This window comes from Tiliqua scincoides, chromosome 12, assembly GCF_035046505.1.
Source record: "Tiliqua scincoides isolate rTilSci1 chromosome 12, rTilSci1.hap2, whole genome shotgun sequence".
NCBI classification, from domain to species: Eukaryota; Metazoa; Chordata; class Lepidosauria; order Squamata; family Scincidae; genus Tiliqua; species Tiliqua scincoides.
The window spans coordinates 196,225-265,000 of NC_089832.1; the positions used below are offsets into that span (position 1 = coordinate 196,225).

The 68,776-nt window shown below is 53.9% G+C and overlaps 2 protein-coding genes across 3 annotated transcripts in view; both read left to right on the top strand.

The window, feature by feature from the left end:
- The first annotated feature begins 358 nt into the window (after positions 1-358).
- Positions 359-25,064, top strand: LOC136663255 (gamma-aminobutyric acid receptor subunit alpha-3-like). The gene is made up of 8 exons (XM_066640254.1): positions 359-461; positions 10,226-10,293; positions 12,781-13,001; positions 14,737-14,819; positions 17,044-17,178; positions 20,508-20,660; positions 23,110-23,321; positions 24,702-25,064. Exons 2-8 carry the CDS (start codon positions 10,291-10,293, stop codon positions 25,062-25,064), a joined length of 1,170 nt encoding a protein of 389 aa, XP_066496351.1. The 5' UTR covers positions 359-461; positions 10,226-10,290.
- Positions 25,065-51,360: 26,296 nt separating this feature from the next.
- Positions 51,361-68,776, top strand: part of LOC136663242 (gamma-aminobutyric acid receptor subunit gamma-4-like) — a 19,525-nt gene continuing 2,109 nt past the window's right edge. For both annotated transcript variants that reach the window (XM_066640230.1, XM_066640231.1), the window contains exons 1-6: positions 51,361-51,416; positions 56,209-56,357; positions 56,588-56,655; positions 62,438-62,658; positions 63,164-63,246; positions 67,886-68,023. In XM_066640230.1, the coding sequence (XP_066496327.1) occupies positions 51,361-51,416; positions 56,209-56,357; positions 56,588-56,655; positions 62,438-62,658; positions 63,164-63,246; positions 67,886-68,023 (715 nt within the window). The remainder of the gene's footprint in view (positions 51,417-56,208; positions 56,358-56,587; positions 56,656-62,437; positions 62,659-63,163; positions 63,247-67,885; positions 68,024-68,776) is intronic.

Consider the following 68,776-nt stretch of genomic DNA (forward strand, 5'->3'; position numbering starts at 1 on the left):
AGGGCTCCCCTGCAGCACATGGTGGTTCTCCCCCCTGAAGGGCAGGGCAGGCTGATCAAAGAGGCAAGATGCAAGGCAAGGCACCAGGATGTAGATCTCTGGTTGTCTTGTGTGCTCCCTGGGGCTTTTGGTGGGCCGCTGTGTGATACAGGAAGCTGGACTAGGTGGGCTTATGGCCTGATCCAGCAGGGCTGTTCTTGTTTTCTTAGACAGATTCAGCCAGGGCATGGCAAGAGCTGCAGCCAGGCTTCACTTAGTGGGGGCAAAGTGGGGCAGCTGCACGGCACTGCCTTGGAGAAGAAAAGTGAACCTGTTTTCCCTTTTCTGACTTGGCAGGTTTGGTCAGAATGTGAAGCACGGTCCGGACATCATTGATGACAACAACAACATCACTATCTTCACCCGCATCTTGGACCGCCTGCTGGACGGCTATGACAACCGACTGCGACCAGGTCTGGGAGGTCAGTCAGTGTGCTGCACTGGACATCGGTGGGCTGCATGGGTGGTCTGACATTGCTTCCTGCTGGTTGTTGACTCCCACATTAGCTGGGTTCCCCTCAAGCTACTCCTGCAGCCTCCTTCATGGCTTGCATGGCAAAGGGGCTTCCTTATGTTCCACAGAAGCAGCTCTACCTTGGGACCAGCAGTCCATCCCAGTGCTCCCTGGAGAATATTGGTTTCCTGGGAGCTTCTCCAGAAGGGAGTCTGTCCAACTGTGAAGATAATGAATTGCCTGTTTCCGCGCCAGAGAGTGGTGGTTGCAGGAAGTCAACTGCTGACTCCTCCCTCCTCTGGCAGAGCTCCTGAATAGGTGCCCTGCAGTGGGAAAGGAGACCAAGATGAAAAATAGACAGGAACTGAGGCTGCCAGTTGAGGCTGGCATGGTCATTGTAGCAGAGGGCAGTGCAGTGAGCAAGCCAGGCTTCTGCCTTTCAGGAGCACCTCAAGGCAGGAGTGGATTGGCTTGATGGGTTTCCCCAGTGAGCACAGAGGAGAATTCTCCCCCCCCCCGGCAACCTCCAGTATTTTAAGAGTAGTGCCAGTAAACACCCTGTAGTGTTCAGGGCACTACAGAACTGTGGAGTTGCAGAGGCCACACAGCGCCCTCTCTGACCCAAACATCTCAGCACCCCATCTGACCCAGCTACCCTTGGCAGCTGTTGGCACTGCTCAGCCATGTCTGCAGAGAACAGGCAGAGAATGTTCTATGTGTGTTGGGAGGGTCACAGCATGAGATGCATCCCCTGGGTTTAGTGGACTTCATTCAGTTCCTGTGCAATGAAGGCACTGGCCCTCTCTCCATTGCAGAAATGGATGGGATGGCCGTAGACCAAGGAAAACCATTGGTCTGTCCAGCAGAGTGTTCTCTGTGCTGCACAGCAGAGGTTTTCTAGAGTTTCAAGGAGGGTGGGTGTTTATTTACTTTTGTGGGATGCTACCAGATATTGAACCTGGACCTTAGCAATGAGACTCTGTCAACACTCTTGACACTGTATCTGCCCCACAGGCTCAAACTGGCTTAAGACACAGTGCCTCTCCTCAGAGGACCATGTGCAGTATAGCAAAGACTTTGAACACACAGCCCAAGTTACGGTTCCCAAGATTAGACTCCTGGGGTGAGATAGCTGGGAGGGGCTTAGTCCACCCCCACTAGCGCAGGCAACTGCTAGAGATCTCCAACAGGTGGCCACTCATCCTCTGTCTGCCAGCTTCCAGCAAGGATGAGTCCAAGGCTGCACCTCTGTCCAGTACTAGGCCACCTTTACAGCTAGGATATATTTGACATGTCTGTCCTAAATTTCCTTCCCTGTAGTTTCAAGCCATTGGTTCTAGTCCTGCCTGCACGGGCTCCAGAGCGCCAGTCCTCCCCCTCTCTTGTGTGGCAGCCCTTCAGATACTGAGCAGTGGCCATCAGGTCTCCTCTCCACCAGGCAAACGCACCCAGCTCTCTGAACCATTCCTGGCAGGACTTGGTGCCCGGACCACTCACGATCTTGGCTGCCCTTCTCTGCATTGGCTTATCAATGCATTTCTCAAAAGTTGGTGCCCAGAACTGGACTCAGGATTCCAAGTGAGGTCTGACGAGTGCAGCACCGAGTGGAACTCTGACTTCTCAGGGTCTGGGCTGTGTGCCTCCGTCAGTGCGGCCCAGCATTGTGTTCACTCTTTCTGTGACTGTGTCAGTCTGTTGGCTCCTGGTCAGCTTGTGGTTTACTAAGGCAAGTAGATCTTTTTACGTGTGCTGCTGCTGCTTTGCTGAGGAAAGACATGCCAAGTAAATGAATACAATCAATTTGTTTCATACAGTAGATATACCCTAAGGAGAAAATGGGACGCTGGGGGCGTGATGTATGAGTGCCGTTAATGTGGAAGAGGATTGGGAGGAAAAGCAATTTAAGCCTCGAATTACAATGACTGGGAACCTTGAGGAGGTAGGAAGACAAACACGTGGAAGCAACATGGGAGGCTTCCACCTGCTCTGGCTGACCTGTGGAATATTTTCCATGGCTGCTGCAGACATTCGGGGTCCTCTGCAGAGCTTCAGACACCAGAGGCACGTGGGGTTCCCCCAGCCACACGCTGCCTGAGGAAAGAGAGTAGTCTGGCCCTTCTGGATGGCTGTGGGGAGGGGGGCTGGAAACAAGCCGTGTGGCTGACAGGCTGCCTCTTGCTGCCGCTGCCTGTTTGTTTTCATCGCCCGGCTCTTTCCCCATCTGCTTCCACCCACTCCGATGGTTGCTCCTGCTTGCCATTGCCAGGAAAATGGCACAGTGGCCACACACAAGCGTGCTTGGCGTGATGGTGCCAGACTCCTGGCATATGGCCTGATGAGGCTGTCATGGCAACTGCTCACCAGACTGGGAGACTGGAGAGCAGAGGTGTTTTGGGAAGGATGGTGAACCAGAATGGAGGTGCCCACGGGGGGGGGGGGGGACACAGGAGATGTGTTTGCTCGTAGAACCTATCACTGCGTGTGCACATGCACAGTCTTCAATCCTGGCCTCTGTACAGAGACTGCAGAGGGGCCCTTGCTCCAGCTCAGAGTCTGCTCCGCTCCCACTTGCATCTCCTTTCCCCAAGGCATAGCAGGAGAGGCACCAGGCTCCTCACTGGAGGGAAGGGCTTTGCTCCAAGTACTGCCGCTGGCCGTCTGTGACGGGAGGTAGCCTCTTCCTGGATCCTTGGCCTGAAAGTGGCAGAGGGTGGGTTGGAGAGCGGGAGGGCTAGCTGCCTTGCCTGCACAGTGGTCCAGGCCAGGTGTGGGGAGTGTGGCCGGCCTCTGCCCAGCAAGCCCTGCCCCCTGCTGCCTCCCGCTGCCTGGTCTCCCTGAGAACTCTGCTGAGCTTCATGACTCCTCTTCAGGCAGGATACGCCCAGGAGCACACGCCCCTCGTGGTGCTTCTCCTTCCCACCCTCACAGCTGTTCGAAGGGAAGCTGACAACACAGCAGAGGGTGGAAGGTCTCCGCATTTGGGGTCAGGTGAGGGCGGTCAGAGCCCAGCATCAGTAGCCTCCACAGCACCAGACAAGCCCTGAGGGGGGGCCAATTCCTCCTTGCCAGAGTCTGTTGATTAGTACGTGATTCAGATTGGGCCCAAATTAGTTCTGGGGCAGGTGGGTCTGCGGTGGGGCGCCAGCAGCAAGGACTGGAGTGGAGGGGGGTAAAACAAGCCCACGTTCAGTTGTCCTGGACCTTAGAAGGCCCTTCTGGGTAGAACAGCAAACGAGCTAGGGAGGCTCTGGCTGCAGGCGTTTCTGACCCCCCCCCCCCAACCTGTAGTTCAGAACATCCAAAACAAGGACTGTCCTTGGCCTGCACTAGCGACATCCTGCTGTCAGCTGTTGAGGAGAAGAGCTGGCTAAGCTGATGCTGTCCTTGTTTGTGATGGCGCAGGCAAGACACACAGGCTGCATCTGTCAGGTGCAGAGGACTGGACACCTTCAGGAAGGAGGGGAAACAGCAAGCAGAACAGGGGCACGAGGTTTGGACCAGCTCTGAGAAATTTTTGAAGCAGCAGCAGTGAGTGGGGGATGCCCTTGAGCAGAGTTCAGCTCAGGAGCAGCGGGGCCTGCATTTGCTCCACAGTTTGAGTGCTGCCCCCAAGAACAGTGTCCAAAGTGTAGCCTTCCAAAGTTTCAGGGGCAGTGTTGTGGATGTTGGATCTCGAACGCTTCACAAAGTTATGTGTTGGCTTTTCTGGGATGCGGTGGAATTGTGGAGCCAATAACTGGCAACGCAAGATCAGCTCTGCAAGATGTCAGCTGCTAGTCACTTGGGAATGGTTTAAAACAGGGGTGTCAAACTCATTTCATACCAAGGGCCGAATGGCATTCATGATGCCTGCTGAGGGCCGGAAGTGGTTAGGCAGGAAGTGATGTCATTAAACAATTGATAACCCAAAATAAGCACTTTTTCTCACTTAGGAATTCATTAACTACAAATGACAGAAGAGAAAACATGCAAACCTTTATATTTCAAGATATGGGAGAGCCCAATTTTCATGGGGGCTGCTCTTTTAGCAGTAATACCTCAGCACTGCTCAGCAGCTGAGAGCCTGTGGGCTGGATAAAAAGCTTCCACAGGTGGCATCCTGTCCCCAGGCCTTATGTTTGACACCCCTGGTGTCAAATCACCTAATTACTTTGTATCTGTGGTTCTGCCTTATAATGTAACAGGGCTGTATTATTCATAAGGCTGACTAGGCTGAAACCTAGAAGTCCCCCAGGGACTGGGCCCATCTTTTTAGATGGGTTAGAAGGAGGTTGAAAGGGAAGGTAAAAAGAGTCCAATCTCTCTAGAGTGCATGGAGGCTGCTTAAAACAACAATAATAGAGGCCCAGCAGAGGTGTATACCGCAAAGGAAGAAGGGTTCCACTAAATCCAGGAGGGTACCCGCATGGCTAACCAGCCAAGTTAGAGAGGCCGTAAAGGGCAAGGAAGCCCTTCTGTAAATGGAAGTCTTGCCCTAATGAGGAGAGTAAAAAGGAACATAAACTGTGGCAAAAGAAATGTAAGAAGGTGATACGGGAGGCCAAGCGAGACTATGAGGAACGCTTGGCCAGCAACATTAAGGGGAATAATAAAAGCTTCTTCAAATATGTTAGAAGCAGGAAACCCGCCAGAGAAGCAGTTGGCCCTCTGGATAGTGGGGGAGGGAAAGGGGAGATAAAAGGAGACTTAGAGATGGCAGAGAAATTAAATGAGTTCTTTGCATCTGTCTTCATGGCAGAAGACCTTGGGCAGATACCGCTGCCCGAACGGACCCTCCTGATCAAGGAATTAAGTCAGAGGTTAAAAGAGAAGATGTTTCAGACCTCATTGATAAATTAAAGATCAATAAGTCACCGGGCCCTGATGGCATCCACCCAAGAGTTATTAAGGAATTGAAGAATGAAGTTGCTGATCTCTTGACTAAGATATGCAACTTGTCCCTCAAAACGGCCACGGTGCCAGAAGATTGGAGGATAGCAAATGTCACGCCTATCTTTAAAAAGGGAAAGAGGGGGGAAACTCCGGGAAACTATAGGCCGGTCAGCCTAACATCCATACCGGGTAAGATGGTGGATTTTGTTGGCAACCTTCAGTCTCAAAAGACTATGGTATCATGCCTCATCAAAGATAGAATCTCAAAACACATAGACGAACAGGCCTTGCTGAGGGAGAATCAGCCTGGCTTCTGTAATACGCCCTGTAATGTAGCATAACAAAGTTTCTGAAGGTGCAGTCCTATCTACACTTACTTGGGAGTAAGCTTTATTGACTATAATGGGAGTTACTTCTGAGTAGACATGCCTAGGATTGGGCTCTTTAGATGCTTTCCTTTAGCAAATGCCCAGAAAGCAGGCAGTTCTCAAAAGAGCCAGCTCCACTGTATTGATGCTCTGGGTGGGAAGAAGGGCTGCAGCTGCAACTCCAACTCCTGGCAGGCGTTTTCTAGGGGCGGTCCCGTTCCAGCTCTTCAGTGGTCCCGTTCCAGACTTGCACTTCTTTCTCAGGAGCAGGCTCTCTTCTGGTCCCTTTCCTGCTGTGCCTGCTGCTCCTGGGAAGTGGGTTCTGAAGCAGTGGCAAGAAGCCTCCCTGGTGACAAAACCTTTTCATCTTCTTCTCCTGTTCCAGATTTTAGGAAGGAGCTTCATTCCTCTTCATGTCATGTCATGTCATGTCATAATATTGTTGGATGTACTTTGGTAAGGACAACTGGTAAGGACGTACAATTAATTTGCAGACCAGAAAAGTGGCTGCAGTTTGCAAGGAGGACGGAGAATATCTAACTGCAGGAGACATCATCAGACAGGCAGGGAATGCTGATGGGGCAGTCTCTGCTGCTCAGGTGGGGGGGGGGAGGAGGACAAATGAAGAGGAGGCTTGACTTGGTTTTTAGTGGACACCTTGGCATGACCTATTATTCAGCCTTTCCTGAGGAGAACAGAATCAAGATGGAGATCCCCATGACGCCAGGGCCTCAGGCAGGTGCACACACACCCACCTGTACCAATGCCATGTCTAAACCCCCCAAGTGCTTGTCCTCCCCGGCCCAGCCAGAGGCAGATTGCCGCCTGCCTCAGTGGTGGGGGAAGGATATTGCCCAAGGGACAGCAAGTGACAGCTTGCCCCTGGAGCTGCCTTTCTTTTCTCGCCAGTGCTTGTGACTGGAAAGGGGCCTCATCGTCAAGATCAGCTGGCCCCTGGGAAGGCCTGTGTGTGTGTTTTTTTCCACTTGGATGTTGTAAGCTGCATTTTGCAAGAGACTGAAAGCATTTCTATCTCCTGATCCTGGCTGACTAAACCACTGCAGATGTATGAGATCTGTTTGTATAATTTAATTATACGGGTATCAATATTGATCGACCTTTGAAAAAACTTGCCTGCCTTTGAATCCCTGAATATTCCATGAATGAACTGGATTAGGGGTTTTCCCCTGTAACATGCAGCACGAATTGGCCTGTGTGTCCTTCAAAGCCTGCCTTGCTGCTTGTCTAACCTCTGTGAACAGAGTGAACAGTCACCACTCCACTGCAACCCTCCTCTGTGGCTTACGCCTTCCAGGTGTGTGAACTGAGCAGTGGGAGCCGCTTCAGTAGAGCCACCACACTGAACTGTGTTAAAAGTGCAGCAGGAACAATCTCTGGGGTTGTGTTCAGGAAAAACTAGTTCTGCGAGTCTGTAGCAGAAGCCAGCTGTGCACAGGGATGACTGGCTTGCATCTGTGTGGTTGCTAACCCAGCTCCCCATCATCCCTGTAGCACTTTTGCACCTCTTTTTAAAAAAATTGATTTCACAAAATAAGGCTGAATTAACATTTAAATCCATGCAAAGCTTTGCTTTTGAAGACAGCCCACCTGATGCAAGAGAGGCAAAATGCCCACTGACACAGCATTGGGTCCGCTCCTCTGTCTGCCTGTCGTTTATATTGAGAAGAGGGGAGGAAGCGACCTGTAGCAGCTACTCCTGTTTTAGGGCCACACCCCATCCATTCTCATAGCTGGTGGTCGCACAGCGCTCCTCAGCCATGCTCTGGGAGCTGAGCTTGCCAGAAGGAGGGTTCTTGCTGGGAATTGACCCTTCAGGCTGCTGGGGTGCAGCCCAGAGAGGTGTCGCAAGGGCGAGACAAGTGCCTGTGAGGATTGAGCAGCCCACAAGGGTCCTCTTGGTGTCTGAGCTGCAAGACAGCAGGATTCTGCTGAGCTGCACAGGCTCTTTCTGGGGGCAGCGAAAATGCTACACATCCTAGAAACAGACCCAGCCATGCTGCCCATGGAGTGGGCTGTGATCAAGAGCACCACGTCCCATGGCCAGAAGAGGGGCGGTGGGCACTGGGGACCCATGCAGGCTGGGAGGTGTTCTGCTCTTCCTGCCGCCTGTGGCCCAGGCCCTGGGCTTGCCCTTGGAATTGTCTGTCTCTGGGAGGAGGAGGCGGCGGCTACTGATCTGGGTTCACCACTTGCCACTGGCACCATGGAGGGGGGAGGCCTCCCCTTCCCAGCCCAGCGGCTCAAAGGAGCTGGTTTTTGGCCACGGTCTGAGTCACTAGCTGAGGAATGTTCTGCTGGGTCTGCAGCAAAGCCTGAAAAGCTGCTTCTCTGTCTCTTTTGTTCTGGGGGCTAAAATAGGAAAGAAATTCCCAAAGTGAGGAGTTGTGAACAAGAGGAATGAGGGAGCTCCCTGCAGCGTGTGGCTGCTGCACAATCGCCTCCTGCCTCTGATTAATTAAACACTTCATCCCTCTGATCGGGGCGGGGTGGGGAGCACTTTCTGCCCAGGCACAGTGTCTGGTTTGCATCTCCCTGTTAAAAATTAACTGTACAAAGTGAAGCGAAATCTCTAAGTAAATCTCTGAGGCTGCCAGTAGCGCTGTGCTGAGCTGAGCCTGTCCCCAGCCCAGAGGCATCATTATCACTGCCAAGCAGCTGAGCCCAGACATCTGCATGCCAGGAGGGCCCCCCCCCGCACAGGTCCAGTCCCAGGCAGAGAGCCCAAGAAGAGCCAGGTGGCCCCCCCTCTCTCATGCAGCCACCCCAGGCACCCTCCCTGTGGTACATTCCCTGGGAAAGTGGAGGGTGCTAACTTCTTGCCCCAGAAGCCCCACGGAGGTCCAGGCCACTATCATTTATGGACCTGTAGCCAGATACAAAGCAAGGAGAATGACTGCAGGAGGTGAGGGAGCTGAATGTCCTTTGCAATGACGGAGTGTCTGTCATTGCCTTGCTTCTTAGAAAGCATGCTTTCCCTTTATGTCTCTGCACCTAAGAGACTAAAGCCATGGCATTGCTGGGGGGGTGCAGGGGATGTGTGGACAGCACTGGGTGATGCACTTGGGGGGGTGACACCACTACTGGCCAAAATGGTGAAATCTTGGAATTTTGTAATAATACCATCATGTCATATATCATTTGACGTGTAATTTAATGCTGAATGTAATGGAACAAACCATATTGAAATGTCTGTATTCTGTCAAATGTTGTGGACATAACCTGAAAAGCAAAACATAACTGCCATCTGTAACAAAAAGTAGATTTTCCTAACTCAAAACTGACCAGTGGCGCTGATTGTTCTGAGAGCCAATGAGGTGCTGTTATGACGCAGCAGGGAACTGAGCAGGTGTTAGCAAGAGTCAGTTCTTATTCCATTTCTCGGAGCTAATACTGGAATTCTTACTCAGTTGTGTGTCATCAAGTTGGCGGCTGGTTTTTTCTTGGTTACTGATTTGTTAGGCGACCTGTACTGCTGTATATTTAAAACAATAAAGTGAATGGGGCTGAAGGGGGATTGTTGCTGTTGCCGCATTGAGGCTGTGTGCCTCGTGTCATTTATTCTGTCTGGTCTGGTACTGGAGGAGGTCCATCGTGGGGGTGGCACAATGAGCTCTTGCACCAAGTGATGCAAACCCAGTGACCCCTCTGGACTATAGATCTTTTTCAAAGGGGCCTGGAATAAGCCTGGTGGGGGGCTAAGCCCTACCGGGGGGGGGAGGGTTGCCCTAGAAGTACAGGCTAGTCTGTGCATGGCTTGGAGGGACAAAAGGGGCAGGAGACATTCTGGACCAGAGAAGATCACTACCCACAGCCAAGGTGCTCCTCATCCTTTTGTCCCCCTCCTTGTCAAAGCATTTGGAGAATAAACCACTTGGTGCCCATGCAGTCCAGGGCACCGGGCCTCCAGAATCCCCCCCCCCCGTGGCTCCCACATCAGAGCTATTCAGAAAGAAGCCTTGCATTCTGCAGCGGAACCATGCAGGATGTGGTGAGAAGGCAGGCCACAGGAGGGGGCAATGAATGGCGAAGGAGGCGGAAGTCCCACTGGCATGCTGGTGTAGCTGAAAAGGACTTGTTTGGCATCGGCTGACACCACAGTAGCTGCAGGGCAGGGGGTGACGCTCTTTACACGCCAGTGCTCATAAAATTTCACTGTTTCCTGTCTGTCAGGAACTTGCTCTGAGAAGGACCGTGGGCTTCCTGTGGAACACAAGGGCACAACCACACCCTCTCGGGTGGGAAGCGCCTGTATAGGAGAGGGAGCTCCAAGGGGGTCACTTCCAGAGTCCTGTGTGCCCTGCCCAGACTGGCCACTGCTCAGTCCTTGGCACCAAAGCCCGGAATTGCTCACTCACCAGCCCTTGTGCAGGGAAGCTGCTGGCACAGAGGGAGGTGTGGGCAAGCAGGTGTGAGAGCAGCTCTGGTCACGCCAATACACCCCTAATCACTATCCTTTTCTTGTTTCTTCCAGACACTGTGACTGAAGTCAAGACCAACATTTACGTGACAAGTTTTGGTCCCGTCTCAGACACAGACATGGTATGTGTCACGTCCTGGACCAAGGGGTGAAGCAAGGGCAGGCAGGCAGGCCAGCCTGGAGGACAGGGAGCTCTCAGGGCAGGGCGCTTCCAGAGTCCCTTCCCTGCCCAGGAGCACGCCCTGAGACCTCTCAATCTCTTTGGGGAAATCTGTCTCCTGTGAACAGATAGGGAGGAGATTGTGAAGGAATGTCTGGGAAGCCACTGAGTGGGCAGCCATTCTCCAGAATGTAGCTGCTGGTTTGCTTTCCAAGATTTTTGAAAATGCTTCTCTTTCAGTGGGAGCCATCTGAGAACCAGTTGAAATGGGAACCCTGAGAAAACCAGAGAGATCCATAGACTGGGAGCATCCAGGGCTCCTCCTGGGGAGGGGGGCCTCATTACTACACTTCTACTCTTGAATTTACCAAGAGCACCTCTGAGGGGCTTTCTGTTGAACCTCTTCCCCCATTAAAACTGGGGGACTGGCAGTAAAAAAGACTGCCTCTGTGCTGCCTCCCTGAGTGGCCCTTCTTGTCCCTGCTCCCTTGCACAGAGGCGCCAGCAGGAGGCAGGCAAGCTTGGCACAAACTGGCACAGAGCTTTATAATTCGCACTCACCTGACTGGGCTGGTATAAGAACCGTGTCAAGGTGATACACACAACATGTCTTTGTACATTCAGAAAGTGCAATGCAAATGCTGTCTGTTCTCATTCAGAGGTCTCAACGACACCAGCCCAAAGACGAGGACAGAACCGTCCCTTCCTGGGCTCCCCAACTAGTGAGGGCTGGCATGTTCTGTGGGGGAGCACTCTCATCAGAGGACCATTTTTTCCGTGCCACTTTTCACACCCACCCCTGTGGGGCACTTTCTGGCTCTGATGACCCTGCCTGACCTGGGAGTAGCGAGAACAGACTCTGAGGTCTCCTCACACGCTTGCTTGTGGGTGCAGAGCAGTCCTGCTTCTCTCTTACCTGCAAGGCCGTTCAGCCATGGGGGACCCACTCCTCCAAGAGAGAGGCAGAAATGTGCATGACTGGCCCGAGGGGCTGGAAGACAGTGAATGTTTTGGAGTGTGCTGTTTGACTGTGTTCGCCATCAGTGGTCCCTTTTGGGTCTTGGAAGACACAGTCCCTGTGGGGCGAGGAGCTAATTCAATGTCGCTGCTGCTTTTAATTTGGCCTGACTCTCTCTCTCTCTCTCTCTCTCTCTCTCTCTCTCTCTCTCTCTCTCTGGCTGTCAGGCCAGCTTTCTCTCTTTCACACCAAAGCAAAGAACCTTAATATATTCAGCCATCCAACCCTCAGGGAGTACCTCATAATTACTTCTAAGGTGGAGCATATTTGATTAAGGGAGCATGTATAATGAACTGTGGAGAAGGGAGAAGTGGGAGGTGCAGAGGAAGGGAGAGCCTGCCATTCCACTATGCAGTTTGACAAAATGGGTTCAGCGGGAGCAGATGAAAGACTAATACGCCCCCTCAACACACACTTGATTTAGTTCCACACCTTTTAGCCATGCATAGTAAATCTACTGCTTTGCGATTGGGGGGGGGGTCTTCTGCCAGCACACCATCACCCCAGGCAGAAAGAGTGGGGATGCTTCACTCCTGCCCCTCCTTTTGGTTGCCCCATCTCAAAAGGATGTGGTGGAACTGGGAAGGGTGCAGAAGAGAGTGGCCCAAACGATTGGCGCAGCTCCCTGGCGAGGAAAGGCTGCAGCATTTGGGGGTCTTTAGGAAGAGGTGCCTGACAAGGACAGGGGCGCGACCGACAACACAGCCCTACGCATATCTACTCAGAAGTAAGATCTGTAAGTTCAGTGGACCTTTGCCCCGAGCGAGTGTGTCTGGGATTACAGCCCGAGAAATACAGTTGTGCACGGGAGGGCCAGGAGGAAAGTTCTGGTGGAGCTGAGCTCACTGGGGTTGGCCGACAGGGGAGGCCGCAGCCCACAGGCTCCTCCTGAGGAAACTCCAGCAGTGCTCTTGCAGCTCTGGCCTGGGTGTTGTCTTCCTTCCTGCCAGGCAGCCACGGCCCATTCTCCCCCTGGAAGGGCAGCAGTGGAAATGGCAAAGACCCACCTCGGCCACCTTCCTCCAAGCACTGAGGAGAGGGCAGAACTAGTCAGGCATCCTGAGCATGTTTTCTTCTCTTGCAAGCAGCTCTCACAGCCATGGATAACTGGAACAGGTTTTGACCTTGGAGAAGATATTCCCTCCCAGTGTTATTTCAGGAGCCTTTGGAGGCAGCTGCCTTTCAGGACAAGAGCAGCAGCGCCTGTGAAAGGTCCCAGCAGGGGAAGGGCTCAGCCCTTGGGGAGGGGCAAGAGGTGCTCTGGCTTTCAGAGAAGTCCGTCCGCTCTCCCCAGCAGCACAGCCTGTTGCGAGCTCACCTGAACATGGCCCTCTGCCTTTCCATGCTGGACTGAGGATTGGCTGTTTTGCTCCTGGAGTAAACCATCTGCAGCTAAATGGCTTCACATCTCATCTGTCACTTCTCTGGCAGGAATACACCATTGATGTGTTTTTCCGGCAGTCCTGGAGAGATGAGAGGCTGAAGTTTGATGGTCCAATGAAGATCCTTCCCCTTAACAACTTGCTGGCCAGCAAGATCTGGACCCCAGACACGTTCTTCCACAACGGGAAGAAGTCGGTCGCCCACAACATGACCACACCCAACAAACTGCTCCGGCTCGTGGACAACGGCACACTCCTCTACACCATGAGGTCAGTGTGATTTTGTTTCCTGAACAGTCTGTTGTTTCCCAGATATTCCATGCCAGGAGTCAACATCTAGATTTCTTTGCTGAACCCTGAGATAAAAAAGCATAAAGGTTCCTCGATCTCCTCACTGTCTTCTGATGGCATTCTTCCAACTTTCCATTCCTCTGTCAACTGCCTGGACATCTTTCCAGCCCTATAAAGGTCTGCTGGGTGTCATACAAAAAGCACAGAACTGGCTCCATTTGGCACTGCTCAGTGAAAGAACTGACACAAGACTCGGTGCTCGTTTTGGGCATATAGAAACACTGGTTCAGTTCCAGCATCTGTCTTAAGAGACAGTTGGACATGTCTTCTCTCAGCCTGAGACCAGGGACAGCCGCTGCTAGTCTGAACTGACATAACCTCATGAAATGTTCTGACTCAGCAGTAGACCATGCCTTGTGTGGTGGTCTTGATGACTCAGTGTGTGTTTAAGGCCCTCCACCCCTCCCAATAAAGTTGCTTGTTCATGACTGTAAGATTTCTAATCACTTTCCATGAGTAACCGCAGCAGAAGTGCAGTTCCTTTCTTTTGGCCACATGAACTTGATAGGCAAACCTATTTGCCCTGGACATTGACAGTGTGGGTTGATTGATGCTCAGCACTTGTGCGGTTTTTGTTATGACCAGTCCTCTGAAACTGTGGCTTTGGGGGCAGTAGGCGTGAGCAGGGAGAAACGTGTGATTGTGGAGGTTTCCAAGTGCAAGTTTCTCAGTGCAACTTCTAGTGGGACATACCTGGATGCCAGCAGCATCTGGGGCCTGCAGAGGGCTGACAGCCACCAGCAAAGGAGGGAGTGGACTGTGGAAATCCAAGCAGAACAAGCCATGAAAACCATGGCTTAGTCCCACTGGATTGGCAGTGGGATTCTTCTATGGTTATGATGAGAAAAGAATCACACTCTGAACAAAAATGGCCCCACTTCAGAGCCACTTCAGAGAAAGCTCTAAACAGCTCCAGGTTCCTCCAAGGCAAACAGAAGCAAAGCCATCCAAAGCAGCTTCAGACAACTGGTGGTCTTCTGTCCTCTCCCTCCCTCCTTCCCTCCCCCTCCTTCTTTTGTCTGTCCCCACTTCCTCTGTGGCCTCCAAGCAGCAAGGGGGAGCTTGGGTGTGATTGACACTGTGACTGACTGCTCTGATCCATCAGAAACAAGCAGACAGACTTTCCTTGGGTCAGCTCTTCTATGACTTTGGGGCAAGTTGGGCAGAAAACACAATTATAAGCTCAAACTCTGAATTTTTTGGATCAATATTATCTGAGCCGCTGCACCTCTTCATGTAACATTTAGCCTGGGTCTCACATAGGAACACTTCTACATTACCTGTGAGTTCCGTGTAAAGTGGCCACAAAAATGGGTGGCAGGAGCAGCCCTTGCTCCCAGAATGTAAACCTCAGCAACAATGTGCTGACCTTTGTCCCCTTATGGAGGGCTTCCATCTTGGTATGTTTCATCCCATTCTGAAAACAAATGAAAAAGTTACAGTGAATTGAGTTTTGCCCATTGAAAACAATTAAAAATGAATTGAACTTGTCAGAAATGAAACAAATCATTGAAATGAGTGAGTGAAATGAATTAGGCCCCCCAGCCAAGGGACCCCTCAAGTGAATCGTAGCTTTCTGGCACAGCCCCCAGTTCTCCTTCCTGTGGATTTTGCACCTGACCAGTTCATGAGCAGGGTCCGTTGTGTCTTGCAGGTTGACCATCCATGCAGAGTGCCCCATGCATCTGGAGGACTTCCCCATGGATGTGCATGCCTGCCCACTGAAGTTTGGGAGCTGTGAGTACTTGCCTGGCAGGGCGCCTGCAGTCCTGGTTCGGAGGCATGTTTGCTCTCTCGCAGCCAGGCCAACACTGCTGCAGGGGAACTGCAGGACATTCCACCTCTGTGTCCCCTCCCCATTCATCTCAAGGCAAGCACCAGGTTGGGGGCCTCCATGGAAGAACAAGCTGTCTCTAGAATGACTTCCCCCCCTTAGAGTCCTGGGCTTCCTCTTCCATCTTAGAAGGGCACTCTGAGCGTGCAGGTCCTCCCTTTGCATAGGAGCATCCAGAAGGAGTGACTCCTGAGCACCACAACTCCACATCCCAAAACAGTGCCCGAGTGAGGAAAACCCTCCTGGCAGCCACTTCAGGGAGTCCCTGCCTCATAAGAACATAAGAACAGTCCCACTGGATCAGGCCATAGGCCCATCTAGTCCAGCTTGCTGTATCTCCTATAAAGAAAAAATTTTTTTTGTCTGTCCTAACCGTCCCAACACTCAATTTTAGTGGATGTCCCCTGGTTCTGGTATTATGTGAGAGTGTAAAGAGCATCTCCCTATCCACTCTGTCCATCCCCTGCATAATTTTGTATGTCTCAATCATGTCCCCCCTCAGGCGTCTCTTTTCTAGGCTGAAGAGGCCCAAACGCCATAGCCTTTCCTCATAAGGAAGGTGCCCCAGTCCCGTAATCATCTTAGTCACTCTCTTTTGCACCTTTTCCATTTCCACTATGTCTTTTTTGAGATGCGGCGACCAGAACTGGACACAATACTCCAGGTGTGGCCTTACCATAGATTTGTACAACGGCATTATAATACTAACCGTTTTGTTCTCAATACCCTTCCTAATGATCCCAAGCATAGAATTGGCCTTCTTCACTGCCGCCGCACATTGGGTCGACACTTTCATCGAGCTGTCCACCACCACCCCAAGATCTCTCTCCTGATCTGTCACAGACAGCTCAGAACCCATCAGCCTATATCTAAAGTTTTGATTTTTTGCCCCAATGTGCATGACTTTACACTTACTGACATTGAAGCGCATCTGCCATTTTGCTGCCCATTCTGCCAGTCTGGAGAGATCCTTCTGGAGCTCCTCACAATCACTTCTGGTCTACACCACTTGGAAACGTTTGGTGTCATCTGTAAACTTAGCCACTTCACTGCTCAACCCTGTCTCCAGGTCATTTATGAAGAGGTTGAAAAGCACCGGTCCCAGGACAGATCCTTGGGGCACACCGCTTTTCACCTCTCTCCATTGTGAAAATTGCCCATTGACACCCACTCTCTGTTTCCTGGTCTTCAACCAGTTCTCAATCCATGAGGACTTGCCCTCTCATTCCCTGACTGTGGAGTTTTTTCAGTAGCCTTTGGTGAGGGACCGTGTCGAATGCCTTCTGAAAGTCCAGATATATAATGTCCATGAGTTCTCCTGCATCCACATGCCTGTTGACCTTTTCAAAAAATTCTAAAAGGTTTGTGAGGCAAAACTTACCCTTACAGAAGCCATGCTGGTTCTCCCTCAGCAAGGCCTGTTCATCTATGTGTTTTGAGAGTCTATCTTTGATGAGGCATTCCACCATCTTACCCGGTATGGATGTTAGGCTGACCGGCCTATAGTTTCCTGGGTCCCCCCTCTTTCCCTTTTTAAAGAACTGCGTGACATTTGCCTCAGCACTGGCTGGCCTCAACTATGGCTGGCTTCTGGGAGAAGCCTCAGAGTGCAGGCTTGCAAGCTCCCCCCCCCCCCCCACACACACTCAGCTCCCAGTCTGAGCACTGACAGCAGCCTAGAAAGGTCTCCAGTGGGCCAGCAGGGGGCACTACAGTCACTGATTCAGAGAGGCAAAAGTTGGACCACCTTGTGACTATTGCACAGCCTGAAGGACATGAACAGACCCAGATTATGTTAGCAAGACACTGAGACAAGGTACAAGTGTGTTTCCCATTCCTGGAGAAAACTTCAGAATTAAGTCTTATCCAACCAGCCACGTCTGCATGGAGTTCAGGAGAGCCTGAATGATGGGCCAGGGTGGGTGCAACTCCCCTCCGTACTAGTGTCCATCTGCTGGAAGTCAGGTAAGATGTGGCTCCAGACAGACACCTTTGTTCCAGAGGCAGCCTTCTCCTGGGAGCCTTTTATTCCAGGCCTTGCGGTGGTCTTTACAGTCCTTGCATGCTGTGCTTGGTAGAGGCAGACGGTGGTGGCTAATGCTACTCTTTCCCCTCCTTCTTCCACAGATGCCTACACCAAGACCGAAGTCATTTACACCTGGACCCTGGGTAAAGTGGAGGTGGCCGAAGGAGGCTCACGCCTGAATCAGTATGACTTGCTGGGCCACAATGTCGGGAGAGACTCCATTGACTCCAGCACAGGTACCAGAGGAGCTGAGTTCCTGAGGGGCACCAAGTGCCGCCTGCAGGCGTTCTTGGCCACTCTTCCAGCCCCGCAGCTGGTAGCCATGAACCTGTGCCACTTGCAGTGCTGCCAGAACAACCTCTGAGGCTGGGTGTTGGCCACCTGCCAACTGGAGGTGAAGCACCTCCTGCATTCAGGATCGTGCTTTGGTTTCTCTTCTGTAAAATATTTGTTAGGAATCTGTTGAAAGCTTCACACCCCACAGGGAACAAGGCTCTGGTTCACATCTGGGAAGCCAAGCGCTCTCTAGATCCCAGTGCCACTAGCTGCCTGGGCAGTGGCGGCAGAGGGGGCGATTCGCCCCAGGCACTGCCATCAGGGGGAGTGACAAAAATAGCTGTTCTTAGGAAAAATACCATCATTTATATGCCATTTGATGCGTAATTTATAGCAGAATGCAATGAAACAAACAGGAGTGAAATACCTCCACTCTGTCAAGTGTTACGGGAAAAAACCAGAAAACAAAAATGCAACTGTTTTATATAATGTAAAGTAGATTTCTTTAACTCAGAATGGACCAATGACACTGATTCCACAGGCCAGCACGCATTTTGCTTCCTCAAACGTAACCTCAAACGTTAGGAAGCCTACACCATGGCTTCCTCATGAGGAAGCTGTTTGAACCATTCACTAATGAGGCTATATTATATCTCCAAAACTAGACATGATAGGGCAAAACAGATGCCATTTTTGGAATCGGCAACCCAGATTCATATCAAACCACTATAAAGTTTGGGAAAAACTTTTCTGACCCTCAATTTTGTAGACCTGTGTTATCTGAAGAGGCAATGAGATGTTATGATACATCATAGAACCAATAAGGTGTGTGTTAGTAAGGTGACATCCTCTGAGGGTGAGGGGAAGTGACACCAGTAGTGACCAAAATTGTGGAACTGGTTGTTTTTAAAAATAATACCATCATGTTAAAGTGGATTCTAAACATTCATGGTTAGGGTGACCAGATCACATAACCTCAAAAGAGGACAAGGCATCCCAAAATGTAGGACATCCAACAAAAACGTAGGACGACAAAATAAAAGCTTAAAGCATTAATCTATTGATTTCATGTGGTTGATTTAAACACTATATTACTTATTAAATTTTAAACTATATTACATATAAACTATTACACATAATGTAATATGTAGGCCCTGCAGGCAACACATAGCCTTCTTGTAATTATATAAATTTACATATATTTACAAATTATATTTACATATAATTTATTTAATTACAAGAAGGCTATGTGCTGCCTGCAGGGGGAAAAGGAGACACGGAAAAGGAGGGAATGTGCGGCGCAATCTGGGCTTCTCTTCTAGGCTGGCAGGCCTGTGCTGTATCCAGCGCAAGTTTGGGGCTGACTGTAGGCCCGCCCAGGCAAGGGAAAAAAATTCCCCTTACCCCGGGTAACACTGTAGCAGCCCCAATGGGGCTACTTGGATCCACACCACCTAAATCGGTGTCACAAATCCAGCAGCCCATGACTGGGCCAGGCTTACTGGGAAGAGGGTTAGGATCCAGCAAAACTACCGGATCCTGGCCCTGTCTCCTGCTCCCTGCTCACCTCCTGCCCCCCCGCCTCAAAATGCCTCCCTCCCACCTCCTCCCCATGCCCCCCCAGGGCCCCCCCACCAGCCAAGCTCAGCCGGTGCGAACTCACCCTGCCCCAGGGCCTCCATCAGCGCAGGGAGGTTGGCACATGCCTGTGCGCCGGCCTATCTCCCCCAAGAGTGTCACAAAAGTGCTTTATGGCACTTTCGCTACAGTCATCAGCTGGTGCAAGGGACTTGAACCAACTGAGCGGGCGCTTTGGATTGCGCCCTTAAGTTCTTTTCCAGGAGGAGGTCCTGGACAAAGAGAACATCTGGTCACCCTCTTCATGGTGGACTATAGTCTGTCAGTGGTTAGTGTGCAACCTCCAGATGCAGAGGCAGTATGTCACTGAGCCAGGGATGGATCCAGTGTTTGTGTTGGGGAGGGGGGGACATGATCACTCTCCTAACTCCAGAGCCCAGGTGAACCAGGTGAGTAGACCTGGGCTCCTGGTTGAACTTTGGCCTGTGTGGCCAAGGTTTGCTGGGCAGGTAGACCTGGGCTCCTGCCTGGACTTTAAGCCCAGATCTACCAGCAAACCTTGGCCATGGAGGCCAACTGGCAGCTCAAGTTCCAGCTGCCCTCTGGAGCCACTTCCTCCAGGCGGGTAGACCTGGGCTCTCAGTTGGCCTCTGTGGCCAAGGTTTGCTGGGTGGCTTGATGTGGGCTCCTGCCTGGACCTGCAGCCCAGATGAATTTATTTGTTGTATGGGAGGGTGTCAAAAATGTATGGGTCCTGGGTGTCAAATGACCTAGCTATGGCACTACCTCTATGAACAAGCTGAAGAAGTGGTAGATAATAATAATAATAATACAGGTATTTATATACCGCCTTTCTTGGTCTTTATTCAAGACTTTATTCAAGGCGCTTTACATAGGCAGGCTAATTTAAATCCCGGTAGGGATTTTTACAATTGAAAGAAGGCTCTATCTTTCAAGAGCCACAACAATGCAGATGTTTCACTCTGATCTGGTTTCACATTCTGGCCTCCATCCTCCCACGCTCAGAGCAGATAGAAATAGCTCAGCTCAGCTTGTCAGCTGCTTCAAGGTCGCACGGTGCCGGTGGCCTCAAACTGGCGACCTTGTGGATGTTATCTTCAGGCAAATGGAGGCTCTACCCTCTAGACCAGACCTCCTGCCTGAATAGATTATTCTGGGAACAGACAAAAAGGTCTTCCACCTGCCCGCATTGCTTCCCACCTTCCCTGGTTGTGCAGCACTCATGCCTCCCAGCAGATGGCAGGAGCAAGGAAAGTGCTAGCAAGCCAGGACTGTGTCCTCATGTAAGGATTCAGGTGGCTCACGCAAATATGTGTTCAATATGTAAAACTGTGCTATGGGTTTATCCCTTTTATCACTACGAGGAACCAATAGGGAAGGACCCTGGTGTTGTAAACAGGAAGGGAATTGCTGACCCCTTCATTTTTCTACCACTGCCAGGTAAATGGTATTCAGAGACTTTTGGATGACCTGTGAGTGGAACTGTCCTTACAGAACTGTCATAAGGGTGCTTTTAAGTGGGCCAGCTGCAATGGGAGTGGCTGGATTGGTGAGTGCAGCCAGTAAGCGCCCTTGCAATGTTTACTGTTCTTAAGGACACCAGAGATTGGTTTCATTGCCAGCCCAGAAGACTTCTCTGCCTGGTCCAATGGATGTGGATGCAGCTGTGCTCTATCATCTTTCCTTCCAGGGACGTACATCGTGATGACCACTTACTTCCACCTGAAGCGCAAGATTGGGTACTTTGTGATCCAGACCTATTTGCCGTGCATCATGACGGTCATTCTGTCCCAGGTCTCCTTCTGGCTCAACCGAGAGAGTGTCCCAGCACGGACTGTGTTTGGTGAGTTTTTGACAGAGGGCACTTGGAGACCTTGAGGAGGGGGGCAGAAGTGGGAGGCAGTGCTCTGCACCCATCCTAAACCATCTGTCAGACCCTCTTGAGTGCCACACAGATAGTGGGTATTTGGATAAAGTGTAATCAACTCTGCTGTTCTTGCCAAATTACCGCACTCCCCACAGCATGGCCGTCCCAGGTGTGGCTGACAGCCTGAGCAATGTTTACTGTGTGCACTGGCTCCGATTTGGATTCCACTAGAAAAAGAAAAGAGAGTACTGTGGAGTTGGAAGGAATTAGTGTGACTGTTCAAGATGCATTGGGAACAGAAAGAAAGGGTGACATTGTCTGCAAGGCCTTGAGCGTGTGCAGAGCTGGCAGCAAGACAGCAGCAGAGTTTAATAAATCAGGTTTATCTGACTGGCAGTGGAGGGTGAAGTGACAGTGAATGTCTTGCTTCACTTTGTTGGGAGGGGAAATTTCCTGGTGTGGCTCAAAGTGAACACAGAATGTGGGAAATTCCTGCTGACTGCGTTGGTCAGGGACTGCCTGGAGCAGCCTGAGAGATGCCCAAGGAAACAGAGCAGAGCTCAGGCCAAGGTGTTCTCATCCCCTGCCTGGCCGTGGTGGTTTCTTTCCCCCAGTTGCTGGAGAAAGTGTTAAAAATGGTCTCCCTCCAGCCCTTTGGGACAAGTTTCCTCAGTCCTACCTGTGTCCCCCAACCCTGGTCAGGTAAAAGTGGTTGTATGAAGAGGAAACTTCCTAACACAGATGGAGACCACCTTGGTACATCCAGCTGGGTTTGGTGTCTGCACTGCCTGACAGCAGAGGCTCTGCAGCAGAGAAGGATCTTCCCCAGAGAGGTTGTCAGGGGTGGGTCCTGCCGGGGCCTTCCACATGCAAAGAAGTGACTCGACCTCTCCATCATGACCCAGGCCTCAGGAGTCAGTCGAATCCCCCCTTTGCTCTAAGAGTGCTGGCCAGTGATACTGGGCTTGGAAGGCACCCTGTGGTCACTCCTAACTGGAGCAACTGTTTTCCAAGTGGCCACTGGGGAGGGAGAGGGTTCAGCAGCACAGTGACGTGGGGAACTGGTTGACCTCCCTTCCCTGTGCAGCACAGTTGAAAGGATGCCTTTTTAGCAGTTGTGTAGCCCAGCCCTCTGTGTGCACTGGCTTCTGCAAGGCTTGCACCTGTGTGCCCGAGAACGTGACATTGCATCTGTGATAACCTGAGAACGTGACATTTTCTCCATAGCAGAGGCTGCCTCCTAGGTGTCACGGCCCAACTGAACACAGGTAACAACCATCAGGTGCAGCCTCTGTCCTCCCTGGTTAACGCTGGCGTGGCTCTTGATGCTGTGTCAGAAGAGGTACCAGGCAACTGCTTTGTTTGAGTGCATCTCTTCATGGCAGAACTGCAGAAGTGTCCCACAGCCGGTGGAGCTGAACTGGAAGTAGAAATTCCACTGACCCAGTGAATTTCTGAGGGCTGCTTTGCAGTGGGAGCCCTTCAGACTTTGGGGGCCCCACAATGTCAATCCACAACTGAGCACTCAGGATCCATCCTCCCTGGTCTCCAAGCTGCATTTCAGCCTGTTGATGCTGCTGACTTTGTGGATCCTTCTGGGGGATAAGGCCCGCCCCACCGGCTTGCTGGCTTCTCACCTGTGAGGTTTGTCTGGGCCCTGAGAGAAGTGCTCAGGTTCTCCCTGAATGAGCCCTCAGGCATCTCCAAGAGGGCGAGGACCTGCCTTGCCTTCCCTGAAGGAGGAACCCAAGGAGAAGGCAGGCTGATCTGTTTTAGGCTGTTCTTTCAGCACCATGGAGAACTCCATGCAGGCCCATTGCAGGACTGAGAGGCAGAAGCCTGGAATCCTTCCAGGCACAGACCTGCCCACCGCCTTTTCAAGAGGCAGCTGCCTTGCCTGGGTCCTTGGACTGTTCCAGCATGTCCCTTCTTGCCCAGGGTCAGCACAGGTCCTTTGTGTGTGTGTGGCGGGGGGCTAGTTCTTTGGGAGAGTCAGGTTCCGAGTGCTGCGCTGGGTCTGTGACTCTGGTCTCCCAACTGACAGGCTCCGGTTCCAGCCTGGTGTTGAGTCCTGGGGTGGTTCTGACTTGACTGCTCCCTCCTCATCAGGGTTAGACTCCAAGCTACTGCTGGTGGGACTGGCTGTGCCTGCCTCGTTCTCTGCCACTAGGCCTCACTGCCCGCCATTGAGTGCCCTGCCTTCTTGGCCAAATGTGCTGATGGTGTAGTTGGGCACAGCTTCACTGATGGGGCTGCACCCAAGTATGCCACCAGCCCTTCTGGTCCTTGGCATCTCATCGTGGCACCTCATGGCGGGACGCACAAGGCCCAGCGGTGCAAGGAGGCACATAGCCTTGCTAGGTGGGTGTTGCCGCCCAGCCTCTGTCTCTGCCCGGCTGACTCTGCTCTGGTTTTGTTTCCACAGGGGTTACCACTGTCCTCACCATGACCACTCTCAGCATCAGCGCAAGAAACTCACTGCCAAAAGTGGCATATGCGACGGCCATGGACTGGTTCATAGCCGTCTGTTATGCCTTTGTGTTTTCTGCGCTGATTGAGTTTGCTGCGGTCAACTACTTCACCAAGCGCAGCTGGGCCTGGGATGGCAAGAAGGTGCTGGAGACCCAAGAACTGAAGGTGAGGCCATGCAGAAGGGAAGGTGCAGACTCTAAAGGGAAGTGTGCATGTGTGCACCCGGAATCTCACACACATGCCAGTCTCCACACAGAATCCACATATGTGCGCCGGTCCTACCCAGCACTTGAACTCATGGGCAGTGTTGACATGGACAGTGTGAGTTGAGGGCTGCAGGGGCAAGCAATCCTCCTTCCACTGGTCCGTCCATTTGCCAGACCCCTGAAAAGTCCTTTTCACCACTCCAAGGGCTCCTCCTTGTCTCTGTCATCAGTGCACAAGGAGAAGAGCTCCTGGCGGAGGGTCTTGCTGCCACTTTCCAGTGACAGGTTGGAAAGAGATCTTTATAACACCATCAAAGTCCATAAGACTCGCTTCTGGGAAAATGCCTAGGAAGGGAGTGTACTAATATTTTACGTGTACTAATATTTGTCTTTCAGAAAGCTAACATACAGAGCCCAGGCTACTTTCTCCCCTTCCGAAATGCTCCCCCCCCCCACTACCACACTACTTTTTGGGGGGCACTGACATTTGTAGCTCCTCCAATAAAGCCAGAGAGCTGCTTCAGCCCCACTTCCAGCCACCGCTGGCCTCTTCCGTTCTCTGGCTGTTTGGCACCACAAAACGTTTTTGGGATTTCGTCGCCTCAAAGCATCTTTGACATTTGCAGGTCTGGTTGGCATCTCCCATCGGTGCTGAAGACAAAGCAGCCTGCCCAAGCTGTGTCTGTTGTCGGCTGGTGGCTCTGGCAGCTCTAGAGAGCTGTGTGTTGATCTCCTGCTAGCGTGCCAGGGCCGCGTTTGTTCGGCTTCCAGCATGCTGACCACGCCAGCCGTCTTTCCTTTCAGCTTGATGCTGTTAAAGGTGGCAGCCTCCACGCATCTGAGTTCAGGGACTCAGCAGCATTTTGCCATTTCTTCTTAACCAGGCTGGAGTGTGCTGGAGGCAGCAACACACTTCCTGCTGTTTCGTAGTCGACAAACAAGCACAGCCGCAGGGTCAGTCCTGGAAGAGATCTTCGTTTTGACCAGGTGGAGGAGCTGCACCTGTCCTAAAACTGGCCAGATGCCCACACAACCCACTCAGCCCCCATGAGTGACGGGAAAGCAGAGGAGCTGTGCCCACAGCTTCTCTGCTGGCCCCCGTCTCTCTGGCTGCCTTCAGGGCTGTACAAGACACGCGTTGCAGGCCGCAGGCCTCCCGGCCCCACAGTTCCTTCTTGACAGGCTTGGACAGTTACACAGAACTTGTCTGGCGGCTCTGACACAGCATGATCGGGACAGCTGCTGCCTGCAGTGCTGGGTAGTTCTGGTGGCCTTTCAGGGGCGGCTTTTCAGCCGTGCACCTGTGCTAGTTTCCAAAGGTCTCCCCTTTCCTTCTCAGAAAAAGGAGCCTATTACATTGGCAAAGAAGACCAACAACACCTACAACATTGTGGGCACAACCTATGCCCTCAACATCACCAAGGAGCCAGGTCTGCCCACCATTGCCAAGAGTGCTGCCGCTGCCGCCGCCGCCACCACCACCACCACCACGGCCACCCCCACAGCAGTGGTCATCCCCCCGAAGGTGCCCCGGCTGGAGGAGAAGCCTCCTGAGAACAAGAAGACCTACAACAGCGTCAGTAAGGTAGACAAAATGTCCCGCATAGTTTTCCCCATCCTGTTCGCCATCTTCAACATGGTCTACTGGGCGACGTATGTCAACCGGGAGTCGGCCATCAAGGGCATGATCCCCAAGGAATGAAGCAGCCCCACTGCCCTTCCATCCATCCCTGTGGCATGGGCAGGGGAGTCTCTGCAGGGCTCCTTTGCCTTCTGGCTGGTGGTGACACTTGCATTTTATCTGTTGCTGTTGTTACTTTTCTCCACCTGACTTCTTTCTTCTCTCCTGCAAACCAAACTGTGATTTTTTTAAAAAAGAAAAATAACCAAGAACATTCAGTTTATTCCTTGTTTACATTCATTTCTTTTTGTTCTGGGCAGAAGGTGTCCTAGCAAAGCGTCCCTCTGATTCGCTGATTCTGACGCCTGCACTCCCCCTCCCTCCCCCTCCCCTGCCTGGAAACCGGCTGCCTGGCCTGGCCATTCTGTTCTGTCCTGCTGAGGACTGCTGGGCAGTTTCTTCCTGCCCTCTGATGGGTGGTCCTGGCAAAGTAGTGTCCCCTGGCCTCGTGGATCTGGTTGGTGAGGCTGGCTCCACGGCTTCTCTCCTGCTGTGCAATAGCCACTTTCTCTCTGGAGCAGCCACTATCTCTAAGAGAAAAGCGATCCCCTTCTGGAGAGCCTAAACAGAGCCATCTTGGGAGTTGCCATTAGGAGAGGCAGACGCAGATTAGCCACGGCATGCGCGCGCATGTGCTAGGGCAAGGCGGGTCCACATTGGCATTAATTTCAATGAGTTAGCCTGAGTGGATGGCAACAACTGACACGCCTGGGACTATCAAGGCAGTCTGTAGAGTTGCAGACCCAGCAGTTGAGTTCCCACCACATTCCTGCTTCTTTTACGGATACTGGTGAAGTTCTCTCCCTCTGAATTCCATGCTTGACCTTGTAGGTCTCGGTTACCTGCTTGTGGTCACAGAGGGACACCATGTATTTATTATCTGCGGTTATTGTGGACTGGATTTCCAAATGCTGTACGGGCACGGTTTAGCCTTGCGGCAATGCTCAAGCAAGTCTGTACGTTGAGATACTGTGTGCAGTGGTGTGTTTTGACAGAGTGTGTTTGCACAGCTAGGTGCATCAGTCTGCCCAGCTCCACTTTATTGCTTCCTGAATGTATACGGTTTACATGTATCTTGATAAGCTGCTGCAGTCTCTGCGCGTGCGAAGCATTGCCTTTCGGCAGTCACTTGAAAATGAGTCTGGTTTCCAGGCGTGACCTGCTTCGTGGCACCGCATTCCGGGGGAGGGCAAGAAGCAGGTCAGCAACCACCTTCTCTTGTGCCAGTGTCTGCACTTGGGACGGTCAGGCCACTGACCCCTCCGAGGAGCTGAACTGTTGGAGGAAGAAGAGAAAAGGGAAAGAAAGGTGCTCTTCCTTGCTTGGTGACCACAGGCAAAGACGGGAGATTTTTTTAGCAATCCCCGCATGGGCCTCCAAATGGGGAAGAGGTCACCAGCCTTTTTTGCGCAAGCAGACTTGGGAAGATGGCAGTTATTCATGCAGACTCATCCTGCTGGATGAGTGCTTTGGTGTGCAAGCCTGGATGTGCATCTCCTCACCGCCTGGGATGCTGTTATGCAAACGTGTGCTCCTGCATACTGGTGCATACTGCAAATCTCCTTATTTCAGATCACCCCAACTCCTTCACTATAATCACCTAGAAAAAAATGAAAATGACTGAAGGCAAATTGCACCTGTGCAAGTCCCAGAACGATTGGAATGCCTTAGTGTGAACTCAGAAGAGGGATGAAGCAGAATGCAGGAGAAAGAGCCGATCAGCAGAAATGTAGCTCAGTGAGCCTGGGAGGTCTGTCCACTCTTCGTTTTCTTTAAGGCCTTTCCTCTCATTTCCCCAAGACGCCTGCCAGCAGCTTCCTCTAAGAAAGTAAGTGGGTTGCTTCTGTGACTCCAGTGTAGACTCGCCTACCAGAGAGCAAGCCCAAAGGAGTAGAAATACGAGCCCTGAGAAACATTCCCTCTGCTTGACCCAGGACGGCAGGCAGCCTGCAGTTTCTTCTCCCCTCTGTTCAGATGGGCACCAGGGAGCTTCCCACTGGAGACCCCCCCATGTCTCAGAGAAGGGCGCAGACTTTCTTTTTTCTTTTTTAATTTAAACTCTGGCAGACTCTCTCTTTCACTTGCTTAACAGATTTGTGTTTAAAATGTAGTGAAGGAAAACTTTTCAAACATGCCGTGCGGAGCAAAGGTCATCGGCTTTCAGCCCTCCTGTTTCTCTGGTGGGCAGCAGAGGTGCCTGTTGCTAGCATCTGGGGAGCAGCAAAAGTAATACGATGGTTACACGTCAGGGAACTCTTCCCTGGAGGGCCCGTGGGAGGCAGAGGGCCTGCCTCCCCTGCAAGGGTGGTCTCCAGGCTTCCGCCTCCTCTGGACCGCTAGAGTTCTTGCGTCTCAACCTTGATAGCTGCACGTGGAGCAGCCCACTGTGCCTCTGATTGTCCAAATGCTGGGGAGGAGAAGCAACGGGAGGTGGTTTTGTCTGTCATGGTCTGCACAGAAGCATTTCTGCTGAGGACACCCTTTTGGTTGATCCTGGAAGGCCGCTCTTGCCCCGTCCTCCCAAGAAGGGGCATAAAGCGGCTCTGAGGGCTGTCCAGAGAAAGGCTTCGGATGCTGGTCGTGCTCACCTGCTTCTGGGGTGAGAGGTGGACAGGGATGGTCTGCTGCTGCTGGCAGGACAGGGCTGGGGTGCTGGAGGGCTTGTGCAGACAAGCACTCCCTCCCTTTGCTGAAGGCTCCTGAGAGAGGGTTTTGTCCGGGGCCTGGAGGGGTGACGTTGTGTGAAGTGGTGTTTGGAGCAAGCAAAGCCAGCCTGAGCTCCTTGTAAGTATGAACTGGCTGAGCTTGTGCATCGCATAGTCAGGCTGAGACAGGATCTTGCAGCATTGGCCCACCGCATAACCCAGGCAGCCATTTTCAGCAGTCTTTCGGGAATTGGACTGTCAGTCTTCCTGGGCAGTTTCAGAGCCATCACGACCATACATACGAGCGTTCCAGATTTAATTTGCATATGGCTTGGTGCTGTCCAGAGGCTCCCAACCTAGGAGGAGACACCATCAAAATGGAGGGTCTCTGAAGCAGTACATAAGAACATAAGAACATAAGAACAGCCCCACTGGATCAGGCCATAGGCCCATCTAGTCCAGCTTCCTGTATCTCACAGCGGCCCACCAAATGCCCCAGGGAGCACACCAGATAACAAGAGACCTCATCCTGGTGCTCTCCCCTACATCTGGCATTCTGACTTAACCCATTCCTAAAATCAGGAGGTTGCGCATACACATCATGGCTTGTACCCCATAATGGATTTTTCCTCCAGAAACTCGTCCAATCCCCTTTTAAAGGCGTCTAGGCTAGACGCCAGCACCACATCCTGTGGCAAGGAGTTCCACAGACCGACCACGCGCTGAGTAAAGAAATATTTTCTTTTGTCTGTCCTAACCCGCCCAACACTCAATTTTAGTGGATGTCCCCTGGTTCTGGTATTATGTGAGAGTGTAGAGAGCATCTCCCTATCCACTCTGTCCATCCCCTGCATAATTTTGTATGTCTCAATCATGTCCCCCCTCAAGCGTCTCTTTTCTAGGCTGAAGAGGCCCAAACGCTGTAGCCTTTCCTCATAAGGAAGGTGCCCCAGCCCCGTAATCATCTTAGTCGCTCTCTTTTGCACCTTTTCCATTTCCACTATGTCTTTTTTGAGATGCGGCGACCAGAACTGGACACAATACTCCAGGTGTGGCCTTACCATCGATTTGTACAACGGCATTATAATACTAACCGTTTTGTTCTCAATACCCTTCCTAATGATCCCAAGCATAGAATTGGCCTTCTTCACTGCCGCCGCACATTGGGTCGACACTTTCATCGACCTGTCCACCACCACCCCAAGATCTCTCTCCTGATCAGTCACAGACAGCTCAGAACCCATCAGCCTATATCTAAAGTTTTGATTTTTTGCCCCAATGTGCATGACTTTACACTTACTGACATTGAAGCGCATCTGCCATTTTGCTGCCCATTCTGCCAGTCTGGAGAGATCCTTCTGGAGCTCCTCACAATCACTTCTGGTCTTTACCACTCGGAAAAGTTTGGTGTCGTCTGCAAACTTAGCCACTTCACTGCTCAACCCTGTCTCCAGGTCATTTATGAAGAGGTTGAAAAGCACCGGTCCCAGGACAGATCCTTGGGGCACACCGCTTTTCACCTCTCTCCATTGTGAAAATTGCCCATTGACACCCACTCTCTGCTTCCTGGCCTCCAACCAGTTCTCAATCCACGAGAGGACCTGTCCTCTAATTCCCTGACTGTGGAGTTTTTTCAGTAGCCTTTGGTGAGGGACCGTGTCAAACGCCTTCTGAAAGTCCAGATATATAATGTCCACGGGTTCTCCCGCATCCACATGCCTGTTGACCTTTTCAAAGAATTCTATAAGGTTCGTGAGGCAAGACTTACCCTTACAGAAGCCATGCTGACTCTCCCTCAGCAAGGCCTGTTTGTCTATGTGTTTTGAGATCCTATCTTTGATGAGGCATTCCACCATCTTACCCGGTATGGATGTTAGGCTGACCGGCCTATAGTTTCCCGGGTCCCCCCTCTTTCCCTTTTTAAAAATAGGCGTGACATTTGCTATCCTCCAATCTTCTGGCACTGTGGCCGTTTTGAGGGACAAGTTGCATACCTTAGTCAAGAGATCTGCAACTTCATTCTTCAATTCCTTAATAACCCTTGGGTGTATGCCATCAGGGCCCGGTGACTTATTGATCTTTAATTTATCAATGAGGTCTGAAACATCTTCTCTTTTAACCTCTATCTGACTTAACTCCTCAGTCAGGAGGGGCCGTTCGGGCAGCGGTATCTGCCCGAGGTCTTCTGCCGTGAAGACAGATGCAAAGAACTCATTTAATTTCTCTGCCATCTCTAAGTCTCCTTTTATCTCCCCTTTCCCTCCCTCACCATCCAGAGGGCCAACCGCTTCTCTGGCGGGTTTCCTGCTTCTAACATATTTGAAGAAGCTTTTATTATTCCCCTTAATGTTGCTGGCCATGCGTTCCTCATAGTCTCGCTTGGCCTCCCCTATCACCTTCTTACATTTCTTTTGCCACAGTTTATGTTCCTTTTTATTCTCTTCATCAGGGCAAGACTTCCATTTACGGAAGGAAGCTTCCTTGCCCTTCACAGCCTCTCTAACTTGGCTGGTTAGCCATGCGGGCACTCTCCTGGATTTAGTGGAACCCTTCTTTCTTTGCGGTATACACCTCTGCTGGGCCTCTATTACTGTTGTTTTAAGCAGCCTCCATGCATTCTGGAGAGACTGGACTCTTTTTACCCTCCCTTTCAACCTCCTTCTAACCAGCCTCCTCATTTGAGGGAAGTCCGCCCGTCGGAAGTCAAGGGTTTTTGTTAGAGATTTGCCTGGTATTCTTCCCTCAACGTGCACGTCAAAACGGATCGCAGCATGATCACTGTTCCCCAATGGCTCAGTAACGTTTACATCTCTAACCAGGTCCTGCGTACCGCACAAAATTAAATCCAGAGTCACCTGTCCTCTGGTGGGCTCCGTGACTAGCTGATCTAAGCCACAGTCATTCAGCACGTCAAGAAATCCGGTTTCCTTATCGTGACCAGAACACAAATTGACCCAGTCAATATGAGGATAATTGAAGTCCCCCATGATTACAACCCTGTCCTTCCTTGTCACCTCCCTGATCTGTTTCCTCATTTCAAGGTCCCCATCAGATTTCTGGTCTGGAGGACGATAGCACGCCCCCAGTATTACATCGCTGCACAAGCCTGGTAATTTAACCCACAGAGATTCTACGGTGGAGTCGGACCCACCTTCAATCTCTACTTTGCTGGATTCTATCCCTTCCTTAACATAAAGGGCCACCCCACCTCCAACACGCCCCTGCCTGTCCCTCCTGTAGAGTTTATAGCCCGGGATTGCGGTATCCCACTGATTCTCCGCATTCCACCAGGTTTCCGTTATGCCCACTATGTCAATATTTTCCCTTGTCACCAGACATTCCAGTTCTCCCACCTTTGCTCGTAGACTTCGGGCATTCACATAAAAGCATTTATACACGGAATGCCCCAGGATGGGCTGCTTATTCGCTCCTTTGTCCCCGCATCCTCTCATTGTGCCAAACCGTCTATCACATCCCATCTCCCTAACTTTCCCAATTTCTTCTCTTACCCTGCCTTTGTCTTGTTGTTCTCTAACCTCCCCATCCTCGTCCCATAGGGATGAGGAGTCCCGAACCGGATGCCCCTCGGCTCCTGTCGGCCTTCCCCCAGGGATCAGTTTAAAAGCTGCTCTGCCACCTTTTTAATGTTATGCGCCAGCAGTCTGGTTCCATTCTGGTTCAAATGGAGCCCGTCCCTCTTGTACAGGCCCCGCTTGTCCCAAAACGTTCCCCAGTGCCTAACGAATCTAAACCCCTCCTCCCTACACCACCGTCTCATCCACGCATTGAGACCCCTGATCTCCGCCTGCCTAGCTGGCCCTGCGCGTGGAACAGGTAGCACTTCAGAGAACGCTACCTTTGAGGTCCTGGCTTTCAGCTTCCTGCCTAAAAGCCTAAATTTGGCCTCCAGGACCTCCCAGCTACACTTGCCCACATCGTTGGTGCCGACATGCACCACAGCCGCTACCTCTCCCCCAGCACTGTCTACCAGCCTGTCTAGACGAGAAGTGATGTCCGCAACCTTCGCACCAGGCAGGCAAGTCACCATGCGGTCCTCACATCCGTCGCAAACCCCCCTCTCTATGTTTCTAATAATCGAATCCCCCACTACAAGAAGCCCCCGACCCCCCTCCCGCCGAGGAGTATCCCGAGTGCGCTCGGATACGGGCCCATCCCCTGGAGAAGGGATCCCCCCTAGGGGATTGTTTCCCTCCTCTCCAGGATGACGTCCTCCAGTCCCGAGACTTCCCACCCGGGCAGCCGAGGAGCTGCACGCCTGAGGTTGGGACGAAGCCTGATTGTCCCCGGAAGTTTCCCCACGGTCCTCCTCTGGCTGCCTGCGCTTCTCCAGGTCGGCCACCAAGGCTTCAAGGGAGCGGACGCGTTCCCTGAGACCCTGGAGCTCCTTGCAGCGAGGACACACCCATGACTTATGCCCCAGAGGCATATAATCATACATGTGGCACTCGATGCAGAACACTGGATAGCCCCCACCCTGCTGCTGGCTGTCTGACTGCATAGCTTTTTTGTTGTTGTTGTTTTATTTAGGGGTCCTTTAAAAAACCGTACACTGGATAGCAGCCCTCTTCTCTAGGGAAGAGGAAGGGCAGCGTATGGGGCCCTGGCCTCCTCGCCCTGCTGCTGAACTCGCCCAGATGCTAAACTCTTGTGCCTTACCTGGCACTTAGTTCCCAGAGGCACTTGGTGTCCCAGAGGCCACACGCGTCTGCAGAGAGCCTCACACGATGGCCTGCCTAGCTTTATACTCCTGGCTGGCTCCTCCCCCCTCCTTCCTTCCTGATTGAAAGGGGGCTGGCCTTCCCAGGTGAGTTTACAAAAGCTCAGGAAGGCAAATGGCTGCTGATGGGCGTGACCTACTCTGCAGGCTCCTGAATGGACTGCTTGGATTAGCCTACTGGGGCTCTTAATGGGTTGGGAATTGGCCCTTCCTAGGTCCTTTCCCTCCTAGTTCTGTTCTCTTAGGCTGGACTGTTTTTGTAACCTCAAGCTAGTTTTTATTTGGGTTTGTTTAATTATTTATTGCTCTCTAGATCCTGTGTCCCAATTTACTGACCTGTTTAGGTTATGTTCTAACTTAGATTAGGTTTAACCTGGGTTAAGTATAGGTTTAATTTAAGCAAGTAGAAAACCTGCTTTTCACTTTATCCTCCTCCCTTCCTTCGATTAAGTGCTACCTTAGGTGCAGCTAACTTTCAACTTTGATTTAAATGCCTGACCCTTGGGCACTTACTCACGAGTAGGACGCTGCTCTTACTCACGAGTAGGACTCTGCTCCTGCTCAGAGTAGCCCTATGTACCTCCCTTAGGTGCTAACTTTCAATTTTGATTTAAGGTTGCTTTAAAGATAAGGTTAAGGTTAGAAGACAGGGAGTTAGAAAGACAAAGCGTTAGAATGAGTACACTTACCTCCTCCTCCTCCTGCTCCTCCTCCTCTCCTTCTCCAAAACTCAGAGATCTCCTTGCCTTCTCCTCGCCCAGATGCTAAACTCTTGTGCCTTACCTGGCACTTAGTTCCCAGAGGCACTTGGTGTCCCAGAGGCCACACGCGTAAGAGGGGAAAGAAGCCAGAACCGGAGAAGAAGCTGGCAGGATAGACCCGGCACGGCCACATTCAAAGAGTGACTGTTTTTGTTTTGGAAGATGGGAAGCGGGTAGCAGAGTCAAGTGGGAGGACCTTTCAGATACAGGGAAGCACCAGTGGATAAGACTGAGGCTGAGCAGCGGAGGAGGCTGCGGAGAAGAATGACAAGAATGGACAGCTGAGTTCAGAGGAAGGAAGGTGAGGAGGGGCCCAATCACAGAGTGGCTGATGCACTAGTAATTGCCTGACTGTACACTCCCTGCTGAGGAACAGAAAGCCAATTGAGACAAGTTTCATCTTGAACAGCGAGGAACATCAGCATACAAAGTCAGCCTGAAGTGCAGAAATCGATGTGTTAAAGGAAAGACTGACCTTGGCAAAGTTACAGCAGCAAAGTGGGGAGATAATCAGGCCTGACCAGGAGTGTTCGCCACATCAAAAGTAAGGATTGAATGGATTTCTGAAATACGAAGGAGGAAGGAAGGGGCAGGACTGAGCTCCTGCAGAAGTGGAGGTGGGGAAGGGCAGGATGATCCAAGGAAGCTCTTCAGATGCTGTGAACAGAAATCCACTGGCATCTGTGCAGAGACCATCATGGGAGACCTCGACCGAAGGCGTTCCATTGCGTGGAAAGGCCACAACCTGGAGTTGGGTGGATTTTGTTGTCAGTGTGGAAAGTCAGACTGGTTGTTCCAGAATGTGGACAGCAAGGGCAGAACAACAAAAGTGCTGAAGGGAAGGCTGAAGAGGTGGTCAGATGTCAAAGAGGGACTAAATAAAAACGCAGGGAAGAAACTCTTGTCAGAGGAGGAGGAGGAAGAGGCTCTTCTGAGAGAAAAAGAATAGCATTGCCTTCATCAGGAGAAGAAGATACATTTGTCAAGAAGGGTTTAGAAATCGAGCAGGAAAAAGAAGCAGCAGCTGCTGGAGATGTGAAGAGGTGTGGGAATCCTGCATCTGCCTAAGCAAGTGCACCACAACCGTTTGAAGTTATAACGGGCGGGGGGGGGGAGAGTGGGATGGTGCTGATTGTCTTAAATCAGAAGATGGAGCTGGGCAGATGAGCTGCAGGTGAAGAGAGGAAGCCCGGCAGGATCCCTGAGCAGTGCAGTCCTGCCAGTCCTTCATTGGCAGGGGAGACGCACTGCAGAGACGAGCCTCAAGGCCATGAGGACTGGTGAGAATTGGAAAGAGGGAGAAAGAAGAAGTGAGAAAGGAGGGATGAGGAGGACCAGCAGCGAACTGCGTCTCACCCACCCACGGCAGGGAGAGAGGCAGTGGGGAACTGCAGAACGGCTGGGGAAGCGCAGCCGAGTGGGAGGCAGGAATGAAGAATGAGAAGACTGACTTTTGAGGTGGCCCAGCCACAGCCGCCCACCCTCACAGCCCAGTCCTATCTAGGAACGAACCCCTGCCACCAGTGCAGCTGTGCCAGCTGAGCATGTGCTGCTTCTTGGGGGGGGCAGTCCCAGAAGTCTCCTCCAAGTAGGGGAGCCTTTGCTGCCCTGACGTGCCTGTTGGGACCTGCACTGGCTGTTTCAATGATACAAGTCCAAGTGGTCCTGGCCAGGAAGGGGGATGGGACGTTGGCGAAGCTGCTCCTGCTTCAACATGCCCCCTCCCCGCTCTGTTCTGCCCACACTGATTTACCAGTGGCAGGGCTGCTCAGGAGGCCACTGGCATGCGCTCAGGGCCACGTCACTTGCAGCAGCAGCCCAGCTGCACCAAACAGCGGGTCGCGCTTTGGGACTGCCATAAAGCACGCGGCACCACCGAAACCTGAGTTTCAGCAGGCCCTGGGATTGGGCCATGACTTACATACACACCCAAAGCACAAAATGAGGTGAAGCGACTCTCTTTGGGGCTGTTTCTTGGGGGGTTTCCAAAGGAGCCACAGCTGCCTTCAGGAGAAGACTTCTCCTTCTGCTCCCCACACAGGGTGGCTTTGCCACAGCAGCAGTGAGCACTGAACACCTTTTCTCACACCAGATTCTCTGTGTGCAAAGCTGCTGTATCTGGTGCCAAGAGGCGACGTGGAAAGCGGCCGTGGCTTGGCGTGACACCGACAGCTGCCAGGGTGACATATTTAGGGGCTGACTTTGCTGCTGTTCAGGAGGTCAAATGCTACAAGGATCTTTTTTGGCAGCTGATAGATTATTTGAATTTAAACGGGGGAGCAAAAATCCTTTTGCCTCACTAGCCTGCTAGCTTTCCCTCTGGGGGAATCTCATGGCTTTTGGAAGTTTTTTGAAATTTCATGGTTTTTGTCTCTGCTTCTTTGGTAAATATGCAAAACATGATACTAAAATAGGGCAGTGAGACTGTGGGGCTCTCCTTTTGGCAGCTAGAAAAGCAGGGTGGGAACTCACCTCATTTGTATTCATAGCTCAGTGATGGTTTGCTGTCTGGGCCAAGGGCACTGCGAGGAGGGCCAGCAATCAGCTGTTGGGAAACTGTGCCAAGGAAAGAGGCTATCTCGTTTCCATTGACACAGCCCTTTGAGAAGCGACACCACCAGCCCTGGGGCAGCCTGGAAAACTGGTCTGACTTTCAGAAACCTCACAGCTGAGCCGAAAGTCCAGCCACAGCAGGTCATGACACACTTGGCACCTGCAGTGACTGGCAAATGATCACTGGGCAAGAACTGGAGGGGCACGTACACATGAGAAGCAAGCCTCTGGTGACATCACATCCCAGGGCAAGGCTGTGGCAGTCCCCAGCTGTAGACTCTCACTCAGCAAAGGTTCTGCCCTCAAGCCTCACTCCAGGCACGTCCAGAAATGCAGTTTGAACACCTTGCCTTGCTCCTTGTGGCACACTCTGAACAGAGCACTGTGAGCCTGTCAGGCCGCCAGAAGAACCTCCCTCAAGGTCGGTGGCTGTGCCAGATGGCCTTTGAGCTCAGCCTCCAGTCTTGCTGGGAAGCAGCAGGGGTCCAATTCTCCTCCACACATCCAGGAAGCCGTGTTGGTGACTGTTGTCAAAGACTCTGTGCCTAGAGCACTCTAGTGCCATCAGTGACAGCTGGAGGGCAAGTTCATAAGCTGTATTCAGCAGCTGCCTTAGAGAGGCAAGAAGGGGAGACAAGAACATAGCCAGAGACCTGAGAGAAAGCCTCCAAGTGAAGAGGGCAGGGAGAGGAAGTTGGCCCCTTCAGAACAGAGTGGTTGTTTCTCAGACTCTCAGGCCAGTGTGGAAGAACCAGAGGTGGGGGGTGTCTAGCCAAACCCATCTTCTCCACAGACATGCTTGCAGACAGTGTTTAGGAGACACACCTTCTCTGCCTCATCGGTGTCTTGGGCTAACTGGAGATCTCGTGCATGACGGGTCCCAAAAGTAAAGGGTTACGCCTTCCATTGGCTACCTCTGCTACCCTTGGCAATGCTCCCAGTTTTCATCACAAGCATGTGAGAAGAGCCCTGCTGGTCGGGCCAAGGGCCCTTCATGTGTTCCTGCTTGTTTCTTGTTTAATATCTTTCTGTACTGTGTTGCAAAAGACAACTGTTTCACAATGCATCGCCCAGCCTGGCCTGCAGTTGTGTCTAGTGGCTGTAAAACCCATCAGCTGGACAGTGAAATGCACCTTTGAGGGGACAGAGGAAACCTCTGATCCTTCTTAGGGGGCACACAGTGTCATCTTCGGCTCCCAGTCAATTCAAATTCAGTGCTCTCCCTCCATGAGAATGGGTTCTGTGCTCCTGACCTTTACCTCTGTCATGGCCACCTCTTATCAGGTCTTCCTCCACTTGTGTGTCAGAGAGAAGGTGATCATCAGAGTGCCTGCGGGTGGGCCTCCTTTTGTCTCGTGTAGAAGATGTCAGATGTAACCAGCAGACTAGGATAACGGTGGCCAACTAGAACACAGGTTTCTTTGACCCGGGCACAGGAAAGGCTGCACTGGGCTCCCCAAACTCACTCATTGATGGGGTTGGGGCAGGGCAGGGCAAGGCCCAGGAGAAAGGCAGGCCGGTCAGGACAGGAAAGGATGAGCAACTGGACGTCTGGATTTTCAGACCCCCTTCACAGCACAACCTGTCACGGGACTCTTGGGTCTAGCAGGGCTTCAGGTGGTGGTGCCAGCCATTTATGAGCTGCAGAGCTGGTTCCAACTCACAGCGTTTGTAGTGAGGTGGGCATGCCGGGAATCCAACATGGCAGCCAGAATGTTCCCGTGACCTCTTCCCTCCAACAGCCCTAGTACATTGCGACAGTATTCTGGCTCTTGCTGCCTCCTCCTCCCAAGCCCCATTTCCTCTCCCATCTCACGGGACTGTCCACTCAGTGCAGAGGGAAACCAGCCAACAGTAGTTGAATGCATGACAATCCTTGGATTACTCCTCAGACCACGGCTGTCTATCGTTTTGTAACCAGAAGATGTGTTGCCTTCATCTTGTTGTGTTTGCTTTTCTGAGTCAGGCAGTCAGGTCATGTCTTCTTATGGGTTCTGTTTTATGGAAACTGATCTCTCTCCCTCCCTCCCTTCCTTGTCCCGGGTTGGTGTTCTGAATGTCCTCGGTGCCATGTTTAATGCCTGTTTGTATTGATGAACTGTATTTTTCAGCCTTTGCTGGAGATCTTGTTCAGCCAGTTTGAACTGGCAGGTTTCTAGTCCTGCGTGTTTTTTCCAGTGTTTTTTTTCCAGCACTTATTTTTCAGTAGGTTGAAGGTGTCAAATGTTTTTCTAAAAAAGAAAAATTAAATGCTGCTCTGACAACTGACACTAATGCAATGAAGTGCTTAAGGAGAATTGAAGTGACAACTGGATGGGTCAAACCAACATGCCGAGTGGGGTGATAATCTTTCTGATCACATCTGCCTCTTCCTCCTCCTCTCCCCAAACAACATGTAAGCCAGGGCTGCTCAGCCTCTGTGGCCAGTGAAGTCACTCCAGCACTTACTCTGCATACATGCAAAACCCAACTGAGGCAAATAAACTTCATATTTTATCAGAAAATGGATCCATTATTTTCCTTTCAAGGTTGTACAAGAACTCCTTTCTTGTAAGATGGAGTTCAGATGGTGGGGCGGGGGGGTTTGAGCTGCTAAGCTGGAGGGGCACCCCTTCTGGAGGAGAGACACTGCTGGATTTATCTGCAAGCAAATGAGCCTGCGCAGAAACGCAAGGCCACTGGGAAGTATTTTCACTCTGCTGGATTTTCTGCAGACGACACAGTGACGACGTGTCAGAACAGCAGTTTGAAAACAAGGGCGCCCCTCCGCTCCAGGAGTCTCTTGCTTCCAGAGTCCGACCGCCAGAGTTCGGGTCCGGGGACCTGCCTCATCAGCCCCATAACAAATTGCAGCTCCCAGTGTTGTCAGGCTGCTGTTCTGGCCCAGGAGTCTGAACACAGAGAACGAGGAAGCCATCGGGACCCTGTAGAAGGGCACAGCATGAAGTAGTGGCCCTTCCCTCAACTTTAGTCCCAGCAGGGGGTCCCGGCAGGCGTCCCTCCCTCCGCTGCAGATGTTCAAGCAGAGGCTGTGCAGCCATCCGCTGAGGCCTTCTGGATTCCCTGTAACAAGCAGCCAATTGGCCTATAAGGACTCCTGACCCTCAGATTCCTGCCTCCTGATCTGTCTGCTGGCCTGGCCAGTGATCTGCCCATGGTGCTGATCCCCTGCCTGTCTTTCTGCCAATGCTTTTGCCAGTTTCTCCCCCACCCCAGCAGTGCAAGGGAATCCTTACAGCTGCAGAGTAGCTGGAGGGCTGCAGAAAATGGCTGGGAGACCCAGGCTACTGCTGGTGTCCCTCCTGGGGGGGGGGGGAGAGGTGGCTGCATGCCCACTCTTCCCATAGTCGTGGTGCTGGCTTTGTGTGAGGCTGCCCCTGTGCAGTGGGGCAAAAGCCCAGAGAGAGTCATCACACCACTGCAAACTCAGCCAGGGACCAGAATGCAAAATGTAGAGGGTGTTCTGTGTTGTATACGTGTATGCCTCTCTCACATTAGGGCAGTGTCTATGGTTACTTCCTACTTGGGAGCAAAGCCTGTTTGAGGAATAGCCCTGTGTGAAGCTGCTTCTTGCCAGAGTGGGGGAGATACAAGGGGACGATCCGTGCAGGATTTGGAGGTCCAATTCTGCCTCCTGGACCAGGGATTGTCATTGACCTGGCAAAGGTTCTGTCTCCTCTTCTGACGCAGCCTTACCCTTGCAGCCTAATGAGGGCAGCCATCAGCAGGTTGGTTTTCGCTTCTTGAGAAAGGGATGCTGCAGGTTGTGGGTGCCTCTTTGCAATACGTTTCCTTATCCATATTCAGGCTGAGCAGATGTGATGGAAGTGTCTAGGTCAGTGTTATTCAAACTGTGAGGCATGGCTCCCTGGGGAGGCACCATGAACGCACAGGGGAGGCGCGGGCTGTCCTCTCGCAGCGAGAGAGACAGTCACACCACCTTTCCTGGGCAGAATGCGAGCCCCTCTGTCTTCTGCGCTTTTTATTTAAAGCAGAAGAAAGGGGGGTTGCTCAGCTGCTCCCTCCAAGAGGGACTGCTCTCTTCTGCCTCCTCTCCGAGGCTGCCACATCCTTGTCTGGTTGGTTCCTAGTTCCCAGCCTGGGATTGCTTCTCATCAAAGTGAAATCTCTCTTTTCAACCCCTCCCTCCTCCACTCCCCCCTTTTGATCTCCAAACCTTCCCGCTTTCCTCCCCCTCCCCAAATAAAATGCTTCCTATTTTACCAGGGCTCTTAAAGTTGCTTCCATGCAGTTGGCAAAGGGGGAGGGGAGAGACAAGCACACACTTGGCCAAGAGCAGAAAAGAAAAGGAACAGTTTTAAAAGTGATTTATAAATCTTGTTGTTTGACTGAGGAGGAGAGGCTGTATTTTTAAAGTGATGAATTTTACTATATGAAGGGAATGCTTATCAGCCATTGATGAAGTGATTGCCAGCCCAATCCTATTCACACTTTCCTGGGAGTAAGCCCCATTGACTGTAATGGAACTTACTTCTGAGAAGACATTCATAGAATTGAGCTGTGCATCTCCTAGTATAGGAGACAAATCAGCCTCCTAACCAAACCCTTATCAGCTCTGATATATTTTCATGGTCTGTTTTTATTTTCCCCACCAGCTGCTGGAAAAATTTAATGTAATGTAATTAATAAAGGGTTTAATCCTATGCAAGGAGAACGGGAGAAATGACTAGTTGGATTGGGGTCCGCAGGGGTGTGTGTGTGTAATGTTGGTCAGACTGGGTGTTCACAAAGTTCATTTGATAAAACAATTCAATTGTTTTAAGTTAAAAAAAATTAGTCCTGTACCAGACAACGTCTACCTACTCCAGCATCCTGTCTCCAACAGTGATCAGCAGCTGATCATTTATAAAGCATGTATACTGCTGTGTATTAATAATGTGAGGCCTCCCTGTGGGGGGAGGGGAGGTCCCGCCCGGCCTTTCTGAGGGGGACCCCCTTGTGGAGGCCTCAGAACAGTTCACCAGAAGAAAGGGGGGTTGTGTCACCCGGTTCCCCCTCTTTGGGTTGGCAGCATTTGCCAGTCAGGAGCAGGGGCTGCTGTCAGGAGATCATCCTGCCTGCTCCTCTGACTCCCAACTGCCTTGTCATCCCTGGCCTCCAGGTTTATGTAGGGCAGACCCCTCCCCTTTGGCCCCTCCCCTTCCCTCACAGGGATGGTACAAAAAGGGCCTGTCATGGGACTGCCCTCCCCTGGGATTACCACACCTCCCCTTCCTCTCTCTGTTTCCCTCCCACCTCCTCTCACCTGGAGCTGCCAGGGTTGTTCCTGAGATGGCTCAGAAGGCTGCTGCCTCTGCTCTGGTCTCTGCCTTTGGGGGGTGGGCTGGCCCTGCCCACCTGGGTCCTGTAGCTCTGCAGACAACTCAGGGAGGTCCAGCTGTGGGCTCCTGATATCACAGGCAGTTGCCCAGCAGCCGAATGGCCTGCGTCCTGTTTCCCCCTCCCTCCTCCAAGGTGGGGGGCGAAGCAGGGGGTTCAGCACATAGTGTTCTTCTGCTGTGCCTTGCCGCCCACAGGAGTGCCCAGGCAGCCTATGGGGAGGTGGCCCCATGTTCCACCAGCTTCCTCCCTGATCCTCTGACCCAGAAGCCTTCTCCCTGGATAAGTTGGGGACTTGTGGGAGGAGGGAAACCCCGACAAATAATATATTTTTAAGATAGGCATTTAATTAATGATATGATTAATATAATTATTATTAATATTTCTGGACACTTCCGTTTTAATGATGTCACTTCCAGCCCTCAGGAATATGATGGGGAGTCATGACCAACAGCCTTGGGGGTCAAGGGAGCCACGGGCCGGAAAAGTTTGAGTACTGCTGGTCTAGGCAGTCACACAGGGCATTCCTCTTCACAGCAGCATCAGTACAGCCACAAATCCCCACCCATTTTCAAGCACCGCATCACCCAAATTCCATTCAAATCTTGTGATAAGCCCCACCACCATGAGGAAGCAGGAAGATGACATTGCAGACAATATGGAACAAGCCCCTACTTGCTGCAGTCAATGCCCCATCAACCAGTTTGGGGCCTCTGCCCAGAATCAGGAAGAAGGTCACAAAGAAGGGGCAGGTGAGAGCAATTGCCTGCTCTGTGGCTGTGACCCACCTGCACCCCAGTTCTGCAGACGCACGCTGGGTGACTGCAGGCTGTCAGTTACTGTAGTGCTAGAAGCCAGAGGTTGAGGTCATGGCTCAAAGGTCTTTCAGTATTGCCATGGTGATGGGTCCATTCCAGGACACCGGGATGCAGTTCTAGATCCTGCTCAGAGTCTTACCCACTCAGAAAGGAGGCTGGAGTCAGAAGGACAAAGGTGAGGCTCAGTCCTGTTGAGTCTCAGGGTGACCTTCTTTTGAATGGAGTCCTTGGAATCAGACTGCTACTGGGATCCAGCTGCCTGCCCTGCATCTCTCCCAGCAGGTTCCCAGTCCATTCTGATGCCTCCAGCAAACCAGCCTCCACGGAAGGCCCTTCGGTCGTGCTGCATAACCAAGTCCTTATGGCTGGGACAGGGTGGCTGCTCTGCACCTGACTACCCCTGGCCCAGCCTTCTCAGCCCACTGCAGGTAAGTGAGCAGTGCCTGCTGCTGCGTCCTTCCCCAGATCTGTTTCCTCCAGGCTTGACTTCATCCATTCATCAACAACCTGACAGCAGGAACATGGCTTGTGACTTTGCAGTTTTCCCTCCTGCAATGACAAACCTCTTCCCTAGAGAGGGCTGGGGTGGGGGGGATTTTCTACCTTTCATGAGTTTAAGTTCCTTGCTTGGTTTTACTGAGCCCACTGAGGCTGCTGGTTTCTTTTCTTGATTAAAACCATCACTCTGTCCCTTGCAGGGGATGGGGAGTGCACGACTCTTCCCGGCTTCTTCCGCATTCCCTTAAAAAAAATGGAAGCCTCTGGCGTGCATGTTTCAGGTGCCAAGAATTCTGTGGCAATGCACTTGTGCAGGCAGATGATCACACATGTTCTCCTGTCCGTGGCAGGTCCACAAAGATGAGCAGGATGAGCTGCAACCATGCAGTCAGCCAGGTGCCTGAACATGGTGAATTCCCTACTGGCTTTTGGCTAAACTGGCATGGCACGGAGGACTTCTCTTCTGCAGTGCCTGAGGGCAGGGCAGTGGCGGTCCTGGTACTTTTCCCACCAGAGGCCAACCTCCATTTGCTGCCCCTGACCTGCCCCTGATGATGATGCTGCCTCCATTTGCTGCCCCTGATGAGGATGACATCATCATCACCACAATTACTGCTCCACCTCCTCCTTTGGGGCGGAAGGAGGCAGCCCAGGCTCCACTGGAGCTTTTTTGTGCCACTAGAAGCAACACCTCGGAGGCAAGTGCTGCTTCTAGCGGTGCAGATGAGGCTCACCTCCAGGGCACCATTTCTACTGGTGCCAAAAAGCTCCAATGGAGCATTTCCATCAGAGGCTCCATCTGCCCACAGCAGAACCAGATTGGGGGGGGGGTCCCTGTAGTTATTCCTTCAGCATGATGCGTGCAGCGCTGTTGCAGAGGCTCTGACCCTCCCCTGCCAGGCAGTGCCTGCATCCCCCCTCCCCCAAATCCAACTAAAGGAGTCTGGAAGCCATGCAACCTGGAACGGAGATCAGGCCTGAGCAGTGCGGCAGCATTTCCTCCGCCCACGGGGAGTGGGACACACTTGCACTCCTCAAGGGCCGTCGGGTTGGGTGGAAATTTCACTGAGGATGTGGGCGAGGCATCCTTCTGTTTCCGGGGGTTGCCGCCTAGGGTTCCGTCTCCTGCCTGGTCCTCTTGGGTCTTTTCCTGGCCCTGCCATCATTTCCTGAAAGGAAGCAGACGCTCAGTGTTGTCAGGGGAGGCACACATTGCTTTCTCTGACAGGCTTGGTTGTCATGGTAACTTCTGAGGCTTGGAGATTCAGGAAGGGGAGGCAGAAGTGCCTGGACAAGCGTCCAGACTGACTGCTCCCGTGAGTGGGATTTCCAGGGACCTCTTTGCAAGAGAAGGGGAGAAAATGCCCAGATGAGCAAAGCAGACTCGGTTCCAGAAAAGGCTCTCTGAGCTCATGGTAATACCCCAGAGGCACTCGCAGCGCAAGTGGAGTGGAGAGGTGGCCTCAGCCCGCGGCCCCTGCTGACTCCGAGGCTGGGCCAGAGCCAGCCCTCCGCAACTGCTGGCTGAACCAAAGAACTGTCTTCTTTCCTGGAAATGCTTCAGGCCAGGTTCTCTTGGGTGGAAGGTCAGAGGGTCTTCCACTCTGGCTCACAGGCAGAGGCTGCTGATGCTCTGGGCCCAAACATCAAGCAAACTGCAGCAGCAGCAGCAAGCCTGCCTTCCAAGACCAGGACACAGACAAGTGCATCACCCACCTGGGTGCTGGGAAGGCAAGTGCTGCAAGCTCTCATCTGTGTCGCGTTAGCCTAAGTCATTGCAGCTTTAACTTGAAGGAGGGAGTTGAGGATCTGGGGAGTGGGACACGGCAGGTCGGTGGGGAACATAAATAAAGGGGAGCAGGCCAGAGACTGCAAAGGTGACACCTCGGCGACTGATGCTAACAAGAACAGCCCAGTTCTAAGCAGGTCCACTGTGAGCAAGACCCCCAGGCACACGCACTTGAAGACTGCAAAAAAAGAGAAGTGACTTTTGGAGCGATTCGTTCCACCTTCAGTCGTCAGCTTTGCCTCAAAACCTTGCTGTTTAAACCTGCCTCAAGTCCCGTTTTGTGCTGAAGTCCATCCAGCCAAGAAGCTGGTTTTAAGAGAGCAAAGATCTGGTGAAAGGGTGAACTCCCAGACGGTGAAGAGAGAGCGAAAGCCTCGCAGGAGCTCCTGCTGCTTTCCCGGGGCCCTGCCTTTTCCAATCAGCCAGAAGGGTGGAGGGCCTGCCTGCAGTGAGCTCTTTCCGCCAGCACCAGGCCAGGGCCCCTGAGGTGGCGCTCTCTTGCCACAGGCCAGCCAGGCAGGTGGAGCTCAGGGGGCTCAACGTGTGGAGGAGGGTGGAGCCTCATCAGGCCCTGGGGAATGTTGTGGGACAAGCTGGGCCTGTGCAAGTGTTCAGAAGGGGCTTCGCTTGAGCCCCTTTCCTTTCTCCTAAACCAGCCAATATCACGATGCCATGGAACAAATCACCGGTCAGGCCTCGGCTGGAGAACTGTGTCTAGTGCTGGTCATATCTCAGAAAGGATATGGTGAAACTGGAGCAGGTGCAGAAGAGAGCAACCAAAACGATGAGTGGGCTGGGGAACTTCCCTTGTGCCGAAAGACTGCAGTGTTGGGGGCTCTAGAAAGGAGGGACATGATGGAGATGTAGGAAATTATGCATGGGATGGACATACACTGATAGTGGGAAGAGTCAGGACAGACATAAGGCCATATTTCTTTTCCCAGTGAATATGTGGAACTCCTTGCCACAGGTTGTGGTGATGTGTTCTGCCCCGGCTGCCTTTAAAAGGGGATTTATGGATGAAAAGTTCATCACAGGTTACAAGCTATGGGAAGCAGGCCATCTCTGACATGCCAGGTACAAGGGAGCGGCAAGAAGATACAGGTCTTTCGTTGCCTTGTGTGCTCCCTGAGGCATCTGGTGGGCCACTGTGAGATGCAGGAAGCTGGGCGGGGGGTGGGTGTGTGGCAAATATAAAAAGGGACACGTGGAAAAGGAAGTCTTTGGGGAGACAGGAAAGAGCCGTGTGGGGGGGGGGCATCAGGGTTGGCCAGGTTCATCCGAGGGCCCACCTGGCTGGGCTGACTCCTCAGCCAATGGTTGCACCTCGTCTGCTACAAGGGGGTGGTGTCAGGTACTGTGGGGTCCCAAGTATAGGGTTTGCACTTGGGTCCACAGCCACCTGCAGGGGACAAGCTGTGGCCCTGGGGGAGGCAGAACCAGAGAGAAAGTGAATTCAGGAAAGGCTGTGGCATCTCTGGAAGGGACGCAGTAGGAGTGCCCGGTTGCTGTGGCAGCTGCACGGGCACCCCGTCTTGTGGCCGCAGCCCGCATGGCCCCCATGCCAGTTCACTGTCTTCTGGCCTCTCGTCATCATACTGGGACTGAGCAGGCACGGAAGGCAGAGCAGGCAGGCCAGGGAGCAAGGAGTGAGTGGACGGGAGGGGGGCAGCAGATGCGGCACCGCTGAGGAGGTCGCTCCCCTGCCCGGCACTCGCTGCCGCCCCCACAGTCCGCCCCAGGCGAGCCCCCCTCCTGCACATGCCTCTTTCCTGCTGGAGGCCCGGCACTGGGCAACTCCTCCTCAGATGCCCCCTGGGGACTCGGCCTCAGGCTTCGCCTTCCTCACCCAGAAGGCCCTCCCCCCTGAGTCAGTTTCCTAGGGAGGCAGGGAGGGCTGGAGACTTGCACCCTCCTGCCCAGAGACCTGCACTCAATGCGGCCAAAGCCAAGCCCCCCCCCCCAGAGGTGGGCGTCCCTTTGCCAGCCCGCCTGCTCTGGCTGCTCCATGGTCTCCAGGGCCTTCCTCGCCTCCTCCCTGCCCGGTCCCTGCATAGGGAGGCAGGGCTCTGTGCAGCCCCAGGGCAGCGCAGGCTGTGCCTGGAGCTGTGCAGGCATGGCAGGCAGGCAGGCAGGCAGCCCAAGTGGCAGCTGTCACCACCAGACAGGCCAAGAAGCAGAGCGGCTGTGTAACTGGGGCAGGCAGACCCACTCGGCTGTGCTCCAAAACCTACTTCTTGTCACATCCTGTTAACCGGCCTGTGTCCCTGTCCTGGGGCTGCCGCCCTGCGCAAGGAAGCGGGAAGCAAGAGGGGTGGAAGAAACAACCAGAGACCTGCTGCACTGCAGAGTCCAGCAAGAACTAAAGCCAGAGGGCCGCATGCAGCCCCCTGTGGCCTGCACAGATCAGCTCAGCAAGGCCCAAAGACTGTCTGTGCCAGAGAGGGCAGCACCCTCCCTCACAGCAGGATTGCCAGTGCAGCCAGTGCCAAGGCCGATGGGATGGCCTCCTGTGTGGCGTGTTCCTCATAGGACTCTTGGTTGTGCATTTCCAGGAAAGACACACTCAGCCAGGAAGTGCACTCCGGTCTTCAACACTCCAGGATGGTTTGCTGGGTCCAGAGAAAGGGCTAAGGAGACTCTTTCCCTCTCTGTGAGAAAGACAAAGGGCTGAGAGAAGAGACCAAGACTGAGAAGGAATTTGACCCATAATGGAAGGTGAGAGGAGAAGCCGACAGCTGAGAGCCGGACACGGGCTAGGAACACCCCTGTGCCAGCGAGCGCACTTCTCCATCAGGCATAAAGATGTTTCTTTCAAGCACAGATGGCAGAGACACCGGACGCACCTCGGCCCTCATCCTCCAGTGGAAGCCCTGCGTTGGGTTGTGCTGCCACTCCTGGAACTCTGTGCCACTCAGAGAAGTGAGCCCCTGTGCGTCCGTGTCTGCAGCACCCTCTGGCGTGTTACTGCATTTTGTTGTCTGCTCTTGGCTGCCGCAGAAGGAAAAGCACGCAAGGCAAACCCTCTTCCCAAGGAAGCTCTCTGAGGACCTCAGCACCAAGTCTGAGGGCTCTGACGGCCACGGCTGCATCTGCTGCTGTGTCTTTAGTTGCTCTTCTTTCTTTCCAGTTGCGTTGATTGTTCACTCCGACTCTTGGACTTTGTGTGATGCCCTCCGCAGCACACATGACAGCCAGGCCACAAATCTATTTAGTAAATGCATACAGACAGGGAAGAGGGGCCAAGCTGGCAGCCAATCAGCAGCACAGCTCGATGGTAGAGGGAGCCTTCTCTGCTTTCCAGGCAGAAGGTCCCAGGCTCCATCCCAGGCAGGCAGCACTTCCTGGTAGGGCAGACTTCTGCCTGAATCACTGCCGCGTGGTGCCTGCCGACAATGCTTAGTTGGATGGACCCAGCAGAAGGCAGCCTCCTCCCTCCCTGTGCAATCCTGAGTGTCTTACTGAGCGAGGAGCTGATGCAGGAGGACGACTGCTAAAGCACCTTGCAGGCAGAGCCACAAGGAGGACAGGACCACTTGAGAAAAACAGGCAGAGGCAGGACGGGAATGACACTTTTGACACGGAAAGCTGGGTCAGCCCAGGCCCTCCACAGAGAGCCTGGTGAGCACGCTGTGCTGGAGCCTCTCTCCGTTCCTCTCCTCCTCCTCACCAAGCTCATCCCCTGCCACCAGCCGGCCTGTCCTGTCCTTGCCCTTCCTTCCGTGCTGCTGCAGGGCCTCCTGGTGGAGGATGCTTTCTTCTCTGAGGCACTGGGAGTACTTTTGGGCAAGTCTCCAGCACTCCCTTCTCATCTCTCGCACACAATTCAGCCCAATTTCTCCAGGGCTTAAGATCAACAACAAGATTGATATGAGAGTTTCGAGAGGATTAGGAGATGGTCTCCAGCAGCAGAAATGCACAGGGGCTTTTCTGTGTATGTGCACAAGAGGCAGGCCAGGGACAAGTGAGCCAAAGGAGGCGAAGCGGGAGAGGGATGGGGCGAGTCTGAGCGACTGTGAGCACAAAGGGGGCGTATTTCATGATTAATTTCATTCTGAGCATTGAAGTTTGAGGTGTTTGGGCACAATAAATCATCACTTGCCATGTCAACAACTCTGCCTTTCAAAAATGAACTTTAAATGCTAGAAAGGATGGATGAGGCAAAGGGAAGGGTTGGAAGCAAGTGTGGAAGGGGGCACCTCCCTTCAGCAGATCTGCGGCCTGGCTGCCAAGGGAAGTGACAGGCAGGCTTGGCCTTGGCACAATCAGTGAACAAACTGAGACAGCCACAGCTGTTGTGCTGAGAGAGGCCTCTACCTGAGACCCCACCTGGCATGCCAGAGAGGGCAGTGTCAGCCTCATGGCCCTTCACCCTTCTGGGACGGACCACCAGGTCCTTCCTCCTTCCCAGCCACTGTCCTGGGAAAGCCTAGTGCCAAATTCCCCCACAAGCAAGTTCAGCTCAGCATCCCACAGCAAGTCATAGCTATTCCCAGGCAGGCCACCTGCATTTGGACTCCAGTGAGGAACCGTCCTAGATGAGGCATGCCGGGGAGGGAGCGCACCCCGGAGGGGACCCCTCATATCACCACTAGGGGTGCCGACTGAATCCCACCACTGCTGCGCTGTTGGCCAGGCCACCAACAGAAGGAAAGGGGGAATAGCAGCCTTTGAAGATGTCCTTCAGTCTGGGGTATTTGAAGGAGAGCAGATTCCGCAGCTGGAAGCGTCTGGTTCACCAAACCCTACCAAACCAGTCTCCGGAACTTTGTCCGCGCTGAAACCAGGTGTCACTGTGGCCAGTGTGCATCCACCACATTTTAAGTACACCTATGAATGTGACAAACAGGCCTAAGCCAAATACAATCATGCGTTGATTGGGACCTTCTTGGCACATTCAGGCATCTCTTTGTGTCTCTCTTAAAGCACTGGTTCCCAACCCCTGGTCCAGGGAACACAAGTGGTTCGCCAGACCCTGAGAAGTGGTCCATGAAAGGAAAAGAATTGTTTTTGATCACTTCCAATGCCTCACTGAGCAAGCAGCCCCCGTGGACCACCAGAGAGGGCGAAGAACAGACCGCCTGCAGCTGGCAGCAAACCAAAATCTTTTCTATAAATAATCACTAATAAATCTTTTCTAATTACAAATCTTTTCTAATCCCCAAACCGTGGTGTGAGTCAACCTGGAGCCCCTGGAGGTGAAGGGAGCTGTTCTCCTCTTGCCTCCGGAGGCTCTCCTGAAGCCCACAGAGGCCATACAGAGGCATTGGTGTGCAGGGATGGGGGGGCTGCACGTGGTCCATGACAACTCCAACTTTAGCCTCAGTGGTCTGCAGTCTTCTGAAGGTTGGGAACCACTGCTCTTAAAAGAACTGTAGACGATCCTTCACAAAAGAACTGCACAGAACTGATGGTCCAAATGTGTCATCAGAAGGGCACAGACTTGTATCCGCAGTTGGGGCTTCGTGCAGTTGGAGCACAGCTGTGACCAGCACTTTTTGCCCGTCCCAGAAGCCACCCCTCCTGGTTCATGCCTGCATTCAACCCGCATGGTCTGACCTTCAGAGCAAACTGTAGACAGCAGCCAGTCTGAGGAGGAGGAGGAGCTGGAAGGCCTCCCAGCCGCTGCTTGCCATGGAAAGCCATAGAAAAGCAAGGCTAAGACATGGTCTTGGGAATGTGGCATGGAAGCTGCTCGCCTGACTCCGTAACGTACAGACTGCCGAACTTAGTTGCAGGCATTTGGACTGGGAAATCCATTTTCCAACTCAAGTAAAGGAGGGAGAGAGCGACAGGCAGGAGACATCCAGAAGACACACCCGGAGGGTCCTGCTCCAGCACAGGCCTTGGAGAGCCACTTCATGTGAGCACCCAGCATTCAGGAGAGGAACGGGACCAACCTTTGAGGCTGCCTGGCCTCAAAGGCCCACTGCCAGCCACTGGACTCTGGCACGAGGCTTCCTCCTGGCTGTCCTGTTTCCAAGGTTCTTCACACACACTCCCAGCCGCAGCCCTCCACTTCTGATCCACCCTGTCCTCCCTGGCCAGCAGCAAACCACCACCCCCACCCCCGCATCTGGGCCCCTGAACACCACTGAAGACAGAGCTGGCGTGGGGAGGGCAGGGCAGGGAGGGAAGGCACCCCAGAGCAGTTCCCCTGCCGACCCCCCAGGCTTTGCAGCCACTGCAGCCCACCACCCCGGTAGTTAAGCCCTTGCCCGGGTGACCACCAGTGAGCTGCCTGGGCCAGCAGCAGGGCGCTCGGCTGTGCGTCACCCCGGGGATGCTGGAGCAGCACTTGGCACCCACCACCTGCCTCCCGGCGACGGTGCGCCGACACGCAAGTGGAGCCACCGCTTCTCCACCCAGTGAGGGAAGGCGGCACAAGCAGCCCACGCGGGGCGGCTGCGAGGGGTCTTCTGAGGGGTCCACAGCGACTTCCGGGCCCGCGTGGGGTAGCAGTGGGGAGGGCGGGGGTGGCCGCGGCCAGGCCTCCGGGCTTCCGCCAGACTCCGGCTGGAAGCCTCGACACCCGCGCCGAGGGTCCTGCGCGCCGCGGACGGGCTCCTCCGCGGGCAGCCGAAGGGCCACTGCGCCGACCCGCGCCCGTCGAGGAGGCTCGCGCGGGCCAGGCTGGAAGGCGCCGGCCCGGACCCCGTGCCTCTTCCTCGACGAGCCGTCAGCCTGCCTTCCTGCGCCCGCCCCTCGCGGCCCGCCGGCTGCCGCCTCTCCGCCCGCCGCGAAGGCGCGAGCGAGCGGTCCGACTCCCGCCAGCCGGGCGGCAGGCGCCTGCAGCTGGCGGGGCGAGGCGGGGCGCTAGGACCCAGCAGGCTGGCAGCCGCCGCCCGCCCCTCACACCGCGCCGGCCCAGGGCGGCGTGCGGGCGGCGCGCTGCCCAACTTTGGCCGCCCCCCGCAGGAGAGCAGCCCGGCGAGCGGCGGCGGCGGCAGGCGGGGCGGGGCGCGTCTGCGTGGCTCGACAGCCGGCCGGCCAAGGCGCCCCGCTCGCCCGCCCGCCCGCCCGCCCGCAGGGCCGCCGCCGCCGCCTCGCTCCTGCCCGCACGTCGGGGCTCTGCCCTCCCCGCCGCTGCTGCGCGGAGCCACAAGTGGCCGCGCCCCGCCCGCCCCGCAGGAGGCCACCTGCCCGAGGAGCTGCCCGGGCGCTGCGCCTCGGCGATGACCGGGAAAGTCCTCCTGACCTGCCTGCTCGTCGGGGCCGCGCTGCAGACCAGGTAGGGGCGGGCGCCCGACCCGCCAGCCGCGCTGGGCGTCAGGGGAGCGGGGGGACCGCCTGGGAGCGGAGCGCGCCTCGCCTCGCCGGGGAAGGGGCGGCCGGGCGGTCCGAGTGTCCGGCCCTCCGTCGTCCTCGCCTGGCCCGCACAGGCGCCTCGCGCCCCGTTCCTCCCCTCCGGGGCCTGGCGGCGCTCTCCTGCTGTAGTGCCCGAGTCCTTGTCCGAGGAGAGGCAGGACCTTCGACGGCCATCTGGGAGCGACGCCCGCGCCCGCCCCCCGCTCTGGCTCAGGGTAGGTGAGACCCGCAGCGCGAAGTCACGACCAGCCCGTGGAGGAGCCCCTTCCAGAGCAGGCCCGGCTCCCTGCCCAGACCGGCTCTCTGGTCCTCCAGATTCTCTGGGTGTGCTTCGTGGGCGGAGGGCTCAAGTCACGCGTGGCAAGGCGCAGGGAGTGGGGCCCTGGAGGACCTTGTCCTGGGCCAGGAGGAACAGGCGCGCAGGCCAGGCTGCTGCCTGCTTACGCTCCTGGGCAGCCTCCCAGAGAGGGAGCCAGACTGTCCCGCTGCCCCTCTCCATTCCTCCAGCTGGGGGTGGCTGGTTCTGGGGACCAGAGACTTGCTTCCCATGAGGGCCAGAAAGTTTGGGAACTGGGAAGGTTCCCGAACAGACAAGTTCTTTCCTCCTTGCCAAATGGCCTCTGCTTCTGATGCAAGGAGGCTGGGCAGGAGAGTATTTGGTCCCCAGGCAGCATCAGGCAGCCAGATGCCTCCACCCAGAGCAGTGGTGCTCACCCCAAAAGACCGCTGCCGGGAAAGACCTTTGGGTGACGGGGCAGATGAGGAGGAGGCTGTGTGTGGGAGAGACTGGGGCACAATCCTAACCAAGGGCAATGCAGCTCCAAGGTAAGGGAACAAACATTGCTTTACCTTGAGGAGGTCTCCGTGACTGCCCCCCAACTGCAGGCTGCAGCACATGTCCCACTGGCACAGCTATGCCAGTGCTGGAAAGTTCGTTAGGATTGCACCCAAAGCAATCCAAAGCAGGGTTTGCAAGCAGGGTGTCCAAAGCAGGGTTCCCAAGACCCATCCCAAATGCCACAAGTCGGGGGACTCAGCAGGGGTAAAGCTTATAAAAAGAGAAGTTCTGGGACTGGCCCAGCCAACTGGGTCCCCTAACTTGAGACTTGGGGGCTGCGCTTAGTGGTGGGCCAAGGCACCGTGAACATGCCTGAAGAGGATGTTCAGCATCCTCCAGCATCCTCCACAACAACAGCAGGCTCCAGGCCGAAACGCTGATGAGCTCCCATTCCAGCTCCCTAGGCAGGAAAGAGCCCTTGGATGGTGGCGGGTTGTGAAATCTTCTGGGGGGGGGGAGAGAGAGAGAGCAGTTCCACTAGTCCTCCTTGCTCTGCTGGCTAGCTTAATGGGTGCGTCAGGAGACAAACTGCTGTCAGAGGATCATTTCCCTCGCACTCTGGGGAAGAGAGATTTGGCTGCTGGAGCTAATCGACAGTAAGCCAACTTAAGGCCCGTGAAATCCCCCTGCAAATGCTGCTGGAGGCAGAAGCGGACTGGCTCCTCCAAAGGACCACCCCGTGCCGGAGGAGGAACCTGGAGGTGCTGCTGTCATCAGGGGCTGCACGGGGGGGGGGGACCTTCTGTATGCAAAGTGGGGGCACTGTGGCTGGGCTACATCCCTCCAAATCCACCAGCCTCCCCTACTACAGTCATGCTGTGCCCCCCCTGCCTTCTGAAAGCAGTAGCTGCAGGAGCCAGCACAAAAGGCCAAGGGGACTGCTCCCCTCCCCGCAGTCCAAGCGCTAAATGCAGGTGACCTTTGTCAGGCTGCCCACCTGACTTCCTCTGAAGCAGGGCTCACATAAGTCCCCCTGGACTTCTCTGCCTGGGCCAGGAGCTCCCCAGCATTTTCAGGGTTCCTTCTTCTGGGGTGTTGTCCTGCAGCAGCCATCTGGCCTTGAATTTGTTGCCACACACTGACAAATAGCTGCCTGAGAAGATGCATTGGTTGGGGGAGGGAGAAGGAAGACCCTCCCTCACCAGCGAGGGAACGTGCTGTTTTGCTTTGAGTGGATTAATTGATTGGGACAAATTGCACAGGATTCCAGTGCTTGGCCTGCCTGTTGACTGAAAGCGGCAGACATTCTCTGTGGGAAATGATGAGAACGGCCGCGGAACGTGGAGGAAATTGTTTGGATCCAGAGCAAGATGGGTTGGTGGTGACGCTGCTGATTGTGGGGCCTCCGCCACCCCCTCGGTTGAAATGTGCAGCAGGAGCTGCCACATGTCGGACCGAGGAGCCTGTGGTCCCGCGGAGGCCTGCTTCCCCTCCTCTCTCACCTGGTGCCCTCGAGGCCCGTTCTCCCCCCATTCTTGGGGGTGCCTTGAGAAGAGGGAGTGCATGCGACCCCGCCCCAATGAACTGCCGCCAAGTCCTGCCACCAAGTCGCTGCTACTTGACCACACACTTTTGCCAGAGGGCCAGATTCGGTGCTTTGGGGACACCGGCAGCTGCCGATTTCACCTTTGTGCACCCAGCCCACACCCCTGCTGCACAGGATCCTTTTGACAGGAGATGCTGCCAGAGATTGATCCTGCACCCTTCTGCGGGCAAAGCAGGCCCCCCTCCTGCAAGTGCCACAATGAGAACCAGGCGGAGTGCTCAGGAGGCACCTGGAGGGTGTCTGAGCAAATGGCTTGTGGGAAAGCAAAAGCGGGACGAGCCACTGCTCGAAAGGACGTGGGGATCGTTTAGCACCCCCACTCGTCTGCTGAATCCTGTTCTTCAACACACTTCCAGTCAAACGCCAGTGTCTCCCCAGTCCTTGGAAGGCAGAGGTTCTTGAGGTGTGGCATCTGTGTGAGAATGAGAGGGCCCCTGAGAATATAAGAGTCGGCTTTTTGTGTAGTCCAGCACTGGCACCGCTGGAGGAGTGCTGTTCCCTGCCCCCATCACGCACACGCACACCTTGCATAGGTGAGAGCTGTGGAGCAGCACTGCTGCCATCTCCATGAAAGGCCTGCCTTCACAGCGTCTTAGGGCGCAGTCTGCCCAAGTTAATTTTGAAGCTGTCCGTCCGCAGGCGGTGCCATTCTGAGAGGGGGAAAACAGCTCTGCCTGTCGGTCTGCCTGCTCTCTCCCTCTCTTTGAGCCTTTCCCTGAGCCAGACCATCCTCCAAACGTTTCGATATGGAGACATTCAGCTCTACCTTTCTGTATCACAATTGCCATCTCTTTCCAGAGCTCCCTAAGGGAAGCTGAGTCGAAGGGCCCTTTCCCAGCCTGACCTGGAGATGTCGGGGATTGAAGCGGGAGGACCATCTGTGTCACGGAGGGGGCTGGCTGCTGAGCCTCAGCCCCTCCTCCTCGTGTGTACTGAGTGCTGAATGTGGCACTCAGACAAGCTGCCCTGTTGAGCTGGCAGAGACTTCTCTGGGGTGCCCCAATTGGGGCTGGGCCTGCTGCTGCTGCTGCTGGTGTGGACTTGCCATCCAGGCGGAGAGAGCTGCTGATCAGAGTGGTTGACTTGTGCCCATTCGTGTTCAATAATTAGAAGCGGAGGGCGGCCTGACCTTTCTGGAGCCAAATGCAATTAGGGCCTGCTGACACGGCATGTTCTTGGGATAATGTCAAGCGTTGCCCACGGAGGGGCTGTCAAGCTCCATCTGTCCTCTCCGGGTCTCAGCATCAACATGGCTGACCCAGTTGGCGAAGCCACATCCCTCCACTCTTCCGCTTCCGCTCGTGGGCCTCCACCACTCACGCCATGAGAAGCCCAGCAGGCCTTTGTCTCCCTTCCCTTCTGCATTATCTAATGCTGCTGGGTCCAGAGCGAAGGTGCCTGGATGTTCTGACAAGTGTGTCACGTGGGGGTCTCCCTCCGTCCCTCTTGTTACTACCTGAGTCAGAAGGTGGCAACAGGACTGCACCCTTCTGCCCCTTGCCAGACTGAGTTGTTTGGGCACCGAGTAGCATCTCCTGCTGCCCACTCTGGCCCTGATTGCAAAAGGCGTTTGCAGCCTGTGACATTTCCATTAACAGATGGGAGGCGCAGTGCCCCTCCCTCCTCCACTCCCCTAATTGCTTGGTGTCTGCAGGAGCCCAGACAGCACTCGGTACACCTGGGAGATGGAAGAGCTTTCCTCTGCTCCTGTCTTGAGAGTGGAAGCAGGGAGGGGGCTCCTGCTGAAACTGAACTGGGAGGGAGGAGGGTGGGCTCTGCACTGATCTCCACCACCCCACCCCCGTGCCAGGGCAGGAGGTGCATGTCTCCTAGGGCCTGCCTTTTCCTTTCTGCCTCCCCTCCTTGGGTGGCTGAGCTTTCACTTGGCGTTAGCGAGCCTGGCCAAGCTCCATTTCCCTGCCAGACCAACTGGATGGTCCAGACCTGCTCTGGGACATTGTTTCATTGTGATGTGAGGAATGTGAGTCCCGTCTCCATTGCTGGTCAACACAGACTGAGCAGAACTGGTTCTCATGCCAGCAGCCCTCATCAGGGGAGCCTGGTGGCCCCCCCATCCCATGACAGCAACCAAGGATGAGTTCTGGTGACATTGGGAAGGAGCCTTCCCTTCCTCCTCCAAGGCCTCTTCACCAGCTGACCTGAGCTCACATGCAACTTGTCATGGCATCTCGACCCAGCTTATTGTACCCCAGCTGTAGCTGCAGCACCCCAGAACTACCACCACCCCCCAACGGAGCACCGGGGCAGGACTGGTTGCCTGCATGGCTCCGTGGGGTGCTTCCTCTCTTCCGTTCTTTCTCCTTCCTGCAGAGCTGGGAGTGCTGAGGAGTACGACTACGATGACCTCAGCGCCAACAAGACATGGGTCCTGACCCCCAAGGCCCAAGAGGCTGACGCGACCCAGATTCTCAACACCCTGCTCCGGAACTATGACAACAAACTGAGACCAGACATTGGCAGTAAGTGCTGTTTCTGGGGATGTGCCTGGTGAGCCACTTTTGCCTGCCTCTGGCTTGCACGGGGCACTGCCCATTGGTGCTCCAGCACAAGGAGTGGGTCATGTGGGAAGGACCTTGAGGCTGAGGGCAAATGTAATCCTTTGAGGAGCAATCAGCATAGAGGCTTTTCTCTCTTTTGGCCCACATCTTTCCTTGCCGGCTGATCCGTGCCTCTCTGGGTCTCTTTTCAGTTAAGCCCACCTTCATTGATGTGGACATCTATGTGAACAGCATTGGGCCCGTCTCTGTGATCCACATGGTGAGTGCTGAGCCCCCTGTAGGATCAGTGGAAACTGGTTGGAGCAGGGAGGGAGGAGGAGATTTCTCCACCATAAGGAGGTGGAGACAGCCTCTGAAAAGAAGTTAGCTCACAGCACCCTCCTCTTCTGCCCCTGCTCACAGCCAGTGCCAGTGGTCCAGTTCCCAAATGCTCTTGTCGCCAACCCTCTGACCCACTCAAAGGCTCCATGTTCCATCCCCAGTGGACATCCAACCCTGCCTTCCCCTCCCAGCCAGGCTTCTGTGTGCCCTGTCTCCTGGCTGCCCCACATGGGCTCCAAGGCCCACTCAGCTTCTCTGAAGGGCAGCCAATCCCTCCATGCACCAGGCCTGACCCTTCACATAAGAGGGCCGGCTGCATCATGGGCGCACACCACATGGGTGGCAAACTCAACTCATGGAAAAAAAACCCAGCCATTCAAACGGTCACTTATTCACATTTTTATCTTCTGGGGGAAAAGGTTCTGTCCAGTCTCCCAGGCAGTGTGTTTTTCATGTAATTTCCAGTCCATGACCACAGGGACGTTAATCTGCCTGCTCTCTCCAGGAGTCCATCAGGTTTCCCAAACTAGGCCAAGTCTCTGGAGACCGATGCCATTGACCTGGAGGTCCAGCAGGGGTCTCAGGAGGCCACTGCTAAATCAATGAGAACACAGGAGTGAGATCTCCAGGGAAGTCGCTGGGCAGCTGTTGTGCTGCACCAGCGGCAGCCACAGAGCCTCAGCACACCTGGAGCCTTGAACGGAGATGTGCAGAACTGTGTCTGTGCAGGAAATTGTTGCAGCCCATGGAGGTGAGCAATTGGAGCTCTTGGCCTCAGGGGGCAGGCGTGCACCAGGGTCGCAGCTGGCTCTGTGCTCCTGCCCTGGAACACGCAGGTGCTCCTGGCACGGCGAGGCCTCCAGTCCGCCCCTGCGAAGGCCCTGCCCCTCCCCTCCCTTCATGTGCCTCTGGCAGCCCCACATTCTCTGGGCACCTGATGCTTTGGAAGCAGGACTTCTTTGTGGCCTCCAGCTCTCCACGGAACTGGGCAGTGGAAGTAAAGTAGGCCACAGTCTGGCTGGCAGGTAATGGGACTCTGCTTTGGGCAGAGATCCCCGTCATCAGCCATGTGGCAGAGAGCACAGCCTTTTGCCGTTGCTCAAGCTGCAGCTGAAGAAACAGTTGCCTGGAGGGCCAGAAGGGAGGGCGTCTCGCAGCTGAGCAGGGGGGCGACAGTTCTTCTCACGTGACTTAGGAGGAGTTTTAATCCAGTGGTTTTCAACAGCTCCCTTGCGAGAGGGTCTGCTCTTGGCAGTCTGCTATAGTACAAGACTGCCCAGTTGGCTTCGCTGCACAGTTGTGCGCCCACTTCCTGTCCCCGCCATGCGCGTTGGGTCCCAAGATTCCCACCTCTGCGGTGGGAAGGGACAAATGCCAGGTGGAAGGGACTGCAAAGCATGTCCTTTTACTGGGGGTGGATCCTTGAGTGGAACTGAAGGCTCAAGAGAGGCCTCCTTTCTCAGCACTGGGGGAGGGGGCAGAACAGCCCTTGTTCCTTGTTGCTGGGGGGAGCAATGTCCAGCAGGTGGGTGAGGGAGCAGGAGAAGGTTGAAGGTGGGTGCTCCTCTTTTATTTGGCAGGGGGACAGTAACTGGCCCACCTCACCCCAGCAGTGTCTTTTCTAGTGGCTGTCTGCTGGTGTTGCATCTTCTTAGATTGTGAGCCCTTTTGGGACAGGGAGCCATTAGATATTTGATTTTCTCTGTAAACCGCTTTGTGAACTTTTTGATGAAAAGCGCTTTATAAATACTGTTGTTGTTGCCCAGAAGTTGTCTCTTCGCAGGCCTGTTCGCCTGTTACTCCTAGGCAACTGCCATGGGCTGGGGGGCCTGGGAGGCGAGTCCCTTTTCCTCCTCATCTCAGCTTAGGCCCAAAGCAAGTTACAGCAACTGAGATATGAATTCCAAGGAAAGAACCTTCAGTACAGCTTCCCCCCCACCTTCCAAGCCTGCCCCCATGCCCCCCCACTCACTCCAGCCCCCCTTTTCCTCCAGCCCCTCCTGCTGCCTCATCCCACTTGGCAAGTTCCCCTGGAGCAGCTGTGATGGGGAAGGCACCAGGCCTGCGATCAGTACCACAGTATCCCGCCATATTTTTGGGGTGCCATCCTCTCAGGACCCTCGCAGGTCCCGGCCTCCACCATGTCTCTGGCCCAACAGGCCTGGGTTAATTACGTGCCGCAGGAGCAGGCGGAGGCAGGACGGGGGGAGCCTCCTCCTCGGGGGAATCGAGTGAGGACTGTTCGGCTTTTCAGTTATGTTTCTGCTGACCGCAGTGGTTTCCTGGCAGGATTTGTGTTTGTTTTGAAATTGCCTTATTGTGGCTGTAACTGAGATGGGTGTGGAGGGCAGCCCTGCTGCCTTTCCAGAGGCCAGGATTTGGAGCGCCTGGACTTGCAAGAAGATGCTCCATGCAAACCCAGAGTTGGTCAGGTGCTCAGGCTGCCCCCAGGAAGTGGGCAGGAAGGCCTTGGCCCTGCTGACTTTTAGGTCCACTTCAGCAGGCACTTTGGTGCCAGGTTTCTCGCCTGGGGAAAGGTGGCACAGAAACCTTCTAAATGAATAAATATTTGGGAAGCGCCACCTAGGAGCTGTGCAAAGGCAGCAGCTGATTCTACCCTTTGGCTGAGCAACCCAGCCCACTGAAGGAGGGCAGGAGGGGGATCCTTCTCCATTCTGCTCCCTGCCTCTTGATCTGCGCAGGCCAGGCCCAGAGCAGTTGGGGGGCCCAGCCCCGAGAGTCTGCAGATCACCTCCAGTCAACATCGGCAAGCAAGCAGGCAGGAGGGGGATGTCATGTCACTTGCATGCTTAGTGGGCTGACAGATGCAAGGAGGGGCGGCACCTGATCCCTGGACTGCCACCTTCACAAGTGGTGGCTAAGAAGTGGGACTTCCCTGGCACAGCTCTTGCCTCTGCCATGAATCCACCCTACTGGCCTTAGGCACAGCCTCCCCCCCATAAGTTGGGGCTCGCAATGCTCGCCCCACAGGACGGCTGTGAGGATGGCAGCCGGACAACACACACATGAGGAACTGTGGGCCTTCAGAAAATGCCTCAACCCCAAGCCTGGCTTCCACAGCACTTCTCAGTTGCACCCTCGTCATTGTTGCTCATTTTGCCAGGACTGGGAATCCTTCAGCCCCACGGAGGGACTATATTCCGCACTAGCACACAAAGCTCCTCCTCAGCCTTGCTGCGTGAATCCCCTGTCCGTTGCCAGTTGTTTGTTCGCCCTGGTGCAGAAGCTGCCAGCAAGCCCTCAGCCTTCCTGGGCACACAGTCAGCCTTGGGAAGAGGGCTCCTGTGCAAAGTTCCGGGAGCACCACCCCCTCAGGAGGCCAAAGTGGGGCTGCAGGTCTCCTCCTGGCTAACAGAGCCATCCTCCAAGGCATTTTTCCCCTGCTGCCACATGCTCTGGGCAGGCCTCAGGCCCAAGGCTGCCAGGGGGCTGTTCAGATATTGGAGTTGTATCGGTGCATTTTGCACCCTCCTATGACCTATGGGCCCAGTCATCTTCCAGGGCCTTCTGGAGGGAGCTGAGGGGCTTTTGGCTTAGATGGCTGCCCTGTCCAGGTGCGCAGCCACAGCGGGACTGTCTCCTTGAGTTCTCTTATTTGAAGCCCAGTTTCTGAGAAAAGGAGGGAGGGGTCGTGTCTCTCCCCCAGAGGCATCATTTGATGTGACGAACAGACCTGCACCCCAGCCCCGCTTCGTGCAGGAATGGACAGGCACATGGACGCAGCCACCCCATCGCATCCAGGGCTCAGCTCTCCAGTGAGATGAGTTTCCAGCAAGGATCCGGAAGCAGCTCTGCCTGGGAGCGTGAACTGCTCCCCCTTCTCCTAGGGCGCATCCCAGGGCTGTGAACAGCAGAGGCACCTGGAATGACGTCTGGGGTCTGCCCTGTGACCGCTCCTGCCCATTCTGCTTCCTAACAAGTCACTGCAGCAAATTCTCACACACCCCCGTTGGAACTTTGCACAGCCCCTCCCAGCCGGCTGGCGGACTTCTTCCCACCTGCCGTGTGTAAGGCTTGCCCCCTCCCCACCTGTCCAGAATGGCAGCTGGCTCAGAGAAGGGACTGTGCGTCCTGCATGCCCATCCACAGAGCAGTGACACTGCCCTTCCGTCCCCTGCTGCTCCGGGGCATCGGCCTCATTGCCTTCGAGGACTCAGGTGGGCGGTGCTTCTCCAGGCAGAGCCTGGCTGGTGTCAGGGGCGCTTCCGGTCCCCAGGTGAGGACTGCCGATCACCAGCAATAGGGGTCTGGGTAAGACAAGTTGGTTGTCTGGCACTGACAGCGTCAGGCCAGCCCTGCCGGAAGAGAGCGGACACCTGGGGCAGGCAGTGGAACTTGAGGCGGGCTGGGGGGACATGAGCAACACAGCTCCGCAGCCCTTGGCTCGCTCCTCAGCTTGGCAGGACTGCTGCTCAGGAGAGCAGGAGGCACCCTCAGGCTCTCTGGAGGGAGAGCAAATGCTGGACCCGCCGTGCACCGGGATTGATCCGTGGATCTTGTGAAATTCCAAAGAAAAAATTACAGACGTGATGCTGGGATGAGGGTCTTCTGGACCCTCAAGGCACTGTCTTGGTTGTGCCCCCAGCAAGTGCTGCCTTTCCACGAGTGACTGCAGAGCCAGCTGTGCTTTCACCCCCCACGTGTGTTGTGTGGCAGCCTCTTGGCCGGGGTGGGCTCATCCCACTTGCGGGCAAATGAGTGAATGGATCGTGCCCTCTGGGTGTTGGTGGCGTGTCAGGGGAAGCTTGAGAAGAGCCTCAGTCAAGCCGTTTTGTTTCCTGCTCATGCTGGTCCCTGGAATGCCTTCTGTTGCCTTTGCTGCTCTTTCTCAGTGGTGGCTCGTGTGCTGATGCTACAGAGAACATCAGGGCTCTGGTTGCAGAGGCTCTCTGTGCGGGCACGCAAGCGAGGAAGAGAGCGCTTTGCTCAGCCGCCTGGGCAGAACTGAGGCATGCGGAGGGGGCACATGTGCGTTTTCCTCACTGAGGGGAGGCTTGCCTGTCTCTGTGTAGTAACAGTGGCTGAGCCCAGGGGCTCCTCTCCCTTCCTAGCTGTCCTCCACACAATGGTCATCTCTGCAGCAGAGAGCCCGGCATTGGCTCTTTTCCTCTGTGGGTCGCTTAGCTCCTTGCCCCACAGCACTGCACCCAAAGACTCAGAGCTGGCCAGGCAGATTTGGAGGAGAAGCGGGCTCTCCTTCAGCAGGAGCTGTGCAGCTGCAGTCCAGGCAGCAGCAGGGAGGCCTCCCTGCAAAAGAAGCACATGCAGCTCTTCCCTGCCCCGCCCCATGTGGCTCTATCCAGTCCCCACCCGTGAGATCCAAAGCTGCACCCCTGGATGCCTGGCTGGGACCAGTCTCCTGGTGGGCAGCAGTGGTGGGCACTGGCTACTGCCAGTGTGTCAGAGGGCTCCAGGAGCCGGGTGAGACTCATGCGCCCCCCGGCTTGTGGCACTGCAGCTTCTACACACACACACACACACCCCATGATCTTTCCTGTTCAGCAGTGCTGAGGCTGCTGGCAACTTGTCCCTTCATCAGTTCATTCCCAAGTGTGTGTGTGAAGGGGGGGGTCAGGATTATTGTTCTTGCTGCTGTACAAGGACATCCGCTTTGTCACCCCCATGCAATGGTGGTCTCTTAGGCCCAACTCCAGGGCATGCCACCCGTAACCGCTGCCCTCGGCTGTGCTTCTCCCCAGGAATACACCATCGACATTTTCTTTGCCCAGACCTGGTACGACCGGCGCCTGCGCTTCAACAGCACCCTCAAGGTGCTCACCCTCAACACCAACATGGTGAGCCGGATCTGGATCCCCGACACCTTCTTCAGGAACTCCAAGAGGGCAGACTCCCACTGGATCACCACCCCGAACCAGCTGCTCCGGATCTGGAGTGACGGGAAGGTGCTCTACACACTCAGGTCTGCCTCAGCCTCTTGGTGGGATACGGGGCGCACCTTCCCGAGGGGATGGGGCGTGGTGCCAACAGGAAAAGGAGCACGGTGCCCTCCGTGTTCTGGGAGAGGCAGGCTGCAGACCGTGCCAGTCCCTAGAAAGCCCGCCTGTTCCTGGGCCTTATCCTGCAGAAAAGGGACCACCGTCCTCGGGCCAACATCCCTGTTTTCACTGGGGAGGGATCACGAGCAGCACCAGAGGAGAGGAGCAGAAGGCCCCACCCTCAGACTGAATGCAAAGGGTCTGGGACATCTTGGGGCGCCAGGACTGGGAGCTTGGTGGCATCAGGTCAGTTCCCTGCTCTTCCTTTGGGCCCTGGGATGCCCTTGCCTGGGGAGGCCGGCATGTTCTTGTGGAGAGACAAAGCTTTGGTCGTGTGACTGCGTTTGCAGGGGAAACATTTTTAAAATGGAAGGAATGAAACCTTGTGAGGCAGCAGCTCACATTCCTCCTGCTGCTTCTCTCGTCTAGGCTGACCATCGAGGCTGAGTGTCTGCTCCAGCTGCAGAACTTCCCCATGGACACGCACTCCTGCCCCCTGGTCTTCTCCAGTTGTGAGTACCATGCAGAGCCGGGGAGTCTGGCGGCCCACCAACCCTCCCCCCATGCCGCAGTCACAAGTCAGGCCACTTGTGGCTCTGCTCCCCTCCCCCGTGCAGCCAGCCTCAGAGGCTCATATCACGATCCCCCCAGGAGACCCCCCAGCTGCCCCTCACTCTGTTGTGAGGGGACCAGCGCTAGTCCCCTCTCCCCACCCCCGGTTCTTTGCTCTCCAGCTGCCGTTGCCATTGCTGCCAGTGTTTGCGGGACTCTCCCTGCGGCTGTTTGCTGGAGGGCCACCATCCCCCCACTGCCACAGATGCTTCCCTCCCCAGCTGCTGCCCGTGTGGCCCTGTGCGCTTCCCAGCCCCTCCCATCCTGTCTCTGCATCTTTGCTAATCAGAAGTACACGCCACGCATGCTGGGCAATTAGTTAGGAACACAGCTTGGCAATGCTGGGAGGTCTCCCCCCCTCCCTCCCCCCCAGGAGCCTCCATGCAGGCTCAAGATCACTGCTTGGAAATAGCATTGACGTTTCGTTCTGCAGATCAAACCAGGATATGCTGCCAGGGGAAGAAGCCAGGTCTGTGCTCTGGGCGGGGATCTGCTCCTGCCGCAGCTGCCTCCTCCCTGCCCCACCCAAGAATACAGGAAGAGGCAGGGTGTGTGCGGGAGCTGCACTTGCATGTGAAACCTCTGCAGGCAGGTGCTCTAGGCCTGGCCTAGTCCTCCCGAGGGGCTGTGATCTGGCATCACCTATTGTTCTGGCTGGCAGGCGGGTCTCTGCCCCACAGCCACCACCCTCTCCATGCCTTAGGAGTAAGTCTGGAGAAACATCAAACACCCGAAACTCCCCCAAATTTCATGAAGAGAAATGTGGTTTTTTTTTTTTTGAAAGATGCATTCATTATCTGTAAAGCCAGGTGACAATAATTGGCATAGATTAAATGCATCTCTGCATGCCATGGAAAAATGTATTGCCTACACAGAAATAACACGCAACATATCCTTTCATTTACACACCAGCAACACTGCAAAAGTAAAACATATCACTGTGGTGTAGGTAGTATTGAAAGTATTATTATTAATTATTAATTAACAGTATTTATATACCGCTTTTCAGCTAAAAGTTCACAAAGCGGTTTACAGAGAAAAATCAAACAACTAAGGGCTCCCTGTCCCAAAAGGGCTCACAATCTAAAAAGATGCAAAAAGAACACCAGCAGACAGCCACTAGAACGGACACTGCTGGGGTGAGGTGGGCCAGTTACTCTCCCCCTGCTAAAAAAAGGAGCACCCACTTGAAAAAGTGCCTCTTACCCAATTAGCAGGGGTACCTATTTAAAAGGTACTCCTATTTAACACCTGAATGTATTTAACCTATTTAACACCTAAAAGCACCTATTTAACAGCTATATAGCGCCTATCTAACACCTATATAATGCTTATCTAGTGCCTATGAAACACCTATCTAGCACCTCTATAGCGCCTATATAACACCTATCTAGCACCTATTTAATGCCTATCTAGTGTCTATGAAACACCTATCTAGCACCTCTATAGCGCCTATATAACGCCTATCTAGCACCTCTTATGCCTATCTAGTGCCTGTGAAACACCTATCTAGTACCTCTATAACACCTAACCTAACACCTATCTAATGCCTATCTAGTAGCTATGACACACCTATCTAGCGCCTATATAACACCTATCTAACACCTATATAATGCCTATATAGTGCCTATGAAACACCTATCTAGCACCTTACAGCGCCTAACACCTATATAGCGCCTATCTAGCACCTATATAATGCCTATCTAGTGCCTATCTAGTGCCTATGCAACACCTATCTAGCACCCATATAGTGCCTATCTAACAATTATATAATGCCTATCTAGCACCTGTATAGCGCCTATCTAACATCTATCTAGCATCTATCTAACGTCTTATCTAGTGCCTATTTAAATAGGTCAAAGAGAGGGTGGGATTTGAATCCAGGCTTATAAGGGGCAGGTCCCTCTTCCATCACGGGGTCTGGATCATGTCTCTCTCTCTCTCTCTCTCTCACTTATGCCCCCCACTAAACTAAGTATTTTCCCCTCCTTTGGCCCAGAGCAGTCAGAAGCACAACCCTTGCTCACTAACCCCAAGCCTCTTGGCTTTGCCACACCTGACTCCCCATGCCCAGGCCCCACAGCAGGCCCGTAGCCAGGATTCTAGAGGGGGGACGACGACTATTTTTTCAAGGGGGGCAATGATGTCAGGTTTCTATACTGGTGGGCAAAATGAATAGCGCCTATTTAACACCTGTCTAGCGCCTATATAATGCCTATCTAACACCTATATAGCACCTATTTAACTTCTATATAGTGCCTGTCTAGCACTTATCTATCACCTGTATAATGCCTATCTAGCGCCTATATAGCAACTATTTAACATTTGTCAATGACACATTGCTGATGCATTGATACATATTAAAATAAAATTTATTTACATAAAAGCAAGAGGAAAGATTTGCTAGTCAAATAGTCACATCATTGGAACACTAGTTTTTTTTACAATATTTATTACTTTTAAAAAGCAAAGTACAGAAGATTCGAATTTACTGAATCTACCTGGTTGAGCTAAATTCTCCCAGCTTTCTGAGAGTTGAATCTCCTTAGAACCAGGGGTGGATCCAGTGCCTGTTTGGGAGGGGGCCATGAGTACTACTTTCAGAGCCCAGGTCAACCAGGCAGGTAGCTGGTAACCAACCTGGGCTTATCGCTTCTGTGGACATTTGCTGGGCAGGCAGACCTTGGTCTGGGCCCCCACCTGGACTTGGAGCCCAGGTCTACCTGCTTGGATAGACTTGGGCTCCTGATTGAGCTTATAGCCTACATAAGAACTGCAGAATTTCAAGGTTGTGCAAGAGGACCCAATCCAATAATGGCATTGCCTTCTCAATCACTTCTGTGGACATTTGCTGGGCAGGCAGACCTGGGTCTGGGCTACTACCTGGACTTGGAGCCCAGGTCTATCTGCTTGGGTAGACCTGGCTCCTGATTGAGCTTATAGCCTACATAAGAACATAAGAAGAGCCCTGCTAAATCAGGCCAAAGGCCCATCTAGTCCAGTTGTCGTCACCACTTCCTGTGGCAAGGAGTTCCACAGACTAATTACACGCTGGGTAAAGAAATATTTTCTTTTGTCTGTCCTAACTCTCCCAACACTCAATTTTTGTTCCCTGGTTCTGGTGTTATGTGAGAGGGAAAAGAACATCTCTCTAGCCATCCCTTGCATATATGTCTCAATCATGTCCCCCCTCAGGCATCTGTGGCTATTTGCTGAGTGGGTAGATTTGGGCTCCTGATTGAGCTTAAAGCCTCTGTGGCTGTTTGATGGGTGGGTAGACCTGGGCTCCCATTCCAGCCAATCCCCTTGACACCCACCCAGTGGGTGTTCCCCTGAAACCTGATTTTGCTCTCCATCTTGGCAGGTGCCCTTCCCTGCTGGCAGGACAGTTGGGGCAGTATGCACCCATGGCCTCCCCCGGATCTGCCCCTGCTTAGAACCTTTCCCACACTTAAGTTCTTGGTTCTCTTTAGCTCAAATGCTTTCCATGTTTCCTCCCACCAGAAAAAGGGTCTCCCCAGCCCCCAAGCAGCAGCCATTAATTTTAAAAGTATATCTGAAAGGCAAGAGCCTGCCCCCATGATTTCTCCTAACAGAAACATTTCTCCCTGCCCCCCCCCAGCAGTACCATTGTAGTAATTAGCATGTTCCACAGTAGAAGAAATAGCACCCTCCCTTCCCCCAGCCAGTACAAGTAGAAATCTCTCCCAACCTTCTTGTAGCTGCTCTTGACCAGTGGTCATAACTTCCAAGGAGCCCCCCCCCCCCAGGACCCTGTTCTACTCACTCTACACACATGCACTCTCTCTCTTCTCCCCAATCCCTGCCAGAAACACCAAGCCCTTTTCCTTCCTATGCACAAAAAATGTTGCAAAAAGGGCTTCAAATCACCCCCAACTGATGCCAGATTAGATAAAGAAGACAGGTTTGGAAAAAATGCTAGAGGGGGCAAACTGCTGGCCGGGGGGGGGCAAAGCTCCCCCCTAGCTACAGCCCTCCCCCACAGGGGTGTGAGCCTTTACTGGTAGTTAAGCTGAGTGGGGGAACATGGGCTAGGGTGGGGCAGGACCCTGCCTCCTTGCCAACCTCTGAAACGTCCTCTGCTAAGATGAGGGAAGATACTGGGTGCCGTCTCGTGACACTGGGGGTTCGTGAGAGACATTTGGCCTGTCACTAGACTCCTAAGCCTGCCTTTTGCCTGGGGGGATGGTTGGCTTCTAGTAGAGCCCCCTCTTCTTCAAGCCAAGAACTGCAGATGTGTCAGCAAACTGGAAGTTAGGGCAGGCAGGCAGGCAGGCAGGATGGATGCTTCCTGCTCAGTCAAGGTGGCTGGAAAGTGCATCGCTTCCTTGTCAGGGTGCATCTGGGTGTGTGTTGGGGAGAGGGGGGATACTTCTGTCTAGGGTGGGGGTTGAGAACTCCTCCCAGGTCAGTAGCACCAGTAGCCTTGGGAGGAGTGGGGGTCCGGGCAAGGGACTCCTTGTTGCTCTGGGCAGCGCGTGTGGTGTTGACCTTCCCAGCTACCTGACTCCCTTTCAGATGGCTACCCGCGCGAGGAAATCATCTACCGCTGGAGACGGTACTCCATCGAGGTCTCTGACCAGCGCACCTGGCGGCTGTATCAGTTTGACTTCACAGGTCTGCGGAACACGTCCGAAGTGCTCTGGACTGGGGCTGGTAAGGCACATTCTGGGGGGCACCAGCACTTTCTTTCGCAGAGAATTGTCAGAGCACCACCTTGGATATTGCTTACGTTCAGGAAGGACCACGTCATCTACTGGGCCTGGAATTCACCTGCCCTCCATTTCCCTGAGATGTCCTCCTTTTCCCAGCAGCAGCAGCAGTTGTGGGCTCCACATCTGTGGCTGCCTGCCTGTGTCACTGGGACCTTTTCTCTCTCCCTCAGCTGGGGGGGTAGAGGGGTGCCAGTACCCCACCCATCTGCACCCATCTGTGGACTCCTCCACTGTGTGACATCAGGAACAGCCCCCCCCTCCCAGACTGAGTATCAATGATGCAAAGTTACAACAGGTTGCAGGTGAAGGGGAGTCTGCAAATGTCCCCTCATCACAATCTAACTGGAGGGGCTCATCAGCGCCAGAGCCAAGTAGCCCCGAGAGCCCAGTCAGGTCAGACTGGCAGCCGCCATGTGAGTTCACTCAAGTGTCAGCTGTTCCCTTCCCCTGGCAGCCCACACACCCCAGCCAGCAGCCATGAGATCTGGATTAGCTGGGCCAGAATGTGGTGGCCGGAGAGTCCTGCCTTGTGGTTCAGGCTGGGACTCTGGCTGTTGGCTGTCATTTAAGCCCCTCACAGTGCAGTCCTAAGCCTGTCTTCACAGGCACAAGTCCCGTGGTGTCTGATGGGAGTGTGCACAGGATTGCAGCCCTAGTGGCTTCAGTCCAGAGTCCTTGCCACAGGGCATGTGAA

Bases quoted from the DNA above. Each gene is read 5' to 3' on its own strand.
- LOC136663255 (XM_066640254.1), top strand. The intron at 14,820-17,043 runs GTGAGTACTTGC...CTTCTTCCACAG, and splicing joins CCCACTGAAGTTTGGGAGCT to ATGCCTACACCAAGACCGAA. The intron at 20,661-23,109 runs GTGAGTTTTTGA...TTGTTTCCACAG, and splicing joins CCCAGCACGGACTGTGTTTG to GGGTTACCACTGTCCTCACC.